This window comes from Clarias gariepinus, chromosome 1 (assembly GCF_024256425.1).
Source record: "Clarias gariepinus isolate MV-2021 ecotype Netherlands chromosome 1, CGAR_prim_01v2, whole genome shotgun sequence".
Taxonomy (NCBI): domain Eukaryota; kingdom Metazoa; phylum Chordata; class Actinopteri; order Siluriformes; family Clariidae; genus Clarias; species Clarias gariepinus.
The window spans coordinates 21549531-21621182 of NC_071100.1; the positions used below are offsets into that span (position 1 = coordinate 21549531).

The following is a 71652-nucleotide window of genomic DNA, read 5'->3' on the forward strand; positions in this document are numbered from 1 at the left end:
AACTGCCCTTCAGGCTCTTTAAAGCTAAGCAGCCAAACTAACGAAGCGTGATCGGTCCGCAGCAAGAAAGACTGCCCATATAAATACGGCCTACCGCTAACAGCTCGCGCCGCGTGACGCAGTAGTTCCTCTCTGGTCCAGACAACGCGCGGCTGAAGTAGGCGATAGCACGCTCTTTGCCCTCGGACACCTGAGACAGGACGGCCCCCAGCCCTACATCGCTTGCGTCCGTGTCGAGGATAAACATACGGGACGCGTCCGGATATTCTAGAACAGGCGACGTAACCAGAGCTTCCCGTAACTGGGTGAACGCTCGCGCGTGCACCCAGTCCCAGCGAAACGGCTGGTTCTTTCTCGTGAGCTCGTGTAGCGGGCTGGCGATCGTGGCAAAATTGCCACAGTCCCTGTCCGATCGAGAACGCCGTTTTAGGACGTGCTTCCGGGGCGAGTTCTACCTGCCAATACCCGCTACGCAAATCCATCGAGCTCATAATTAAGCGCATCATCTATTTGCGGTAACGGATAAGAATCTTTGCGCGTTACCTCGTTTAACCGCCGGTAATCCACACAAAACCGCCACGATTCGTCTTTCTTCCGCACAAGCACAACCGGCGAAGACCACGGCCCGGACGCTGGCTCTATGACGGCCGAGTCGGCCATCTCCCGCAGCGTCTGCTCAGCGATAGCCCATTTAGCTAATGGGAGCCGTCTCGGATGTAGCCGCACAGGAGCTGCGTTACCCGTATCTATGGTGTGCTGCACTAAGTTGGTATGAGTGCACTCGCGCTCGTCTACCGCGAAAATGTCTGCGAACTCGTGTAAAAGAGACTTCACGGTGTCGGTCTGTGTCGGACTTAGCCCCACACTGCTACGCTCTATCAGCTCGGCCATTATCCTCACTCGGTCGGCTACCGGATGTTTACCTGGCGCGTCCACCGGAAGTTCCGCCCCCCTGGTGCGTGCTACTAACACGTCCGGCTGCGTTTTGGGCACTAGCAACCTAGCTAACCCAAAGTTACCGCACAGAGTCCCGTCCGCGAGATTCAGTACCGCACCCCACCTTTGCAAAATGTCTAACCCCAAAATACAATCATCCTCTATGTCTGCCTCAAAGAATGGATGAGAAAGAATGACTGTACCTACTTGTATTCGCACTGTGCGACAGGCCCGTATCTTCAGGTAACTCCCCGACACGGTGCGAATGTTCAAAGCTGGTTCCGGCAGCATACAACCGCGCTCGCCGCGCCCCAATAGTCCCCAGCGCAGCAGCGAAACTGTAGAGCCGGTGTCCACGAGCGCCCGCAGCGAAACGTCGTCTAGGCCACAGTTCACATACACACCCACGCAATTCCCTAAACGTCCCGACCGGAAGTTACATCCAGCGGTTGGGGAAACAAAAACGGCTGTGGAAGGCGGCTTCCCCTCGGCGCCCCCCGGAGCTAGTTTAACGGCTGCTGGGGTACGCTGTCCTCGGGCCGAAGAACGTTGCAGCTGTAGTCCGACGGTCCCTGGCCTCGGCGTCGTCGCGGAAACTCGGAGGCTGGGTCGAGGTTTAGCTCCACTTGGGCGAGGAACGCGTGGGGCTCGACGGCGCCGTTGTAGGCAGGCAGGCGCAGCTGCATGTCGCCTCGCCGCCTGTCGGCGCTCGGAGCTGTAGCCTGAATCCTCCGGATTTCCTCCGGGGTGCGCTTCAACCCGCTTCTCTCCATCCCACTTCTGACACCAATGTAGCGTTTTTACGCCGGGAAGAATGCTGGAGAGACGAGTGAGCTTATTTGCTACCCAATGCAATGGCTGGGAGTACTTTATTAAGCACACAGCATGTAAGGCATGAGCAGCACCTTCACTCAGGAGCCTACATCCAATTCAGCACTAGCTTGAACTGGAGCACATTTCACACGTCACACACCCCTCACACAAACAGGGCCGAAGCCACCAACCCAAACACCTTTCCCCAACATGGTGAACACACACCGACATCCCCGCAAGGCATGCTGGTCGTTAGCCGCCGCCCCGCACCGCCCACGCCACACTATAAATATAAACGCAACACTTTTGTTTTTGCTCCCATTTTTTATGAGATGAACTCAAAGATCTGAAACATTTTCTACATTCACAAAATAACCATATCTCTCAAATATTGTTCACTAATCTATCACAATCTTTGATAGTGAGCACTTCTCCTTTGCCGAGATAATCCATCCCACCTCACAGGTGTGCCATATCAAGATGCTGATTAGACAGGTGTGCATTAGACTGGCCACAATAAAAGGCCACTTTAAAATGTTCAGTTGTAGCACACAGCACAATGCCACAGATGTCGCAAGTGTTAAGAAGCGTGCAATTGGCATGTTGACAGCAGGAATGTCCACCAGAGCTGTTGCTCATGAATTGAATGTTAATTTCTCTACCATAAGCCGTCTCCAAAGGTGTTTTAGAGAATTTGTCAGTACATCCAACCAGCCTTACAACCGCAGACCACGTACCACACCAGCCCAGTACCTCCACATCCAGCATGTTCACCCCCATGATTGTCTGAGACCAGCCAGCTCGGACGTCGATTTGCATAACGAAAGAATTTTTGCACAAACTTTGACAGAGTGAACAATATTTGAGAGATATGGTTATTTTGTGTATGTAGAAATTGTTTTAGATCTTTGAATTCATCTCATAAAAAATGCAAGCAAAAACAAAAGTGTTGCGTTTATATTTTTGTTCAATATAATAGTTGGAAATGCTTTCCTAGTAAATATATCTATATGTTATGTATCTTCCTGTGTGAATTTTATCAGGCTTAAAAATGGGTCTGTGACAATGAGTTCTTCATGGTCAAAGGCAGTATGCTTACATAACATGTTAATTACAATCAAGGAGCTAGTGCAGTTTGGTGCACACAACTTGGAGGAGGAGGGGTACATGGATCGCCATATATAAAAATAATGTGTCCAAAGTAAAACGTCCAAAGTATTGTTTAACTTTTAAGTGGATATTTTGTCAAGGTTGTTCTTCTTGGAGTAAGAACCCTGAAATAGTGTTGTGACACACCACCACCATGCCTTTGTGACAAGTTGTATTCACTTCTTGCTTAATGTCTTGCTAATGACAATTTTAACTTTAACATTTTATTTTAGGACACTTATTAGATTCATATAGATATTAGATTTAAGACATTTATTAGATTAGCTACAACTTTATTGTCATTGTGCAAAAGGACATGTATAAATCTAATATGATGGGGTTTGTATATACACAAAAATGTGTAAGTTGTACATATACAGTACATACTGTACAGTATATACATATATTTTAAGCATGATCACAGCCATAAGGAAAAAGTTTTTTTTTTTTTTTTTCAGTCTGCTGTGTGAGCAATGTTGTGGCAAATTTTGTGAACTTCACCAATTTTTCAAACAATAAAAAAAAAAAAACAACTACTTGAGCATAGAAAAAGCAAAGAAGTTTATTGTAGACAGACGTGGATGGACAGCTCTGGACTGGCCAGCCAGAAAGGCTAAAGACAACCCACAAATCCTCTCAAAGATTCCCTTCATTAACTTCTTTAATTTTACATGGTTTATATACCCTGAAATGGCAATTACCTCATTTCCCTTCCTTAATTTTTTATTTACAGTAGTATCTACTTAATATACAATAGATGTATGTTAATTTTGTTAGGCCAGACTGATGTGGCAACTCCCAGTTACATACATTTCTCCCTTTTATCCCATATTAATTCATGTCTGTGTAGGCCACCAAGAATCATATATTTTTTTTTTTTTCTTTTTTGGGGTAAGTTTGTTTTTTTCCTCGTTTACTAACCAAAATATTGACCACTGCTGGTGAAGACTTAATTTTCCTTTGGAGACGAAATTTAATATTTCAGTGATTAATATGTGTCCCAAGCAAAGCAGAACCGCTTATTTTTATATTTTGGATATCTGTCTGCATTTTCTGTATTTTTCCATTTTATTAAAGTTCCTCAATTTCTTGCATTCTGTGTGAACGTTCTTGGGTGACTTCACATACTATTTGCTTGATTAAAGTTAGATATAAGTATACAGCTATAAAATAAGATGAAAAGGAGTGAGTATTGTTAATATATTTTTTTTTACTAGTTATAGTTTTCTAATTTTTCATACAAAGTTTACAATATGTACACAATTTAATTTCCTTAACAGTGGAGGATAATTAAAAGCTTCCATAGTGTAGTGTAGTAGTTTTCCCACATCAGCTGGATGTTATTTATAATATTTCGTCTTCTCATGTATTTATTTTACCAACAGTTTTGAAAACTGTTAACCATTTCTCATGGAAGAGAAGTATTTTTACTATCCTCTAAGATTATTGCTCAGAGGACTGTGTGGCCAGTTCCTGCATGTTTCTGACAAAAGTATTATTAAAAATGTGTTTAATTAATTATAATATGTTATTATTAGATAAGTGAATAAGCTTGCATCTTCTATATATCACAAATGCTTTGTGGATACCTAACACACCCACATGTAGACACCTATTGTAACACATTTACATGTCATTTCTTCCCAAAATGTTTCCATAAAAATAAAAGCACACAATTTTCTGGAATGCCTTGGTATGATGTAGCTTTACAGTATGTCCCTTCTTGGAAACTAAGCTGCTCAAACCTGTTCCAGAATAACATTGCTTCTGTGCAGAACCTGGGTTCCATAAATACATGGTTTGCCAAGATTGGTATGGAGGTAATCCACATGTAACTAACTGAGCGTGCTCTAACCTCAGGTCCCCCTAATGCCCTGTTGATGACGTATGCTGACGTACCATCCCACAAAACAGACGACATAAATTCAGAGCCCAAAAGGTAAAAGAATTCACCTCAGGTGGAATGTCTGTCCATCACTGGGCACCTTGCATTCATTCATTCACAACAAGTAAATGACGAAATAACCCAGTCAACATGCTGTGCATTCAGTGGTGTGGCTTGGGAAAAAAAATGGAGGAAGCCAGTTACCTATATGACCGATTATTTTATCACTTTGTGTGCATGTGTGTGTTTTCTACAGTACATCATTAGTTAGCACTTTAACAGTCAGACGAATGTCTAGAGAGCTCGGTATGATTTTACAGTAAAAAAAATAAAATAAAAAATAAATAAATAAAAAACTTGCATGTTTGTTTGTTGTTTTCAAGAAGACAAGTTGCAGAATGCTTAAGCCTTTTTTATGCTTTTGCAGAATGACTTTTGAGAGCTGTCTGAAATTATTTTTGTAAGGCCCTAAGGTTATATTACAATCATCTTAACTGTTCGTAGAGTTTGCATGATACAAGATGCTTACATGATACTCCCGTGCTTGGTGGATTTCCTCCATGTACCCCGGTTTCCTCTCTCAGTCCAAATACATGTAGATTAGGCTAAATGATGTTCCCAAATTGCCTGTAGTGTGTGAATGAGTGTGTTTTGTGTATGAGTTGGAACCCTATCCACGGGGTACACTGCCTCATGGCCTTAGTCTCCTGGGATAAGCTCCAGGCCCCCTGTGACCCGGTACACAGGAGTAAGCATATAAATGATGACGATGATGAGATTATGTGTAAGTATAGACACAAATGGAAGCATACTTTTAGTTCTTTTTATTTTTTCTTGCCAAAAGGTAGCTCAGTGGTTAAGGCATTGGACTGCGGTTCGGAAGATCCCAGGTTCAAACCCCACAATCATCAAGTTGCTGCTGTTGGGCCCTTGAGCAAGGCCCTTAACCCTCAACTGCTCAGAATAAAATTATTTTCTGTGAGTTTCAAATAGTGTCCCTTTTCCTCATTTTTATCTCAAGTGCATTTTAAAATAAGATGATTGAATAAAATTACATCAGAAAAGTTTTTAAATGCTTTTTATTTAACAATCATCTCTCTATCATGCTTAAATTTATTGAAACAAACACTGTATATAAGGTGAAATGTTGCTTGTAGGTTATAGCTTTTTATTTCTTCAATCAACATTAACATTATAGAGATTAACCTACAGTATGGTATTTCTATATGATTCTAAATCTAGATCTTTCTTACACTCTCTCTCTCTCTCTCTCTCTCTCTCTCTCTCTCTCTCTCAGTTTAAGTGTGAATGGTGACCTCCACCTCCCCATACACCTGCCTGAGAGCAGCACAGTCCAGGCTGGCCATCATTCTGGTGCTTCCTGCCCTGCGAGGGCTAAAGCGCTCGGTCCAGGTTATAGAGTTGCCTGGGCCTATTATGCTGCAAAACACACAGACATGCACTTTGTTAAAAAAAAAATTACTGTGTTGCAGGCATCTGATGCTTTAAAATATCATGAGAGTGGATATTATTTTCTTCATTTACAAAAAAAAAAAAAAGTAAGAGCACACATGTAAATCCCCTCTGTATAGTACTTTGATCCTAGACTCTGGCCATTTTACATCCTATAAGAAACTATTGGTTTTGGTTGGTTTACCTGTACTGCTTAGTATTGACTGACATGATTCCAGGCCCCTCCACACGCACATACACATTTTCCAAACTGAATTTGAAGGGGTTGGTAAACTCCACAGTTACATACATGTCTTCAGCCACTCTGGGAGAACCAGTCACCTAACAGAGAGAGAGAGAGAGAGAGAGAGAGAGAGCACGCATGAAAAGGGAAAATACTATTTTTAATTAATAGATTTTATAGGTAATCTATGAATGTTTCCTGGGAATTTAAACATGTTTGATTTTTTTAACCACCCAAATCTTAAACCTCAGTGACACAATATATTTCATTTATTAATTTATTTGTTAATGTCTTTTTTTTTTTTTGCCACAGACCTTCACAGTGAGTTTAGGATTGTGCACAGTCACAACCCTCATGGCGGTTATTATTAGACCTGTCTCTTGCACTTTTCCCGTAGCAATGAAGTTCAGGTTTCCTTGTTCCACCAGCTTACTCTGATAGTCCTTACTGCGCACCAGAATTCTTTCCTTTTTACCTGATAAAGAAAAATAAGCGCTATAATATGCCATGATATGAATAGGGATGCTGTACTTAGAAACCTGAAGTTAAATCGCTCAAATATATAGATATCTAAACTAAATTGTGTGAGGTTAACTCACTCAGTCCCTCATCACCTATACTACTTAATCTCATGTTCAGGGTCACGGATGCCCTGAAGTCTATCCACGGAGGCAGGGTACACCCTGAACAGGGTGCCAATTCATCGAAGGGCACACACACACACACATACACACACTCACAGACTTATTCACACACTACGGCCAATTTGTAAATGCCAATTAACCTAACCTACAAGTCTTTGGATTGTTGGAGGAAACCGGAGCACCCGGAGGAAACCTATTTTATTTTCATAAAAATGTGTAAAATGACACACACACACACACCTCCACATACTCACTCTGCTGCGGTGGCAGTTTCACAACTGGAGTCTTGAAGATGACCTCAGCACTCGGCACTCCTGTATAGTAGACCACGTTACCACTGATGTAGATGTCCACCACACGTGGCTCACTGCTGTGGTTGGTGAACTGCAGCTCGAGGTCAAAATCATCCCCCCACTGCACCTCCAGAGCAAGGATCTCTACCTCCACATCAGCCTGGCGCACAGAAGCCTTTTCCCGCTGACAGCCAAACTCCTCAGCTTTCTCCAGAACTCGGCGTTCCTCTGCAGTGCCTACAGACAGAGACAGATCCAGAGAGAAAGAGAAAGAGAGAGAGAGCTCTCACTGTTGTGTCACTTCTAACACTATTAGCTCATCATGTGAATAGGTAATTATTCTGAACAAAAATGAGTCATGGTTTTGTGTAACTTATACCTATAGTTCAGAGCATGCACATGCTGACCTACCCTCAGGGAATTTGTAATGGTCTGTGATGTCCCTCCGTCCATTATCCAACACTGCTTTGGTCAGTACCATGCGGCCTGTGTAGCTGGGGTTTACCTTGACCACTTGCAATGTGCCATCTTTGCTTCTGGTGTAGTAGACCAAGTCACTGTTCACCTGAAGGGTGCAGTCATTCACAAAATCAGTTAAAGTAGAAAGGGAGGGAGGGCACATACATTATTTATAATTTATATATAAATATTTATACTTTCACTTTACTACTATTAATAATAATAATAATAATAATAATAACATTAATAATAATAATAATAATAATAATTCACATTTTATTATTTTACCTACGTAAACATAAACTACACAAATAGTTCTTTGTTGATGTTCAGTTACTTAACATCTTTACATCTTAATGTTCAGTTACTCAACATCTTAGCACACTGTTGGCTATTTCTTACATCCAAACAGGGTAAATTAAAGGTGCTCAATATCTTAACGGTTATTAGAATATCTATTAATTTAAAAATATAGTTTAATGTGACAAATCCTAAAAAAAAGACTAACTAGTTTGTTCTTTTTTTTTTTTTTACAAACAGTTCCAAATGGTTGCGAAAGACATACTTCATCATTTAATTGGAGAGAATTATTATTTGCGAAAGAATCATAGTTGACAGTCAGATAGATAGAATTAGAAAGCAATAACAATAACAAATTCTACAACAAAAGTGACATACGAAAAATAATTAATCAAATAAAAGTTTTCCTAGGCAAGTAGATTAAAGAACAAATTAATTTTCAGAATTACACATGCCAGGAGTAATACACATTGTGGAAAAGGGTATCATTTGTACGTCTGCAGCATTTTTATTTCATACCTTTGAAGTCCCAAAAAGCATATTATGGGTCTTATTCATATTATGTGTATTAATCTACTAATCTACTCACCTCTGCAAACACAAATGGGGCATCAAAAGGATAGCAGACCTGCCCATGTTTAATGGCTGCAACAGATGCAGGTCCACACCTGTACATACCTGTAACACAGTTACAAGCTTTAAAATCATACGATAAGCAATACCCTTTATCTCTGCTTTATTTCTGTCAATTAATTCCTCTGCTTATGCCTGATAAAATGCAGAAAACCAACCCTGTGCTCTGACCCCAGCTTCAACTACTTACATAAGATATGTAAAAAAAAAATCTCACTGTCTGTAATGTAGGCTTATTCTTTTTTCTTTTTCTTTTTTTACATGAGGTTTTAAGTTGAATTAATGATATTATTCCTTCTTTGAAAATAAAAAAGGAACAGCACAGTTTTGCTATCTGAAGTGCAAAAATATTCCCATCTGATGTTGCGGTGTTTTACCATCAAATGACACCTATAACAAAGTGTCTTGTTTTGTGCTTCCTCACATTAGTCATTGTGTTTTTCTGTGTGTTCTCACCATCACTGGTCTCCTGAGGTGTAGCATCTACAACTTGCCAGCCTCCAAAGCCATCGGGAAGATCAGGTCTGGACATGTAGCATTCATTCCAGCAATGATAATTCCTGGATTAAAAAAAAATCTCAGTGTAAAAAATAAAACAAAGACTGATATTCATTCCAGATATTAGTCAAGAAAACTGGACATGTCTGAAACCCACAAAAAGGCAACACCATATATACCGCCGTACGCTGTTGCTGTAATCCATATTCAGCCAATATGTATTATATTCCAGTCATCTGGAGTGCTCAATTGAAGTGTTCAATTATTTCATTGTTTTTAATCTATGGGTTTTATTGGTTTAAAACAGGAGCTGACCAGATGGAGTCCTTGGTGTGGATTCTGTCCACTTTGCCATTTTCATCTAGTATGATGTCCATCTTTAGGTTCCCATTGTTGTCATGAGCAGAGAAGAAGTTTGTCACAACTCGGCCAGGAATACCTAGACAGCGCATGACTGAACGAGAATAAGGGAATCACAGATTTAATTTAATAAACTATTATTTTAAAATTATTTTTTTTGATTAAAGTACTATACAATTCTATAATTACTATACCTTTATGCTGCTGTTATACCATTTAAGCCATTTACACAAAATTGGTAGGGAGCACTGTTTTCAGTGTGAGACCAGTGTTTGATCAGCAGAGGGTAGTAAAAGCATGCTCTTACAAGTATTAAGCACAGCAGCATAGACCCAGCACTGGGCGTAACCGACTGACCGCCCTCCTCCTCCAGCGTAGTCAAGCAGGATCTCCACACTGCCTGTCCAGGAGGTAGGAGCCACACCATACAGGTAATCACCAGTCCAGTTTCCCAACAGCACACCGTCATCATCTCGTGCGTTCATCTACAGAGACATCGCAGTAGAGTATTTATTTATTCATTTATTCATTTATTTAGATAGATAGATAGATAGATAGATAGATAGATAGATAGATAGATAGATAGATCTTTTTTGAACTTATTTTTTAACGGTTAAAAAGGTTCTCATTGAATCATTTAGCTTCTGTGAGTAACATTTTTATTCAACAAGTGGTGAAGATAACTACAATAATTTATTTTTTGAGAGCTCTTTATTTTCCCTTAAGCTTCTTTATCATGAACTGTTCTCTAGCTGCCCTAAAAAGAAAGATTTTAATGTTATTGTTTTAATATCTCACCATAGCAGATGCCACTCTGCTGATTTTGATAGGATCTCCACGGTTAGTGATGGGCATTTCAGCTTTATCCAAGACAAACAGACATGCATCCAGTATGCCAAACTCAAACTGCAAAAGAATGAGATAACAATTGCTTAAGTCACTGTGACTACTCAACAATAAAGGTTTAACAAGTTAATTAACAATCAAACAGAAATTTTGCAGCATGTTTCTTTCTTTTGCATGATTAAATTTTAATTCTTTGCTTAAACCCATACTTTCATGTTATGACTGATTTTCAATGTAACTGGAATCTATTGCATTAATCCATGTGACTCTTATTAACATGCACAGCTTTGAGGGCTGCACCATGTACTCTTTTATTTAGTTATTTTGCAAATTTTTAAATGATATATTTTGTACCTGTCCATAGTTCCAAGTACGTTCAGCCACGTCATCGTATGCACCATGATAGATGATGCCCAATTCATTTAGCACACACTCCTCTCTTTCCTCTTCATCATCAAGGTACACTGAATCACCTACCATGAGAAGGCCAAAGTCAAACATAAAAAAAGTTCATGACAGTTCCTAAAACATTGATCACCATGGTCTTACTTCTCTCTCAAGGTTAACATGTAAGTTGTAATATTACAGAGAATGCACAAAGCCCTCCATTCTAAAGGTTTTCTTGTCTTATTGTAGCTTTGTCTCTTACAGCTACAAAGTGCTTACCCTGAAAACCTTCTTTAAAAGTAAAAAAAAGAACATTAATAGAAATTTTGACTAAGTAAACAATTCCACCCTATAAAATCCAATCATGAGGGCATGCAAATTAATACATTGCCAATGCAACATATTCAAAACACTTTGATATAAAATTGGCATGTGTCCTGCAGCCAACTCTCCTAAACTAATATAATTTTTTAATTTACTACAACAGAAGAGTGACTTCTGACCTGGTGACCATGGGTTAAAGAGTATGTACGTGTCCGATGTTGGGTCCCTCTTAGTCCTACGAATGCCATATGGAGTGACCACAGCGACATGCATCCTGTACTTTCCCACAATGCAGTCAGAAGCAGGAGTGATGCCCATGGTGACAACATTGTCTGACTTTTCTATGATCTGACCACGCCACACACTCTGCCGCTCCGCAGTAGGGAAAACGGGAATGTAGGTGCCTTTACTGTACTGTGCACCAGCACCTAGTGAAGAGGAATATATTTAGAAATAATAGCTGCACACACTGTGGACCAGAACAACCAACAAAACGTAATCACTGCAAATTAAAGTATCTGATGTAAGATCTGATATATGTTCAATTATTCTTATGTTCTTATGAATTTTATGAAAAGTGCATCTTATGTGTAAAAAAAATTTGAAACAAGTGGATAAAAAATCTTTCCGTAGAATTAAAATTAATTTAGTATAAATACCACCTGTCTGTCTAAATATATGTCAAAACTGCTGAGCTGGTTTGATTTTAAGCTTTAGTGGACAGCTTTCCAAAGAAAGTAACACAGAGATAACATACAATATGTGTGTGAGTGAAACTGTGCTATTTTAGTGTGTAGACCAATTCAATAAAAAATGTATACAAACCATAGAAACCATACCACTTTATATTGAAAACTCAAATGCTTGCATTAGAATGCTGTATTGTTAGACTGCTTTTTAATTCTCAACAGTTAAGTAACTATTTCAATTAGTGTGAACTACTGTAATTAGTAGACAACTTGCAAATCCAACTCATAAACAAATCCTGTTTCCCCAACACTACAAGAATCTTATTAATCAAAATAAAAGTTATGTTTAAGTTAAGTGATGACTTGTAGAAAGAGGAAACACTCAGGAGTTGGGGAAGTAGATCTTCAAAAAGGAAAAGAAACCACATGGCAATGTTTCCTGCTCACTGTCACGCCAACAACAAATGTTTTTATCACTATGTTATTGCCCTTATTACTCAACACACCCATAGCACAATCTTATGAAAAGAGGAAGACATCACGATTAAGGAAAGGAAGTAAGACTTAAGACTAAGAAATGGTATGTATTTGAATAATTTGAGCAGTGGAGTGCAAGAAGTTTTTACTGGCTTACGATTTCTATCTGTTATTGTAACCTGCAACTTACTATATTAGCTTTATATTCAGTACTGTAAGTTGTAGTTGTACAGTCGGTCCAGACATTAATCCAGTGGAGATGCTATGACTTGAAGATGGTTATCTTGTTGTAAGACAGCCAAAATATTGATATAACTCCGAAATAGTTCAGTAGGGAGAAATGATCCTGCTAAGCATATTGCCAGTCTTACAAGAAGTTACACAAAACATTTGGTGGAAGTTGGTGCTGCTAAAGGGTGATCTTTAAGTTACTACATAAGTTACTACATTTAACGCTTCACTTTTTTGTAAATGATTACTCAATATGCTTAGAAAATAAGAAGTACTGCTTATCTATAACTGTCACATAGATGCATATCAGACATTTTTTCTAAAACTCCAAAAGTTCTTGCAATTTCAATATAAGAATTATTAAGAATTAAAGTTAACATACCAATAGCAAACTCAACAGCAAACTTGTCCTTTTCAGGATTGAAAGGGCGGTTAAAGGTGATTTTGATGAGGAATTCCTGCGCTCGGCGTACAATCAGGTGGTCATTGGAGTAGAGGTTCGTGTGATGCCGCTGCTTGTTCAACTCATTGGGCTGTTTGAGCATATTGACATCCCAGATATCCAAATAATCTGTAAAAATGTGACACAAAGACAAAGCATATACATACAGTACATTAGATTAGATTAAGTTATTGTTTAAACTAAATTAAATGTTCACAAAGACATCTTTAGAAAGACATATTTAAGCATATAAATAACATATCCTTAGTATTAAGCTTCTAGCAAAATTATAATGCAAATAAAAATATTCTGCCATTTGTGACCCAATACAAGGGATCTTAAAGTAATCTATGTCATGTCTTTTTAAAGAAAAGGCAGTTAAATTCAGGAAAGCAGAAACACTTAGTCCTGATAAGATGGGTAATAATTTCCTTTACAGAAGTTATCTTGGCAACAAAAACAGAAGTCTTTTCAATCATTAGGAAACAGGCAAAGGAGAGCAGCATGTATAGAAGAAACATTTAAACTACTCAGCATTTTTGTGTCACACTGTTGGACATGATGGTTTAGAATTTGAAAGTATGTACTGTAGTGCCCTGGTAGACTAATGGCTCACAATTAGTGCTGTCACCACCGTAACATGGGTTAGATTCCTGGTCAGGAAACCAACCCTTGCCACTGGGGGTTGCAGAAGCCACTGCACTTCAGTCCCTAGCCCAGATAAGTGGGAAGGGTTGTGTCAGGGTAGATATCAAGCACAAACACCAGTGCCAAAATTAGATATGCAGACCTAGTAATCTGCTGTGGTGGACCCCACATGAGGAAAAAAAAATGAAGATTTTCATGTCACCTACACAAATATTACACAGAATCAGTGAACACTATAAATTATTACAATATTATTACCTGTATATTACATATTGCATGACTTATTATTAAATAGTACATAGTATTTTTTATATAATATATAGTTTACACATCTTATTTTAATAAAATATAGTGTTCATTGATCCTGCATGAGGAATAAATAAAAACTGAAGTGGTTTTATTAGGTTAAAATAAAGACAAAAGAAGCTCTGAAAGGGTTGAAGTGTTGAACCAGCAACCAGAAAGTTTTAAGTTAAAATCCCTTTAGCAAGACCCTTAACTCTCACATCCACTCCAAGTAATAATTTTATGATTTAAACAGAAGGTTTCCTCATGGGGTTGGAATCCACTCACCAGTAAGAGGTGGAGGACCTCTAGGCAGGAGCATAAAAGGCTCAAACTCCGGGATCTCTTCATGTTCTTTGTTGGAGTTGGCAATTGGGCCTGTGCTGCGTCCACGATGAGACGCCGGTTTAGGGCGTACAGGGGGCGCGGCTGGTGTTGAGGGCATGGGAATGTTCTCAGGAGTCTCCTGGTCAGTCATGATTGGTGTACTGCTGCAAAATACTACTGACTCAAAACGTGCATTTAGGAAACCAACAAAAAAAGATTGAAATGCTGATATACAGTAGTAATGCTGGAGATGTATTTAAAGGTTTTTGTGTCCAGTGGTTGCTCCTGCCTTTCTACAATTCCATATATGCTACTAAATCTTCATCAAAAATGTTATATCGCATTATTTAAAGTAAAAGGACTTTTTTTTTATAAACTATGCTTATCTACTTATCACAACGTTACAATATCAGGGACACTGCACATAGCTGTGGCTAACACAAGTGTCATTGGTGATGGATGAGCTGTTCATCGCATCTGTGTGTTTGTTAATCAACTCAAGCCAAAAGTTACTCAGCAGCCTGAGTCAGCAGATATACATGTGCAATGCTAAACTATTTTCAGCTCTCAGCTGCAAATGAGGAACAACTGGGCTTTGTGACCTTTATAGCAGAAAGCACTTTTAAGAAACATATAAATTATAAATATACATTTTAAACTACTAAGAATCTGACACAGTATGTAATCATCAAGTCAAAGCTTGTACAGTAAATATTTACTTTCTGAGCAAAGCAAGGAGGTTGATATTATTTATTATGAGTCTGTTTGGTACTTTTTTGGTACTTATTTGGACAAGGGTGTCCGCCAAATACTGTAAATGTAAATTAATGGGGAAAATATTTTTTTTTCCCTGCCAAGTTAAAGCCAAAATATTACGTATACTTCATAAGTTTGTGTTCACACATGGCACAAAGTACTTACACAGAACACAGATGTATCTATTTAAACATCTGTTACATAAAGTACTTATAGATGTAAAACCAGTGGGCACTGTGTTGGCATCTCACTAAACCTCTGAAACAGTGAGTCATACCAAATACAGTACATGCCCTGTTTTCTTTCAGCGCACTCATAAATGTGAACGATGCCACTTTTTCCACAGTTTGGCAGGGGGTGAGAAAATACCTATCAGCAGGAAAATGTTCTCTTAAGGCAGTATATTACTATAAGTGGTTGTCAACACACCTTTTACTGCCAAAACACACACACACACACACACACACACATACGGAAACAAAGAAAACAAAGGAGGACATTGTGGATATTAGACAGGCTAGAAATCACGCTTACTGTATATTCCTACACTATGCATACCCAACTTTAAGATCCTTATAGTTCACATTGCTGAGGACCTTACTTGTTCCCTGAACTCCTTCCTCGTAAAAAAAATAAAATAATCAACAGCATCTTTATTTCCTAAGGAGACTAAAAGAAGACCACGTGTGTCCCAGGGTACTAATGGGCTTTTACTTCTGTATCACTGAGGGTATTTTCACTAACTGCATCTTAGTTAGAGAGCATTTTTAAAGATGCGTCTCACCCATTTCATGGATTAATTACCCCCTTCCCATTAGACAGGTACTACAGGTGCTTGCTTCCTATTTATTTTTGTATTGAACAGCTGATCACAGTTCAACTGAAATGCACCATCTCTTTACTTGTACTGCATTGTTTATCCACCATGCATCTTTTCACTACTAATAACTAATGTTAATGGTGTCTGATGTATTTTTACTTCCGTATATTTTATCTATATACAGACTTGCATATACATATGAGTATTCTGTTCAGCACGGATTTCTTTATCATGTTCTTCACCACTTCACAATCATTGTTAGTATATATCCATTCATAAACATGTCACCTATTGCCCATGTATGTATGATGTGAGCTAAACTAAAATGAGAGATGCGTAGTACTTCCAGTTTAGCATTGTGCAAACTGCATTTCTTTAACATCCCAAAAAGCCCATTTTAGAGGGAAACAAAATGTTTTGAATAGCTGTGCTTGTTTTCAACATCACTTTCTTGGCTTCCATAAAAGCATATGCAATGCATTTAGTTTACTTTTATCAAAATTTAAGTGTATTGCTGCTGGAAAAGTGAAATCCTTCATTCTGAAGGTGTTTTTCCAAATATTTAGCATCTCCTCTTTATTACTGAACACTTGCATACAAAAATATTATTTACAGACTGATTATTTGTACATAAACAAACAGTATATACACTTGATGGCCAAAATATGTGGACATCTGACCACTTAACCTATTTATGGTTTCTTCTCAAACTGTTCCCACGAACTTGGTCGTACACAAATGCATAAAATGTCTTTTGCATGCTTATGCAATTCAAGTCTTATGGATTCCTAAACAAGACCCCTAACCTACGATTGTTTAACTGTAAGATTAAAATAAAATGTAGGTTTCATTGCCATATTTAGGTTCCTGTGGCCAGAGTGGTCCAATATAACTGATTTATCATTCTTAAGTTAAGTAATTTGTGGGCACCAACTTGTGATATTAATATGTTAATTCAAACTGATACTTTATTAAAAGTTAGTTGCAATGCCACCTCAGCAGCTGTGTATAATCATTAATTTGGCCAGTATCATTGGGTGAGGTGGATAGGATATTTAATGGCATAAAAAAACTTTTAAGGTAATTAAAGTCTTGAGCTAAACAAAGAAAAGTCAAATCACCTTCTTCAACTATTTAAAAAAAAAAAAGAGTTCATCTTTTATTAAATCATACATATTTATACTCTGACCACTCAATGGAATTAAATTGTACAAAATAAAATTCTACTTAATGACATTAATATTTGAAATGAAAAATACAGCTAATTGTATGCCAGGTCTTAGTTGTTTACAATATTGTACTTATAAGATCTCTCATTAGTGCAGATCACTAAAGTGACACTTTAGTGCCACAAAAAAAAAAAAAAAAAACTTTTGTTATTATTAAGGTGTAATCTTTTCTTTAAAAGTAATGAGCATGCTGGTGGTCCACTAACCTGATCTGTTTGGTAGAAAAGATGCAGGACAATCTTCAGTCTCACACACACACACATGCACACTTCAGGCTGCTGAGGCTGGTAGGAGAACTTCTCTTTCCTTCTTCCATTTATAAGCAGAGAAGGAATAGCCCACCGTGTGTGTGTGTGTGTGTGTGTGTGTGTGTGTGTGTGTGTGTGTGTGTGTGTATTTGTTATGTGTTATGTGTGTGTGTGTGTGTGTGTGTGTGTGTGTGTGTGTGTGTGTGTGTGTGTGTGTGTGTATTTGTTATGTGTTATGTGTGTGTGTGTGTGTGTGTGTGTGTGTGTGTGTGTGTGTGTGTGTGTGTGTGTGTGTGTGACAAGGCAGAGAGACAAGGCAGCCTCTGGGTGTTGCAGGATAATTTTTTATTGCAGTGGCTTACAAGCCATTTGGATCACATGTGTAATACAAACAACAATGCATTGTTGTGCTTGTAAGTGAGTAAATAGGGGTTTACAGTATGTGCATAAGTACTTATATTTATAATTTTTAGTATTTCAGTGTGTTTTGTGTCCTTTGACTAAGACATAGGAGAGTGATGTTTGATTAAATAAAAAGCTAAGGGAGGAATGTACAATGTTCATCTTTTATGTCTAGACAAGCAAGTTTTTAGACAGTTACCATAAATGATGATTATATTGAATATACGTATGATTGATGTATATTAAAAGGATTTTACATTAAATTGAATAACAATGAAATATTACATAAAACATATTTTTGTTTTTTTGCCTTATTATCAGATTTGTAACATTATTTCAGATCACTGGAAAACATAATATGTAAAACCAGGATATATTTTTATAATTCTCTTTACATACAATGCATCATGCTTATAGAGTATGTTACAGAATATCTGTCTTTCTTATGTTCTTTAGGCTGCATTTGTTATACATGCAGCCAGCTTAGATCACTCTATATCACTTCACTTTACCCATAAACCAGAGAAACAGAACGCTCTTGTTAGAAGCAGCTCTAATGCTGGGAAACATTGAGTAAAAAGTGTGATCTCAGAAACATGCTAAGTAAATCCAGACCAAACTGTGTTCATGTTGAAACAGCTTTAAATCATGAGCCTTTTAATTATGTTTGATGTATCCAAAGGAGATGGAAGTAAACTTCATTTTGGCATGCTGCGTTTCTTGAAACAATCTGCAGCCAACCTCCACAGTTTAAAGACTTGAAAAGCAGAGGTGTTGGGTCGGGGGGGGGGGGGGGGGGGGGGGGGGAGCTACTAACAAATGTGATAAATAGTGTTTCTGCCAATAATATATTTTTGTTATTTCTACTTTAAGAAAACATAAACACATTTTACCAAAATGATGTGCAATGTTTTTACTTTGGGCTTTTTTATTCTGTAATCTTGCTTCGGCATATTCCCGCAAATATTATGGTATGATTATGTTAAGGAGCCAGCGCAGTAACAAATGTAGCAGTACATACAGTCATTCTGTCTAAAGATGTTTACAGATGTCCAATACCTTGCTCATAAGAGTCCCTACATAGAGAATTTCAAGCATACATCACAGCAAATGGAAAATGGATAAGCTTAATAATTTCAATTTGAAATCGGTTGCCATCTCACATTGTCTCCAGTATGCTTATACCATCATCATCCAGAAAGGAAACCACTTTCACACTACGTAGAGAGGACAGTAGACTAAATGGTTAAATTACCCCATAAAATTAAACAAAAATGTTGAAGTACTTATTTTCCAACTACTATCAGTACACACTCATTATCATCATCATCATCATCATGTTTACAAGTGACTACAAGTGACTTTTAACTTATGTGGAAAAATGAAAACAAATGTGTATGGTGATAATAATTGAAAGGAATACCCATAGTCCATTTTAAACTTATCTTTTAAATCTGGAAGTATACCAAATGTAAGGGTAAGCACAGTGCTTCATAATGGACATTGAATAAAATGTTTAATTGTATTCATCTACCTTGTCTTTCATTTATAATAACCATATTAACTCACCCACTTTCACTTACTCATTGTCTATACTGCTTTATCCTGTATACAGTGTTGTGGGAAGCCTGGAGCTTATCCAGGAGACATAGGACACAAGGCGGGGCACACCCTGGACAGGGTGCCAATCCATTGCAGGGCACACACACACATACACACACTCACAAGCTCATTCTCACACTACAGGCAATTTGGGAATGCCAATTAGCCTAATGTGAAGGTCTTTGGACTGTGGGAGGAAATCGGAGTACCGGGAGGAAACCCACCAAGCACGTGAAGAACATGAAACTCCATGCACACAGGGACAGGAATCGAGCCTGGCCAGGAATCGAACCCAGACTCTGGAGGCTAACCATATTTAAAATGCTTTAAATAATATTTACTTATGTATAGCCATGAAAAGAAGGAAAGAAAGAAAAAAAGAAGTTCAGAACAGCATGTAGTTTTCAAGCCTTTACAATGTGTATGTGAAATCACCTTGAGTGTGATTTCCAGGCTGCAACACAGCAGTTGCAAACTTTAACAAAACTTTACTGAAGTCATAGACTGTTTTCCAAAAGGACAGAAATCCACTAATTTACTGTAAGCTTATATACTGAGGTAATTAAAGTGATTGATTGCAATATTCTTGAGGATCTGGTCTTGGAGTGCTGCTTTTTAGTGTTTTCACCACTCCAACACACCTGATTCCACTGCTAAGCTAATTGCCATCTTTTGCTGAGTTGAAGTTGTTGTGCTAGAGCAGGTAAATCACTTGTAAACACAGCACAAAGGGTACTTAAGAACTGTGGGTGGGAGCCTGTGCACAAACACTTGCTGCGAAAATAAAGTAAACACGTATGTAAAAATAAAGCTAAAATACTAACTGAAGTAGTATCATAGTGTGTAAAGATGCTACTCTTTACTATAGCAGCTTTAACCACAGGGTTATGATTTCCGCTCTGCTCATGTGTGTGTGCAGCACCCATTGCTACTTCCTGTGCTTCACTGCAACTCAGAAAGAAACCACAGGTTAATCACGTGACCTGGTTTCCACATTCTCTTTTGTACACTAGTCGGAAGTGAACGGTCAGTTTTAACAAGATTAAGTTAAAAGGATGGTAAAAACAAACATTTAATTGGATCCAAACAAAGAAGAAAAGAAACTGTGGTTGGAGGATACAGCAGGATGATGGACACACAGAGCTCCCACCCAATCAGTCCTGGTAAGCTGCATTTTTATATGAAGATGAGCACAGAGAAGACGTGTGCCTGAGCATCTGGAACATGTAGAAAACTTGAAAACCTTTCTACTCTACCTTGTATGTACTTGAGAGGTTTCTATATGATAGAGTTAAGGGACATTAGAACATCAGACAGGATTTGAGGTGATATATTTAAATATTTAAAGTAAATTAATTTGCTAGTAAATCAGCTAGTAAAGATTGCTTTTGTGGATGCACTTAAAAACATTTTTAGAAAAGAAATTTGTGATGCCATTGTTGTACAGTATCCAGAGTGTAATTTTTAAGTATGAACATGTGAAATCTCCACAGTAGGCCCACATAGAACTGCAGAATATCTTCAGAACTAGAGACCTTATTTGGAATGACTTCAGAAACCATTAAAGGTGTAAACACTTTAACACCCCGAACAAATTTGTTTTAAAAACAATCTAAAAACTTCCATAAAAAATTAAGTCTTAGAGACCTACAGCTAACCTGAGGGCTACTCCCCACTGGGCCCATTCCTTTGTGATGTATTTTGGAAGAGGAAGTAATTGTTTAAGCACTACAGACGCTGTGTGGGCGGGCTGTTTTTTTCTGCTGCTAGTATGAATTAATCAAGCAGTTGATGTGACCTTGCAAATTGCCTATTTAGTAAATCTCAATTTATAAATGAGTAAAATAAAATTCACACACAGAGTGATTTTTTTTGTTAATTAGTGTCAACAGAAATTAATTGTTTGATTTTTTACTATCTTTTGCAGGAACCAAACAGCAGGCTGCAGCAAAGACAGCAGAAAGCCCTCTTCATGATCACCCTTCTCTCCCAGAGCTGCGCCTGGTCCTGTTAGGCCGCAAAGGAACTGGGAAAAGTTCTTCCGGAAACACCATTCTTGGCGTGGCTGGAGTATTTGAGAGTGGGACGCCAACAGAGGAGTGTGTAAAAAGACGAGCTGACACAGCAAGACATCGTGTTACAGTGGTGGATACTCCTGGGTGGGAATGGTACTATTCTGGCAATGGCACTCCTGCCTGGGTGACAAGAGAGACAATGAGAAGTGTCACTGTCTGTCCACCTGGACCCCATGCTTTGCTTCTGGTGATGCGGTCCTTTGCTTCAGTCACAGAGGATTATTATAAGCAGGTGGAAGAACACCTGGAGCTTTTGGGCAAGACAGCTTGGCCTCACACTATGCTGCTGTTTACACATGGGGAGGAACTAGGCTCCATTCCCATAGAGCAGAGACTACAAAATGCAGGAAAGTCCTTTCAGAAGCTTCTCGAAAGATGTGGAAACAGGTTCCATGTGCTTGAAAACAAACGCTGTGGCAAAGATGGAGCACAGGTGAAAGAATTGATAAGAAAAATAGAGGAGATGGTAAAGGAAAGAGGTGGAAGGCATTATGAATATGACCCTTTACTTCTTGGGATTGAGGCGGAAGGGAAAAGGAGAGCAAGAGAGAGAAGAAAGAAACAAAGAATAATGGAGGCTCAAGCGCAAAAAGCGGTCATAAAAGCAGTGCTCACATGTGAGTCTATCTAATACTGTCTACCTGAATGTACAGAAAACATTTACCTTTAAATAGGTACAAAGAAAGCAAGTGTGTAGAAAAATAATTCTTTATATAAAGAGAGAAAAAATGCTTTAAGAAACAAATAGCTTGCATGATTCTTTATGATATTGTATTATTTATGTATTTATTTTGGATTGATCATGTGTTATTTATATTGTTGTTATTTTATTTCTTATTAGCATAAGCTAAATATTATTGTGTTTGTTAGGTAGTTTGAAATTACAGTAAATACACAGTTTAAACTATAGAATGTATTGTCAAAGGTTTTATTTATACACAGCGCACTCTGTCATTATATTTGGAGAGCCATCTCTGTTTTTATTGCACCTCACCAACTGTCCCTCACCTTCTGTCTGTCAGCTTAATGTCTTGCCTGAAAATAATAAACTGTTGTATTCGAGTATATGCAGTGGCAGAATGCATAATAACAGCAATAACCCTTTAACAATTTATCCACACACCTTTATTCAATCCGACACCAATATGACATTTGCCAACATCCTAAGTAAAAACTAAATGTAAATAATTTCTAACATTACCATAACGAATTAGCATCTTGTATAAGGACAATGTATAATAAGTAACGTTGTTCACTACCTGCTCATGTTCAATGAATTTTTTTTTTAACAAAAAGTAGAATGCTTCCTGTTACACAGAGAACAGTAGTTTCTCAATTATAAAAGTGTATGCGTGAAACTTGTGAAGATCAGAGGGTAAAAAGAACTTAGTATACTTATTATATTTTAAGATAACACAGACTTCAGATTATCTGACAAACACAAACACAAAACAAAAATGTGGAAAATAGGAACAAAAACAGGCATTATTATTAGAATACTGTTCTAGTTTAAACTTTGTGCATTGAGCCTCATAGACTCTGAAAATATGGCAAAATTCATGTAACTTATATTAGAAGCAAATACAAGATATTTTATAAATCTCTTGTATTTGCCAATAAAACAATTAAAAAATGACAATACATTCTATAGTTTAAACTGGATATTTCTTATTATAACCTACATAGCAAACACCATGAAATTTTAGTTATGCAATTTTAATGAAATACTTGAAGAAACTAAACAAACCTGTATTTATATGATTCATCATCTCACACAGCTGATATTGCATCACCTGAGGACCTTGACGAAATGAGCCTGTTCTCCAGGGGCTCCCGGCGTCTCACAGACCTGCGACTCATCCTCCTTGGAGAAAGAGAGACAGGGAAAAGCTCTGCTGGGAACACCATCCTTAGAGGGACTGCATTTTTTCAAACAGGCCAGGCCACAGAGGAATGTTCAAGGCAGCAGGCAGAAATTTCTGGAAGACTGGTAACTGTAGTGGATGTTCCTGGATGGGAAGGTGGTCCTGAAGGAATTACGCCAGACAAAGTAAAACGAGAGATCTCTACAAGTGTGACATTGTGTCCTCCTGGTCCCCATGCCTTTCTGTTAACACTGAGGGTGGATGCCCTGGTCAAAGCTACAGCAGTAAGAGAGCACTTGGAGTTACTTGGAGAAGGAGTATGGAGACATATCATATTGCTGTTTACTAGAGGTGATCAGCTGAGAGAAGGGGTTACTATTGAACAACATATTCAAGGAGGAGGGAAAGATCTTCACTGGCTGATGGAGAAGTGTGGCAACAGATATCATGTCATCAGCAGCACTGTCTTGGAAGGTGACACCTCCAAAACTCAGGTAACTGCACTCTTAGAAAAGATTGAAAAAATGGTTTCAGGAAATCGATGTGAGGCTTTCTCGCCAATTGTGCAGGAGATTCAGGACCTCGGAAAGCAGAAAAATGAAAGGTTCAATGTGAAGCTAAGAGAAGTTAATGAGAAGCTTCAGCGTCAAGAGGTGGAGCTCAAGAGGATGAGAGAGAGGGAGGTAAAAAGTATCAGGCGGCTTTTCGACTGGAGAAAAGACAAAGTCAAATCGCCAGAAAATAAAAGGAAGGAAAAAGGGGAGGGAATGGATCGGACCGAAGATGACAGAAAGAGCATCATGAGTGAGCTAGAGGAGAGGATGGCTTGGTTAACAGAGGATAGAGAAAAGGAGATTCATGAGCTAGGCCTGGAAAACAACAGGATCATTGCAGCTCTCAATCAGGGGTACAGAGAGAGGGGGGAGATTATAATTAAGTTAGAAGAAAAGGAAAGAGAGAATGAGGAATTTAAAGAAAAAGTGGATGAGCTACAAGTTAATATCATAGATCTTAAACGTGTCAGTATGTTAAAAGAGCAAGAAAGAATTGAAAGAGAGGAAAAGCTTACAAAAAGGCATGAGGATGCTGAGAATGAGCTAAAAGGGCAATTGAACCACAAACAGAAAGAGGGGGAGGAGCTAAAAGGAAGAGTTGAAGAGATGCAGAAGATGATGGCCGAATCAAAATTAACATATGAAAGAGATATCTTAATTAAAAGACAAGAGCAGGAGAAAATGCTAGCAGAGAAAAATGGACTTGAAAAAAGGCTCGAAGAGGAACAGAAGGAGATGGAAGAAATGAAATTGAAAACTGAAATCACAGTAAGAGAGCTAGAGGAAAAATTGAGAGAAATGAGTGAAAAGAGGGAAGCAGAAAAGAATAAACTTAGTGAAATGATAGAACTGATGACAACAGAAATGGAAGACCTGCAGGTTGCTTTTAGACAACAAGTGAAGTCTTCTGAAGCTGCAAGACAAATGCATGAAGATACTGTATTAAAATACAATCAGCTTGTAGATAAACTTGTGGGGAAAGATGCAGAAATTGGAGCTATAAAGCAGAGACAAAGTGAGCAAGAGATGGCTACGAATATTGAAATTCAAAAGAAACTGAAAGAGAAAGATGCAGAAATATCTGATTTGGTTAAAAAACACATGGAGAAGGAGCAGGAAATTGAAATCCTGAAACAATCTTTTGATGCCAAACAAAGAACAATGGAAAATGAAAAAAATGATACTAAGGTGAAAATGGCTGAGTATGTCTCTAGGATAAAAGACTTAGAGAATGAGTACAAAGAGATGGAAGAGTTCTTGAGAAGAGAAAATGTGATAATAAAAGAGGAAATGGACATAATGAAACATTTGAATGAGGAGATGGCTAGAAAAAAAGATGATGACACAAGGAAGACCTTAGAGACAAAGGAAAACACTATTAATCATTTACAGCAACAGAATGAAGACAGTATATCCCAAATTGAGGACTTTAAAAAGCAACTAAACAAAGTCCAAATCAAAGTGGAGAATCTAAAAAATCAAAATGCAGCACTCATTCAGGACTTAGATGGACTGCACATAACATGTGAGGAATATAAAAGGGACCTGCAGGCCCAGATTATAAAAAATGAGAGCAGGGAGAAAGAGATTAAAGATATACTCAACCAATCTGAAGAAATGGGGAAAATCAAAGATGCATTGAATCAGGAGCACATTAAAAAGAAAGAAAATGAGATTAATTCGTTGAAACAGACAAACCACATGCAGCAAATGGAGCTGGAAGTTATGAATGAAAGGGGTAAAGATCTGGAGAAGAGAACTGAAGAAATGAAAAACTACTATGAGGAGAGGCTTTCAGAAAGGATTGCTGAAATGGATGTTAAGGATGCAGAAAGGGAACGAAGACTGCACAATAGAGAGATGGAGCTTTGTGAAAGAGAGCAAATCTTGGATAAAAATATGAAAGAGCTTGAAAGAGGTAAAAAGGGCTTGGAAAAAAGAGATAATGATATAAACTGCAGGGAAGAAGAACTAAGAGATGAAAAACAGCAGCTGCATAAAAGAGAAGACGATGTAAGAAATAAGGAAAATGAAATAGTGCAAAGAGGAAAAGAGCTGACACAAAAAGAAAAGGAACTTGAAAGCAAGTACAACGAACAGAGGGATTTGTCTGAAAAGCAGGAATTAAAAAGAGAAATGCTTACGAAGCAGTTAGAAGAGAAAGAAAATGGGTTGAAAAAAATAGAAGAAGAACTTGCAATTAAACAAAATGATCTCCAGGATCAATCAAAAGAGTTGGAATGTCACAAAAAGAATCTAGACATCAGAGATGAGGAATTCAGGAAAAGAGAGCAGCAGTTACTAGAGACAAAGCAGTTATATGAGGCCAAGATTCAAGACCTGTCAAAGAGCATGCAGGCACTGGAGCAAAACAAGCAGGACATTGAAAAACAACAAGCAGAACTAACTACCAAAGAATGTAGCCTCATGCAAAGATCAGCTGACTTTCAGAATAAAGAGCAGGAGCTTTTCCAGAGAGAACATGACCTTCAGATCAAATACCAAGAACTGAAGAGTATTAAGGACATGCTTGATAAAAGAGAGCAAGAATGTGTTGATAAACAAAAAGAATTAGATATAAAGGAAAAACAAATTGCCAAGAAATATGAGGATTTTGAGGCTGCAGAAAAAATACTGGAAACAAAGGAGAAGGCACAAAGAGAATTTTCTGAAAAGCATGAAAAGGAAATTGAAAACATTAAGCAACAGCTTGAAGAGAAAGAACAGCAACTGACAACAATGCAGGATGAAATTTTCATAAAACAAAGTAATCTTGAAAAAGAGAAGAAAGACTTGGAGAATCTCAGGGAAAATCTGGCTAACAAAGAAAAAGAACTTAAGAAAATAGAGCAAGAGCTACTGAATTCTGATGAGCTGTGTAAAGTCAAGGCACAGGAACTGGAGAACAGCAAACTAGATAATGAAAAATGTCAAGCCGAACTAAATAATAAAGAATATGATCTGTTTCAGAAGACAAATGAACTTCATAAAAAAGAACAGGAGCTTGTCCAAAAAGAACATGACATTAATATCAAATACCAAGATATGTTAGAGGCAAATAAGAAAATGGAAGAACGTGAACATGAGTTATTGTGCAAGCAAAAAATCCAGGCAGCTGAAACTGATCAATTAGAAAATGAATTAGAGACTATCAAACATGGGTTGGCAATGCAAGAACAAGAACTGAGGAGTATTAAAGATATGCTTGAAAAAAGAGAGCAAGAATGTAACGATAGAGAAAAAGAATTAGATATGAAGGAAAAACAATTTGCCAAGAAATATGAAGATTATGAGGCTGCAGAGAAAATACTGAAAACAAAGGAAGAGGCACAAAGAGAATTTTCTGAAAAGGAGGAAAGGGAAATTGAAAACATTAAGCAACAGCTTGAAGCAAAAGAACAAGAACTGATGACAATGCATGATGAACTTTCGACAAAACAGCACACTCTTCAAAAAGAAAAGAAAGACTTGGAGATTCTCAGAGAGAATCTAGATAATAGAGAAAAAGAATTCATGAAAAGAGAGCAGGAGTTACTGAATTCTGAGGAGATGTGTAAAGTCAGGGCACAGGAGTTGGAAAAAATCAAACTAGATAATGAAAAATGGCAAGCTGAACTAACTAATAAGGAATATGATCTGCTACAGAGGTCAAATGAACTTAATAAAAAAGAACAGGAGCTTGTCCACAAAGAACTAAAAAACCAAGAGCTACTGGGCAAAAATCATGAGGTTGAACCAGTCCAACAGCAGCTTTTGAGCAACCAACAAAAGGAGATGACTGAAAAATGGCAAAGTGAATTAGAAGATTTCAGAAGTACTTTAGCCAAGAGGGAGCAAGAACTGGCTAAGAAAGAGGATGAGTTTCAGAAAAGAGAACAAAATATTAGGAGTGCAGAAATATATTTGGACAAGAGAGAGATAATTGTCCAGAAAAGGGAAGGCGAGGTACAAGCTAATAAAGAGGAAAATGACAGGATGATGAATGATATCAAGAAAAAACAAGAAATTATAGAAGAGATAAAATGTTCTATAGAAACAAAACAGCAAGAGTTATGCAAACTGGAAAAAGAATTTGGAATCAGAGAGCAAAACGTCACAAATAAGGAACAAGACCTAAATAATTTACATAAAGAATTGGAAATTAAGGAGCACAACATGGAAAAACAAGAACTCGATCTAAAGTTGAAAAATCAAGCATTCAAAAAAACAGAACAAGAGTTGAATGAACTAAAAATAACACTTGAATCCAGGAAGAACTATTTAGATACTCATACTGCTGAAATAGAGAACCAGAAACGTGAAATGAACATTGAGAAACAAATGTTGAAGATGAAATCAGAGCAGTTGGAAAAGTGGGGGAAGTATCTTTACAACATGGAGCTTAAAATGATCAACAGTAATCCCAGTCCTGATTTTCAACCATGGAACCAAAGGACAGCATCGAATATAACAGAGACATGGGACAATGAAACAATGTATCAAGAGATAGGGATTGATAATAGAACATGTGATAATGGAAATAACAGTGCAGTAGACAATGACCAGAGTTTGAAAATGGCTTCAATATCTGAAATGACAAACAGTGAGCTTGAGAATGAGGTATTATCTTGCCAGATTGAAGACAAAATAACACTAAATGTCAAAATAAAAGAGTACAAGAATGGAGCAAAGAAGCAGGAAGCAGGTAGTCTTACTAAAGAGGATGAAATTGAGGAATTCTTTGAGTCAGCTGGGTCTGATTGTCAAGTGAATCTAGGCATAGTCTACCAACTTTCTGAACTTAAGTTGATGCTTATCGGAGAAGCCTGGTCATCTCATCAGACAGCCACACGCACTATCCTGGGGCAAGATGTCGATGTTGGCAAGCCATGGAGAGGACGCATATCTGGCAAGCCGTTACTGGTTGTGGAGCCCCATGGGATAAAATGGAGATGTTCCAGAGATATGACTTTTCAAAAGGATCTTATACACAGTGTTTCACTGTGCAAACCTGGCCCTCACGCCTTTGTTCTTCTCCTGCCTGCTTATTTAACCTTCACAGGACAGTACAAAAGTGCAGTGGATTACACGATGGCCATGCTTGGAGATGCTGCATGGAAGCATACTGTTGTTCTGTTTACATGGGCAGAGGCTCTTGGAGAAAGTGGACAACAACACATAAAGAGAAACAGCGACTTGGAATGGCTTATCCAAAAATGTGGTGGTAGATATCATGTACTGGATAACAGGCACAGGGAAGCTCATGTAGTAGAGTTTTTGGACATGATTTATGAGATGGTGGCAGCAAACCATGGACATTATTACCAAGCACAGTGACTGACATTATTGCCACTATAATGACAACAGGTTAATTATGTGACAAAATGGCAAAACTTCTAATTTTGTAATTTTAATGTATTCTATAGGTTTTTATGTAATATTGTTTGTAACTTTTGCTTGTTTTTTAATTAATAAATGAGTACTATGCAAGTAATTGTTTTCTACTTTATATTTGCAAGGAAATTTCAGAATAAATTTTAAGGAAGGAGCGTTAAAAATACATAGAGAGACATACTTCCCTCTATGAGGACCTAAAGAGTTTTCAATTTTCCATCTTGTGTGGAGAAAGCTGTTATCAGTATTAATCTCTTTTATTTCACATTTAATTATTTAAAATGCTAAGAAACCCATAAAGTAATTAATGAAATCTCTATAAAACAAAAGTATCTTAATTTCCATCTTTGGCAGGAGTGCTGCTACACCTTACGACAGTTTATAAATTTATCTTAAATCCCAGTTGGAAATAATCTGCAAATGTTTAACTGTCTGTTTAACAAATTTAAATTAAACAACACATCTCAGATTGCATGTCATATTTTTCAAATAGCAAATAATACCTCATAGCAAATAGTAAATTAAATGAAAACAGTATCAGTTGTATGGACACAAACTCTGATGGTTAACATATTGACATGATAGAGCCACTGCGACACCTGCTGGCTCCATTGTGATCTTAATTTTATAGGACCATAAAATTCTAATCTTACCAATTAGAACATACCTAGATGTAGTTATAGCTCTACAATCATATGCTATCTGGAATTAACTGCTGTATTGCTGTACTAATTTCAGGAATTTAGGCATTTGAGGATTTTTTTGACAGTGTAAAGTGATTAGTGATTATACTTTCAGCAGTATTTTATCCAGTGTGAAAATGTGTAGTTTATATATATATATATATAATCAATTTATACTTGCTAACTGCTGTCAATATATTTGTACAGAATTTTTCATAGAATGTCAAAAGAAACATTAAGAATAAAGAGCCACTTGTGAGAACATATTTTTTTAGGTGGTGGATCATACTACAGTAAATCAGTCATTGTACTTTTCGGTCATACATTCTAACTGAAAAGTAGAAAATGTACCAGTAGTTTTGCATGTTTATATTACTTTTGCTCCATGATCTAGATAGATCTATGTCCTATACTATTAGAAATTGAATGTGTGTTATTAATATGCAAAGCAAATAATTGTATTGTGGTATAATGTAAAGGTTTCTTCTTAAGGGAGGAACCATTTTTTTTATTTAACTGAAAATTACCTGGTTACACAAGTAAACCAGTGATCAAGTTCTAAGAACTTATTTCAATTAGTATTTGTAACTGAAAAGATCAGGGTCTGAAAACCTGCATTTTGAATATATGTTTTTATATTTCTTGAAGTATAAATGCACATATAATGTGAACTTAATTGAAAACTCAAATATTTAACAGATTTGGCTTAATTAATTGATTAGATTCTAATTTTTAACTTCTTTATTTAAGAAAGTTAAATAAGATAGGATCAGGTTAGCAAAAAACACAATTTACTGAATTTTGTTCACAAAGCTAACCACCTGTGTAGGACTTCAAAAGGAGGTAATGATGTTTTATTATACAATTCATTCAAACACAGCAGAAGCCTTTAGCAGCAAAATAAATATAAAAGAACTTGCCATTAGCCCTGTGGCAAAGTGGTCTCTTGCTGGGTGTCCACTGTTGTGGTGACAGGTAAATTATGATTTCCAATGTTTCATTTGAAAGAGTCCCATTCAGTGTCAGAAGCAGAGTTTGGAAATGGAAATCTCTGTCATTGGCCACACAGACAGGCATGACAAGAAGCAAGACACTCACATGTAATCAGCAGTAATTGAGGCCTGTGACTGGCGTCTGTGTGACAGATATCCGTTTACCATACTTTTACACCAGACGGCCTGTCAAATCAAACTGCCTGAGCATGAGAAAGTGCTCGTTCATAGAATTTACTTTTCACTGAGATGTTGCTACCTCTCAGCAGGGAGACTATTTGGCTGTTTGTAAAGAAAGAAAAGCAGCACTTATCATTTATGCTGTAAAATACATAGTTTTTATTTGCCTTTCAAAGACCACATTGTTAGATTTAAGGAAAACGCATCACTTAGCTGAATATAACATGCAATTAAATAGCAAATTTGCTTTAAATGCATGGGGTGCATTAGCCTAGTCCATTAAATTGTCCATTAAAGTAACTATTATTTTAATTTAGTATCTGTTCATTTAGAGGCGGCATGGCGGTGTAGTGGTTAGCACTGTCGCTGTACCTCCAGGGTCCGGGCTCGATTCTCGTTTCTGTGTGCATGGAGTTTGCATGTTCTCCCCGTGCTTGGTGGGTTTCCTCCGGGTACGCTGTTTTTCTCCCACAGTCCAAAGATATGCAGGTTAAGCTAATTGGCATTGCCAAATAGCCCTTAGTGTGTGAGTGTGTGTATGTGTGTGCCCTTCGATGGATTGGCACCCTGTCCAGGGTGTACCCTGCCTTGTGCTCTAAGCCTCCTGGGATAGGCTTCAGGTTCCCATGACCCTCAATACAGGATAAAGCAGTATAAAACATGAGTGAGTGAGTGAGATCTGTTCAAATTCTTCTAAATACCCATACAACATGATTTCACTCAGAAACTTAATAAAAACCCATTTATTAACATCAAATAATTTATGATTAACTGAGAACAAAACATAATGTGTGTTTTTTGCCAATGCAATAATGAATCATATTCCAACCTTTAGCTATTTAGTCGGTCTCTCTTTTATTGCATTTAGGGGAATGAAGTAGTAAATTAAGTGGCACTTTGGATTGCATATCTGAATGCATATCTGCTCTTTTTTTATATATATCTAAAAGTTACTTTGTTGAGACATTGTTTGAAATCCAAGCCACACAACACTAGTTATAGGCCTTTTAAAACACTTTCACTCAGTTCAAAGTGGATTCAATATGTTATTTCTATCAGTGGTTAATAACTCATTTGAATAATGGATTTTCTAATGTAGGGTTTTGGCACTCGACCGGGTATGTGAATGTCTGATTTAGTATGTCATTACTATTCAAGAGGTTTTAAAAACAGTGAGCAGAGTTTTTATAGTCCATACAATAATTCACTGTGAATGCAGAGCATATTTTCATTGGAAATAATTAATACTTGTCCATTAACTTGTCCATTTGGAACAAAATGAAACACTCGTGAGTGTTCTACAGTCATTTAAGCTTTAAAGTACAGATGTTGGCTTATACAGCAGTGATTTATAAGCACGTATGTAACAACATATCAGTTTCATAGAGGTCTAAACAAGGTCACCAAACTGATGCCTTTTTTTAGAAGACATAATTTTGAGAAACAGAAACTTGACTGTGCCCAAGACCACATCAAAAGTTTTAAATATATTCCTCCAAAAATGGACACAATAAATCTGATGGACAGTGAGATGGACAAATTTAAATAAATGATGCATTCTAAAACTGTATCATATTTCATACATTGTGTTTTGACCATAACCACATCACAACACAACACCCAACATTATAGAAACATATATAATTTCTGGGTTTGTACACAATATGATTTTAAACTGTGCCGATAACATTACACAGTTTTGATGCACTTGTCCCAGCAATTTACTAGTGGTTGTTTTTTTTTTTATGGTCCAGACGTGAAAATGGCTTGGAGTGAGACAAGACTGGGTTTGGCAATAACTCCCTGTAATGGCAGTCACGTTTCTATGATATGCAAGTGGTGCAGTGGGCAGTAAAAGGTTGTGCATTGTCCTGGAAAAACAAATTGCATTTCCTCAGAGTGTTCTACTTACTGAATGACACACAGCATTCTTTAAAACATTTGTATCATTCAAATGTTTTAATGTGGCTAAGAGTCTCATCACTATATTGTAAATGTCATTCAATTGCATGCCTTCATGCATGAGAAATTTTATCACAATTTCTGATTTGAATGCCCCTTGTATGTTAGTAGACATCATCATCTGCTTTATTGGCTGTTATATAGCTTTGTAGTCTACAGTATGTACACACTAAATTTAATTATGGATTTTCACATCCCAGGATTATGGGGTTGATTAGCATATTTAGGGGAAAATGAACTGAAAAATGAAAAAGAAACATGAAAGAGAAAATAAAACTATTAGAAAAGAAAGAAATGCAATTTGTAGCAATTTAGGTCTAAACAATGTCTACACATAATGATCAGCAGAGGGGGCCGGTGTAGCACTCTTTTTAGCCACAGTCTTCTACGTTGTATATGGGCATGTTTTAAATCATACCTAACAGATGTGACCATGTATGACAGTTTTGAAAACTGTATTTTTTAGGTTCTGTTTTCAGTATTTGTACTATGTAATCAGATGAGCTACAGATGTTTAGCAGTGACAAAGAGTAACCAATTACACAGGCCCTTTTTTCAACATTTTAACTACTCACTAAGTAATGCATAATCTTGTGTGTTTTTGTGAGATTTACAAAAATAGAAATATCCATTAAATGCATGCACCCTGGGATGGATTGGCACCCTGTCCAACGTATACCTCGCTTCATGCACAAAGTCTCCTCCAATAGGTTCCAGTCCCCTGCAACACTGTACAGGACAAGTTTTTTTTAGAATATGAATAAATAAATGAAATGGAACTATTTGCAACTGTCCCCTAATTGTGATCATTCAACTACAATTGTTCCCTGCAGCCCTATGAAAAAAGATAAGACTTTGCACTGCATTTGCATCTCATACACTTTTGAGACATGTAACAAAGCATTAATTTATGTCTTCAAAAGTTATACAAGTAACTGTTTTTACACATCAGGATTTAGACAGCATTTTAAAAAGTTCGCAAATGGATACCTGACTCAGTCACATGTCCTCATCTGCATTAAGCACAAAAATTTTCCATAAAGTACTCTATTCTGAAAAATGTTGTCTAGCACTGTCTGACACTCATGCATGTGTTTACAGTGAAAAGCTTTTCTTTGAGCAGGAGAAGAAGATAAAAAATAGCAGAAGGGAAATATGACCCATTTTAGTTTTAACTCGATTACCTTTATGAAAAATTAATTGTGGCACGTAAAGCGTGATGAATAAAGCACAGTTTTTCCGAGGAAAGGATTAAAGATTGATCATGTATATAAGGATCACTAGCGGGAAAACGTTTTTTCCCTTTTGCAAGCATATATGATTTTGGACTGCCAATGTATTGCATAGGTATCCAAAGGCATATTACTTCATGAATTAGGGTAGGTTATTGAAAAAGTAAGCTTTTCAAAAACAGATAGTTGATGTTTTGAAAGGCTGAATGGAGCACTACATCTTAATCTTAATATAAAAACCTGTTTTCCTTAATTCTTCCTTCTTTTTCTGATCAAAATCTACACTGCAGTCAAAAGTTTGGACACACCTTCACCTTCAGTATTTCTTTTTGTTGTTGTTAATTTATTTTTAAATTTTACAGCAAGATATGTTTTATAATCTTAGAATTTCCAAAGTAACTAATTTTAGCTTTGATGACAGCTTGGCACACTCATGACATTCTCGCATGTCAGATTCATGATACTTACGTGGCAGAGGTGATACAATGATGAAGAAGGTGGTTTACCCAAGGCAAGGCTCAGCCATTGCACTCAGGCAGTGCTGACCCTTGTGAATTCCCAGAATGTGGGAATCTTAACTGCATGATTACTGATAGTGGGGACTGTGCGTTTGTGCTCTCCCCTGACACTACAGGGCAGTGGTAGCTCAGAGGACTAAATCAATGAGTTACTGATTAGAAGATGGTTTGATCCTCAGTTCCACCAGGTTTCCATTGTTGGGCCCATGGCCCTATCTGCTTCAGGGGCGCTGTATCATCGCTGACCCTGCACTCTGACCCCAGTTATGCTGGGATTTGCAAAAAAAAAAAAGGGGCTCCACTGTCCTGTAATGTATGTGTGACAAATAATGGCTTAGCTAAATGAGGTACTTACCTGAAATGATTTTCAATTCATAGGTGTGCTTTGTCAAAAGGTAAATTGTGCCATTTCTTACATTCTTAATGTGCTTTAGACAATCAGTTGACTTGTGCAGAGGAAGGGTGGGTACAGATTCTGATTTACAACACCTTAGCATAGAGCCCACATAAATGCTTCTTGAAGTGAAAAACTTATTTCAACATCCACTGTTCAGAGGAGACTCCGTGAGTCTGGCCTTTATGGTCAAATTGCAGCAAAGAAACCATTATTTTGGAAGAACAACCAGCAGAAGAGACAATGACAAAGAAACAAATGGTCAATAGATCAGTGGAAAACTGTCTTTTGCTCTGATGACTTAAAATTTGAGATTGTTTGTTCGAACCACTTTGTCTTTGTTAGAAATAGAAAGGGTGAACAGTGGGTTCCTGAATGTGTGGTTCCCACTGTGGAGCAATGAGGAGGAGGTGAGATGGTGTGAGGGTGCTTTGCTGTTGACACTGTTGGTGACTTAAAATTGAGGGCACACTTAAACAGCATGGCTATCACCAGTATTTTGCAGTGACATGCCATCCGGCCTGGTTTGCACTTAGTGGGACCATCATTAGTTTTCCAACTGGACAATGACCCCAAACAAAATTCTAGGTTATGTAAAAGCTGTTTGTCTAAGCAAGAGAGTGATGGAGTGCTGCGTCAGATGACCTGGCCTTTACAATAATTTTAATGTCTTCAGTATGTTGAAAACAATAAAAATAAAGAAAACAATTAAATAAGATGTATCCAAATTTTTGGCTAGTACTGTATCCTGTTGGTTTATTTGTGCTATTTAGGATGCTGCAGTGATTGTGTATTTGCTGTCATTGCTTACTACTACTTTACATTTGTGACAGGGAAGTGTAAAAACTGTTCATGGACTAACATTATTATATATTGTTTTGCATCTACATTATGCACAGATGTATTGACATTTTGGTATTTCTGGATAGAAGCTTAATTAAATTTTTGTAAATGTGTAGGAGGCAGCTTAGAAGAAGCACTAGCCATTATTTATTTGTTGAAAAATGTATTTGTTTATTGTTTGTGCCAAAAAATAGCACACAAAGCTTGTCAAACAAAAAAACAAACAAACAAACAAACAAATGAATGAATAAATGAATAAATGTGGTGGCATACATACATTCATTAATAATAATAATAATAATAATAATAATAATAATAATAATAATAATAATCAATGTAGCATAGATAATTGAAATAATTTTTGTGTTTTATATCTACAAATTCTTTCTTCCCTAAGATCTAAACGTTTTGGCATGAAGTACGAATGAGAAAATAAAAATCCCCTGTACTGTATACTTTATATGATCTAATTAGATTGTGCAGCTGTGCAGTGAGCCATCGTTTTACCATGGAATGAATTCTGGGAAAAAGCCAAGGGCAGATTTAAAGTAGAATCTATCTATGCATCTTTTTCTTCTGTTTTTTTTGTTTGTTTGTTTGTTTTTAGTTTTTTTGAAACATATATAAATAAATGAAATAGCCCATGATTAAATTGTAGCCTTATAATTGAAAGCACACACATTTAAACCCAAGGGATAATATAAGGGTTATTTTCCAAATAGCAAAATTATTATTGCCCACTTCTGGCCCACATTTACTACAGTCATCTGGCCCACATACAGCATGGAATTACAGTATGGTCCATGAGTTAGATTCCCAAATGCCACAGGCACAGCTGAATAATTATTGCATAGAATAAATGCATAGAGTCTACAATTTTTAAAAAGCAAAATTAAAGAATACTTCATAACACACTATTTGGGCAACCGAAAAACTGATAGCAATCATGTCTTTAAGCATGCCTTTATTATTATTATTATTTTTATTATTATTATTATTATTATTATTATTATTATTGGTGGTGGTGGTGGTGGTGGTGTTTTGTTAACCAGTGCCACAAGTGGACCAACAGAGCTACATCTTTGCCAGAAGTGGCCACAACCACTTGCTGCTTGGGTTTGTAAAAGTTTTTCAACAGGGCTTTATTTTCTTAGCTATAGCCTGTATAGTTAGTGAAGTATACCTAATGTGTTACACATGTATTACACATTTTCTTATTTCCCAACAATAAACTTTATTCTAAGTAATCATATTGTAGCACAAACCGTTCCGTTAATTCCATTTGTAAAACATTTCCAAAACTATCCTTATTGCTTGTTGACACAAACTGGACATTGTTTAGGACCTCGCGGATCACTCCCATCCTCTCCCTACTGCGTGTGCGGGGCATTTACAGTTCACGGGTCCGAGATGTTAACATGACTTGACGGGAAAACCTTTACGGAGACAAACGGGAGTATAGTATCAGGGAAAGCTGACCGAGCTGTGAACCGCAGCCCCAACACGGAGCAAATTAGCATCAACCAAAATAGCAGCGAGGTTCCAGGCTGCTGTGTGATGCAGAAAGTGTCTCTCAGCTCAGACTGTGGGGGGTTAGTGCGGGTGTCCACAGTGCACCCAGCACACGAGCACATCACAGGGGCATGGAATAGGTCATACATAAAGTATTTCAGTATAAAAATTTCACATTAAAAAAGGTTTAAAGGTATGTTTCTTGACTGCCGTGTGCAAGGCTTGGGTTCAATTCCCAAATAATGCCCAAACCAAAGCCACTGGATGCAGTGCCGGTCTCAAGCCCAGAGATAAATAGGACAGTGGCTTCAGGAAGGGCATCCAGTGTAAAACCTGTTTAAAAGTTGTGCGGGTTGAATGGTCAACCACAGCGACCCCTTGACAGGAGCAGCTAAAATACATTATGCATAGTGTTGGACAATTATTATTATAATATAAATAGTGTTGTACCTTATTATTTAATTTTTATCCATTACGTCTTCCAGTCTTATACAAGAAATGGTAACTGCTGCTACCATGTTCAGGATTCATGAATGGCTAGCCACTAATTCAGTAGCCTGCCTTTATCTAAACTGTCAGTGCTTAGCCAAATAAAAATGTAATCACCTCACCTCCATCACTATCAGTTGCCCCTGCACACTCACTCTCAAAAAGGACTTCCCCTCTGTAAGTGTAAAAAATACCATGCTGCTAGTGTGGTTAAAGATGTGACAATATGAACCCACAGCTGAGAAGGGGGAGGTAAGACTGGGGCACCAGTCAGTTGCAGCGGGTAGCTTTGTCACTTCACAGCTCCATGGTCAGGTTGAGACGTTATGTCAGCATGGGTTTCCTTCCCCCATGTTCTCTGGTTTTCTTTCCACATAAACATGACATTAGAAGGATTGGCTAAAGTGGCATTTACTGTAGTGATGATGCTGTTGTGTTGGGTCAGGATCGGTAAAGTGACAAAGTGTTTATGAAGACCTTTGTTTTAATTACATCCAGCCAAACCTGATACCTTTCCAAGCCAACAGAAGTGAATGAAAGGTAACAGGTTTGAGCAACTCATTAAAAATAACTGTCATTGCTATGTCACTGCCGAGAAACATTCATCTTAGCTAAGTAGCTAATTATGATTTCAGAGAAATAGAGAAAATGTACATGCTTAGCTTAGCTACATAAAAGCTATAACTAGCATAAATAGCATGATGGTAATTCACTTAACAATTTAGCTAAGAAATATGCCATCTGTTTGAACAACACCATGGCCTTCATTGAAAAGGTATCCATGCTATTGTATTTGTAAAAGATTAGAGCTTAAGCATATCCACAACAAATTCACAAGCTTCGAGAGAAATGTATGCCCTCAGGTCATCTCTAAAAATACTCAGACACTCATGTGATATATTACATGCGATATATTTAATTTATAATTAAGTAATATCTTTAACTAATGTGAAACCAATTTCTAAAGAAACTTTTTAAATTATTCTTCAGTCTTTTTATAACCATCTACCATTCGAGTTCTTCTGGTCTTCTGTAAGAAGGATGTGTATGCACCTCATTCTCTACAAACACTGAAGGGGTCTATGTGTGTATCCCATGTTTCATGCCCAGTATTCCCATGATCCTGATCCATTGCAATCATACCCATTCTGAGGATGTCATGTCATGTCTAAATAAGTTTCATGTTCTAAGATTTCATTGAATCACCTTTAGCTTTGATCACAAGCACACAATGTGGTGGCCAGTTACTGTGTTCCTCATACTCCTCCACTTGAGTCCTGGAGTATGCCTGCGTCATCAGGAAAGAAAAACTCTGTTCTTTACCTTATTGTACTCTCTCCTCAGAACTTCTGGATGAGAACTAACATGGGAACATCATCCTTATATAAAGGCAAAACTCACTTAATTATTTATCTTATGCGAGGCGGAAATGGCATCTTAAAAATACCTTGCAATGCTTTCAAAGTTATGTCTGCTAATTAATCAGTACTTAGAGCTCTGTTCAGCGAGGGACATCTTGTGCTCTGGCTACATTCTCTACACAGTTACCCACTTAGCCTCATCAAGTCTCTCATTTGCAGGCATGGAGCATTTAACCCTGTTAAATGCTTGCATGTAAATAAAATAACCTGTTATTCTGCTAAAATTCTGCTACAATTCTGCTACAAAAAAGGAAGGCTTTTTACCAAACTGTATAATATGTATGCTATCATGCTTGTTTTTGAATACCAAAGTCAATATTATAAATGATATTCTCTCGATTTACAAAATATGGTGGAATATCAATTGGCTGGGAACATATGAGGACAAATGATCAGTTATATTGCAGATGATTCAAATAAGTATATGCATAATCTGGTTAGAGGAAAAAATATTTATTTTTTTACAAGCAGAAACCTGATAAAGGTCTAGAATTATGAATGGAAGAAAAAAGAGATTGCATAGATAAATATCAGTAGCCTGCGTCAAGACATGGAGACAACTTTTGCTGACTGTGGACAAGAGGTGAAATATAGATTGGGAACAAGAAAGAAGGAATGGAATGTCAACACAGTGGGCACCTTCAATGCAAAAAAAAAAAAAAAAAAAAAAAGATGCATCTAAAAGTATTGTACAGTACCAAAGGTGGAATAGCAAAGTTCTGTAATCTGTTCTGTAAATAAATAAACAGTTTGGAATAAGTTCATATAATGTTTTTTTTTTTTTTTTTTGATTATCCAATCTGCTAAGATCAGGTACTGCTCAGCATTTGCCTTTAGGTGGCTAAACACACAACTCCGCTTGTATGGATGATGTTTATGAAATATTAAGGGTAAAAATGTTAAACATACAGTATAATAATTCCCACAAAGCTGTAGATAAGGAGTGGTTCACTTAACATTTGGTGAGAAACTTTTTTTGCTTGCAGGAACAGTGTTGTGAACTATATCTAGTATGTATAAAAATGGTTTGTTTATGTACAGTAGGGCAAAAAAGTATTTAGTCAGTTAGTAAGTTCTCCCACTTAAAAAGATGAGAGTGGCCTGTAATTTTCATTATAGGTATACCTCAACTACAGTATGAAAGACAAAATAATTTTAAAAAGGTCCAGAAAATCACATTGTAGGATTTTTAAAGAATATATTTGCAAATTATGGTGGAAAAAAGGATTTGGTCAAAAACAAAATTTCATCTTAATACTTTGTTATATACTCTTTTGTTGGCAATGACAGAGGTCAAACATTTTCTATAAGTCTTCACAAGGTTTTTACACACTGTTGCTAGTATTTTGGCTCATTCTTGTTGATGATTTGTCGCTGGGCAACATGGACTTTAAACTCCCTCCAAAGATTTTCTATAGGGTTGAGATCTGGAGACTGGCTAGGTCACTCCAGGACCTTGAAAGATTTCTTACACTTCCACTCCTTCAGTGCCCGGGCGGTGTGTTTGGGATCATTGTCATGCTGAAAGACCCAGCCACGTTTCACCTTTAATGCCCTTGCTGATGGAAGGAGGTTTTCACTCAAAATCTCATGATACATGGCCTTATTTATTCTTTTCTTTACACGGACCCATCATCCTGGTCCCTTTGCAGAAAAACAGCCCAAAGCATGATGTTTCCAGCCCGATGCTTTACAGTATGTATGGTGTTCTTTGGGTGCACCTCAGTCTTCCTTCTCCTCCAAATACAAAGATATATTTTGGTTCTATCTGACCATATGACATTCTCACAATCTTCTTTTGGATCATCCAAATGCTCTCTAGCAAACTTTAGATAGGCCTGGACATGTACTGGCTTAAGCAGGGGGACAAGTCTGGCATTGCAGGATTTGAGTCCCTGGCAGCGCGATTGTGTTACTGATGGTAGCCCTTGTTACTTTGGTTCCAGCTCTCTGCAGGTCATTTACTAGGTCCCTCCGTGTGGTTCTGGGATTTTTGATCACAGTTCTTGTGATCATTTTGACCCCATGTTGTGGGATCTTGCGTGGAGCCCATCATCAGTGTTCTTGTATGTCTTCCATTTTCTAATAATTGCCCCCACAGTTAATTTCTTCACACTAGAACAGAGCTCTAAGAACTGCTTACCTATTGCAGATTCAGTCTTCCCAGCCTGGTGCAGGTCTACAGTTTTGTTTCTGATGTCTTTTGACAGTTCTTTGGTCTTGGCCATAGTGGAGTTTGGAGTGTGACTGTTTAAGGTTGTGGACACATGTCTTTTATACTGATAACAGATGCTATTAATACAGGTAAAGAGTGGAGGACAGAGGACATTTTAATCTGAAATGTAATACTATATCATTGTGTAATTCGGTATTAAATAACCCCTGTGCCTGATGCTTTGTGCAAATGTTTATATCTCAATTTAATATCACCTTATAACCTAGACTATAAAGAAAAAAAGACTAAATGACATATCATCATTACAGTATGCTACTTCACTTTACTATTTCACTCACCTATCTCTTTTATCCCTCCATCCCTCATACTTACTTGTACAGTGTGCTGTGTGTGAGCGAGGTCGTGGTGCGGTCAGTGCACACACCCGGCTCACACTGTGACTTAGAGCTGCAGAATATGCCATGGTGCATTAGTGTAGGGTTGAGGGGAGAAAAAGAGAAAAATAGAGTGAGAAAGATAGACGAAAAAGAAAACCAAAGGGAAGATGTGTGAAGAAAACGAATTCTAGTGAGAGAGAAAATCTATGAATGAAGGCCAGTAGAGAGAAGTAAAAAAAAAGTGTTAGAGGAGAAGGAAGGGAGAGACAGAGATGAGCTAAGCAGAGAAGGCGAGGACATCAGCGCACTTACACTAACAGCTCACAAGTCTCCTGGGCATGAGGTCTTCACAAGGTGGCTCGTTAAATATGAATGCGACATGAGGATTGTACGGCTCATTCTGGTATCTCTTATTGCTCCCTCTTACACCATGTGTTTTTAGAGTTCACAGAACAGTCACGCTCAAGCTCAGCTTCATCTCTTATCATGAATCGGCAGATCATTAAAACAGAATATTTCATTAGCACACGTTGCCATTTCACCACTTCTATTTCTTCTCAGGGAATAATATAATGTCTTCTTCTAGAGTCTGTAGTCATTAATTGAACATTTGAGATCTTGTAGTTTATGTATGTATATACCACATTTACATCATTTACTAAAGAATTAATCATGGTGTGTGCATCAAAAAAAGCATTATTGTTACTAATCATAAGCATTTTTTTTTCTGTAAAAAAACACCATGAAGTGGTTTATTCCTTTTCACTTTGCCAATGATTACAGTTCTCTGTTGCAAAGACTTTTCTATGTATTGTAGCATTTTACCACCGGAAAGGATGTTGGAGAGATGATTGAGCTTAATTGCTGCTCAGTGCAATGGCTGGGAGCACTGTATTTTGTACACAGCATGAGCAGCACATTCACACAAGAACCTACATCCAATTCAGCCTATGCATGAACTGGAGCAGATTCAACAGGTCAAACACACCTCCACACACAAACAGGGCCAAAGCCACTACCCCAAACACCCTTCCCCAACAGGGTGAACACACAAAAACCCCCGCAAGGCATGCGCCACAGTATATTTGAAGAAGTTCCATACATTTGAATTCAAATACATTAAATAAACATCTCCTTACTGTGTGTGTGTGTGTGTGTGCGTGTGTGTGTGGGTGTGTGTGTGTTTAAAGTTGTAAAAAAACATTGTTTTTAATCTGATCATTAAGTGGAATGTTCACAATAAAAATCCATGTGTAAAAATATTAGAACCAGTGGTGTCAAAAGTATTCACAATCATTACTTGTATCTATACAAGTATAGATACTAGGGTTTAAAAAGACTTCTTTAGAAGTTGAAGTATCAACTCAAGCTTTTTACTCAAGTAAAAGTGTAAAAGTACTGGTTTCAAAACTACTTAAAGTATAAAAGTAAAAGTAACGTAAGGGGGGGGGAAAGTATTAGGAATAAAAGCTTAGGCTGTGCCACGGGCCTATATACTGCACTAACACCTCATAAAAAAAAAAAGAAAAATGTGTTGTTGTTTTTTTGTTTTATTTTTTTAACTACCATTGTGATTTGGGATACTGTATATGGCAAGTAAAAAAGAATGCATTTTAGTACAATGCAAATACATTAAAGAAGCATATATGTGTACTACTGAGCATTAACATGTTTTATGGAGAAGAAGATATGATAACTAGTTGCCTATAAGTATTTTAATGGTGCAAAAAGTCAAACTTCAGAGGCATGTCATCGGTAACCTTTATTGGAATGTAAATGTACATCTAAGCTTAGCTACAGGAATCTGTGAAGGCAACATACAAGAAAATGAGTGTACCCAGGGCAGGCTTAGTAACAATTACCCTTGTGTGGTTGTCTATAATAAACATTAGTGCTGTCAGAATGAATAATAATCCAAGTGATTGAGCCAAAAAAAATGTCTAATTTTTTTTTAAATGTAAGGAGTAGAAAGTAGAGATAATTGCATGAAAATGTAAGGAGTAGAAGTAAAAAGTCGTCTGAAAAATTACTCCAGTAAAGTATAGATACCCAAATATTCTACTTAAGTAAGGTAACGAAGTATTTGTACTTCGTTTTTTGACACCTCTGATTAGAACAAGTGCATATTTATAAAAAAGAAATTTCAATTACAGCCAGCACTGCTGTCAGAGATAAAATTATATAAAATTCATCCACACCAGTCAGACTTAGTAGTGATTAGCACTGTGGCCTAACACTTTAGGTTTTGATTCTTGCCTCTGCTCTGTGATTTTGCATGTTCTTCCCCTTGTTCGGTTTCCTTCAGGTACTCTGAATTCAGTCCACAGACATGCAGTTTAGATTAATTGGCACTTTCAAATTGTCTGTAGCTTGTTATATAATAATAATAATAATGATGATGATGATGATGATGATGATAATAATAATAATAATAATAATAATAATAATAATAATAATAATAATGCATTTTAGTTTACAATGTGTCTCATCTATTTCAGTTCAAGAAAAGTTCACATGGTCGATCCCCACCCTCTAATACTTCCTGAGTATTTAAAGGATTGACGGTTCACGCTTGACAGAGACATAGAGAAAATAATCATTACCCAGATCATGACCAATCACACGTTACTACTGATGGGAGGCCTGTTCAATAATTATTGATCAAAATACAGCACAATTTAAAACTGTCAGACAAATGATTCTCTGCACTTTAACTTAACTCAGAAGCACTAACCATACAAAGGAATATGCATTAAAAAAGAAAGTAAGCAACTTTTTAGGACTGCTAATGAGCTTTGCCTGAAATGTCCTATTTCTCTGATATTTATGTAAAATAAACAGAAATCAATAATAAACATTACTTATGAATGTAAGTGTTATGCTCTAGTAGTATGTATACACACCATTCCCAAGACCTTTTCAACCAAGTCATGAAGTAACTGTCATGTATAAATGAGTATCATCCTACACCCTTTTAATCTGTTTTACAGCAGATCTTTGCATAATTTGTGGAATAATATTTTGACGTAGCATCGCCTTTTCTGTTTATCTGTACAGACATTAATACTTTTTTGTTGTTGTTTTTGTTTTCAGCAAGCCCTTTTTTTCATGTAACATACTCATCTTTAAACGTGGGTACACACCAGAGGTGGAAAATAAATCATTACATTTACTCGCGTTACTGTAATTAGGTTGTTTTTTATGTACTTCTACTTTGTAATGTAGTTTTTAAAATCTATGAGAACAAATGCGCTAAATTCACAAGAACGATGGAGATGGACAAAACAGATGGCAGTGATGCAGACCCAGCTGAAAGCGAAATGCCATTAAATTCTTATGAACCAAAACCCTGGCCACTGTAACAGCCACTACAATGTTGTTTACCACATTATGTATGAATGTCGCCCTTTTAACAGTTGCCGCCTCTCCCCCAGTGTGTGCGCTGTGGAGGTGTGCATGAAAAGGAGACAACGAAGAAGGAGCTCAGGTGTGCTGCTCATCCCCGAAACTTTCTATTCTTTCACCCTTTCCTCTACTTTAACTTTATGTTTATAGAAAATGTTAATTTTGTGGTGCTGAAAGAGTACATTTTTAATGAGTTACTTTTTACTTTTACTTGAGTAGGTTTTTATAATGGTAACTTTACTTGTACTTCAGTAAAATTTCACTAAAGTAAAAGTACTTGTACTTAAGTACCAATGTTTATTACTCTTTCCACACAAACGGAATATCACCTTCCTGTTGTAGTGATAACATCCTGGGATCATCCAGAAAGTGCATGTGTCCTTTTAATTGGCTTTTATAGAAACATTACATCAGTAAGTCCAATAATGTACCTTCACTATTTTTAAAAGGTGTATTCACATTTCACACATGAAAAGTGATGACTGCTGACCCTGTACTATTTGGGCAATAATGATAATCATCTCTAAACGTTGTGCACAATGTTTCTGTTCTTTGGCTGAATGCCATTAGTGTCCCAGAGGTACTTGTGCTAGCGCCATCTACAGGATGAACAGATTGCTGATTTATTCTGATTTATTCTGGACAATGTCAGAGACTCCTCTGACAGCACTCACGGAATTGCTCATAATGCTCAATCAATGTTATACAGATAAGGGAGTGACAAAACATTTGCAGGTCTCTTTGGAGAAAATTATATATAACAAAAAAAAACCATTGAAGTTCGCTCAAACCTAATTATTTGTATTTGTATGGCTGTACATTATATTTAGCTTTTAACTATTTATTCAGGAGATGCTTTTATCCAAAGTGTGGCATAATAAAATAAATCTTAGTTCTTTTTTTTATCATAGCCTGATGTTTGTAATGCATTGCATAAACTCTCTATAATTTAGTCTGATTTGGAAGGTTGCTACCACACAAGCATCACCATAGTAACATCAAGACCAGGTCAACAAATCTTCCATGGAGGGTGCGTGGTAAGTCACTGCAGTTCCCTTTCTTAGATTTTACTTTTAATACCAGACATTTCTTTCCACATAACCAAAAAGAAACAAGTGCAATTCGTTTTGTTCAAGCTGTACACTAAAAGTCTCCTTCCTGTGTTTGTGCTGATTGTTTAGTGCGCGAAGGCTCCCAGCCGGAGATCTGTTCTATGCGGCGGGGTGTGGAGATCCGGCCTGGCTGTGTTTAGGTCTGGAGAGAGTGCAGTCACCAGGACAGTGGTGGGACAGACAGGTGTGAAATTAGCAAGCAAACCACAGGACTGCTCGGTGATTCAAAAGAAACAAAGGACTCCTGGTATTTGACAGCATTGTGATTGCTAATCTGAAGTATAGCCTATTGATCTGAGTTATCGGTCATTCCTCACAGAGCTGCCAAACAGACAATCCCAAAAAGCAAACCAATATCACAACTCTCCCATTCCTAAACTAGAGGTATGGGAGACATGGGCTTGGCACAGGACAGCATCTTGGAGGTGCAGTACAGTGCGCAAAAAAAGAAAGAAAGGGTGGGGGGTTCAATTAATAGACAAACCTAGTCATTCAGTATATTCAGGTTGTCAGCTGACCTCATTTTTTGAAGCTGTACCTGACCAACAGAAACAACCCCAGATTATGACACGTCCCCCACAGGCTTGTATAGTACAGTACTGACGAGGCATGATGGGTGCATCACTTTATTCACGTTTTCCTAACCTGATGTGGGAGTAACATCTTTGCCATGACCATGGAATATCTTATGTCATGGTTGTTGAATAAATAGGAAATTTATTATTCTACTCACTTTTTATTCAGTTAGGGTAAATAACTTATTGTCAATCAAAACATATTAATCACTGCAGTACTTCTAAAAATCTATTGGAAGGGTCTCCTATTTGCTTAGGTAATCCAGGTGGTGACTCTTGATCTCTATATTTGTTTATCCATTTAAATTCTTATAAGAAAGACATTGGCCTGCATTCAGATGTAAACATCCATATCTTTATTGTGTGCATTAAATATGTACTGGAAGGAGGCCAGGGGGCAGACCAAGGACTAGGTGAAGAGTATATATCTCCAACCTGGCCTGGGTACGCCTCGGGATCCCCCAGTCACAGAGTTAGAGTTAGCTGAGGTGGCTGGGGAAAGGAAAGTTTAGGGTTCCCTGCTGGAACTACTACCCACGTAACCCAATTTTGAAAAAGCGGTTGAAGATGGGTGGATGGACGTTATCCCCATGGACAAAAGAATCGATCCTTAGCAGGTCCAAATTAGCCCCGATCCACATACTCTTGGCAATACTAGTTTTCCCATTGCATAAATATATCTGTGATATTAAGACTTTTCTATGAGTGATGACAATGTATAGGTATACTCACTGTATATACAGTTCAATTCAATTAAATTCAATTTTATTTGTATAGCACTTTTAACAATTGTCATTGTCGCAAAGCAGCTTTAAACAATCAAAAGATTCATTTAAGTTTGTATGGAATGTGAATGAATCGAAAGTGGCAAGGAAAAACTCACTGAGATGGCAATAGGAATAAACCTTGAGAAGAACTGGTCTCAACAGGGACCATCCTCATTTGGATGAAACAGAGAGCAGGAATTAATCTGCATTCATACAGTGTGTTAGGTGGCAGGCAGTTCAGCATAACAGTTTATGTTAATTGATGTTAATATGGAGACCAGGTAGTTATTGGAGACTCAGGTAGACAGGTAGACTAAGAAATTCCAGTCCTGAACTATCGAGCAACTGCAACCAAGTCAAGTCCTCAGAGAAACAGCTGCCAACACCAGTTGAGGCCAGAACCGTCTTCATGGTAGACTGAACTGTCCCCAGACACTGGACACATCCCAAAAAGGCACACGGGGCATCCATGTGACGAGCTCTACAACCAGAAGCAGGGCACCAGGTTGGGTCAGACAGGTTCAGAGGGCAGAGGGAGTCTGGATCACTGGCAGCTCAGGAACGAAATGTGTGGCTTGACAGAGAGAGGGAAGGAGACAGAGGGGGAGAGAGAGGAAAGAGAAAGGGGGAGAAAGAACAGGAAAGGGGAGAGCAGAAGAAGAGAGATAACAGTTAGGTATGGTCACATACAGTTGTCTCAAATAATTAAAAAAATATAGAATTTTTTATGATTTAATTAAAATTATAAAACAAATTCTAAATTGATTACACTTAGTATGTAAGTGAAATATTCCAAGCTTTTTGTTTTCATTTTGATGATTACAACTTACAGCTCACGAAAGTCATAAATGCATTCTAAACTCGAAATATTAGAATATTTAATTGAAAGGTTGAGTGAATTCCTATGCATACGGTGTAAATACATTGTGTCTATTGGTGTAGTTCAGTACATGCAACTGCAACCATTGGGAAGAATGCTGAATTCAGCATTTATCCAGAAGATGATCAACAACATCCACAAGGAGGGTAAGCTACAGAAGGGCATCTCTGAAATGACTGACTGTGCACAGAGTGCTGTATTGAAGCATATTCATGAAAAATTGACAGGAAGGGAAAAGTATAGTAGGAAAAGGTGCACAAGAGTGAGGCTGGATTAAGTGCATCATGAGCCACCTGCACAGACCTCTTCAGGAAGTTGGCTTCCAAGAGTGAAACTTGTGTTTAGCACTGGTGGTAAAAAATCTCCACCCATGTAGGACATACCAACCCATTATTAGCTTTAAGCCACAATCATCAAAATTAAACAGTCAATCTAGAATATGTTTTTTTAAATTAAATAACAAAGTCTCCACAACATTATCATTTATTGATACATTGTTAATTTATTGTAAAATATTGTTCTGCTTATTCTTTGACACATAATAGAAAATGAAATTATACAGCATATAGAATTGACATTGCTTATACCTAAGGCTACATTTGAGCAACAGGCACTGATCTGGTTGTCATGCATTGTAATTGCTTACTGCTTCAAACTAAATAAAAATGAATAATGGTTATATTTTAATTATCTATTAGGAATATAATGTAATTCTATAATGCAATTAAGTTAACCCATATGCAGTATATGTACAGTATATAAACACAACCATCACAGGTGCTTTCTTTCTTGATGTGACATCCGTGTTTAAAGATAAAGACCATAGGTCCACATGGCGCCACCTATAATTTCCCTGTTCAAAGGTATATAATTTCAACACAGGTATTTATAACATGTAGGTGTCTGATGGACAAGGTTTGATTTTAGTGTGCCGTGTTTTGTGTACATTTTGTTTAAATCATGCATGTTTGTGTGTGTCAGGGTCTTACAGTGCTCCACGTGGCTGCTCAGCATGGTCAGCTAAATTGTTTGAAGCTGCTTCTGGAATCCGGTACTGTGGATGTGAATGCAAGCGGTCCACGTGGCCAGAGACCATTGCACATGGCTCTGAGCCCAAAGAGCAAGCCAAACTCTTACTGCTGCCTCACATATCTGCTGGAACATGGAGCAAAGCCCAATGTGTACTAAAATGCATTTTATTCAATTGAAAGGAACACCCTTTATCATGTAATAGAAGTCTTTTAAACTGCAATGACTAGGGTTTTTTAAACAGGCTCAAAAATCTAAAAAAAAAAATATTGGTGTTAGTTGGTTTTAGTATGTTATAGGATTCGTGACCCAAAATTTATAAAATCAGTAAAGGTTACATCTGACATTATGCCAGATCCACAGATGAAGGACTGACCCCACTGCACATGGCCGCAGCTCTGGGGCTGAAAGAGTGTGTTGAAGTGCTGGTTAGAGTTGGAGCAGACACTCATGCACGTGATAACCGAGGACGCACACCCTTCGAACTCGCTTGCCTGTGGGGTCACAGGATTGTTGCCAGGTAAACATTAAAAAAATAAACAAACAAGCTTGACAGTCATAATGTATCAGGAAAATGTAGCTGTGTTAATCTTTATTTTGGCACATTACTTGCATTACTTAACGCAATTTGTTTAAATAGCACCGTTTCATACTGTATTTAAAGGAAACGCTGCATTATTTTTAATTAATGAGTAAATCAGTGATAAAAAATACAAAAGAAGCAAAAAAGAAGCATTAGTAAACTAACATTTTTACATGACACTGCTCAGTAAAATAACATTGCTATATTCAGTAAATTACTAATATAATAACTTGATTTTCTAAATTATAGACCATTCAAAATCTTTAACCTATTTTTTTAATCCAATACCAAACAAAAACTTTACTATCCAAAACACTATGATAGGCCTAAATTTCACTTTATTTTCTAGTATTTGATTTGACATACTCATTTTTTTCATTGATTTATACCACTGAGGCTACACGAACTCTGTGTGCGTATGTGTGTGTGTGTGTGTGTGCCAGGATTCTTAAAAATGCAATGTGGCATAGAGATAAGAAGAGAGACATGGAGAAGCGCCAAGAACTACAGAATCTCAAAAAGAATATGATCAGGATGCACAGGAAAGCAGAAGAAATACAGAAGGTATTTTTAAAAAAAAATTGTAATAAAATAAAATTTTACAGATTTTTTTACATGTCATTTTATAGAGATATGTGTAAACCATATTACTTATAAAACACGTTTGTTGTGCACCCTTTCTGCTTTCAGTTAGCCAGAGAGGCCATTAGCAAGCAGAAAGTGTCCGAGTGGGCTGAGAGGAAGGGTCTCCCTTGTCTCAAGTCTCCTACAGTAGGCTTGTGGACATTAAGCCATCACTGTTGCCATTCTGCCAAGCCTGTCAAGAAACATAATGCGACTGTGTCAAAAGGAATGTGGAACATCCCACCCAACGTGTCAAGACCTCCTCCAGCAAACATCAGCAGATCTAAGAGATTATTAAGAATCGGTGTTCATCCAGAGGAAGCAGCTAATGAGCCTGATCTGCGGCAGAGTGTGACTCTGCATTGTTTTGGTAATGGGCATATTCATTACACTACATCATGGGATGAGATTCCACATCCGGTGCCTAACCTGCCACTTGATGTCATTCAGAAAGGCCTATTTCCATCTGCATTTCCCTCCCGACTTTCTGGTCCAGTTCAGCGTCAGTGTAGCAGTGTGCTGGATGTGCCCCATCGGGGAAGAACTCAAAAAACTAAAGCTTCCCCCTGGTCAGAAGTGGCAATGCATCTGGCCGAGGACCTCCAACCTGGTCATTACTGAACTCTACAAATGGACAGACTGAACTGGGTTGGGGGTCGAGTCAGATACAACCAAAACTATACAAACTTTCAATTCAAGTGTATTTACATAGTGCTGTTTTTTTTTTTTAAAGATGTTCCTTGTTGCAAAGCAACTTTACTGAATAAAAGAATTAAATTGTACAAAACATTGCAGTCTTTTTATATATTTACTACTGCTGGAGTTTTATATTGAACATGTATGCATAAATTTCTAGTATTAAAAAAAGGTTTGAGTGTAAATTGAAGAAAATCATTCCTAGCGCCACATAAATCAATTGTATGATTTAATATAGCTGTGCTTTTAGCTGTCAGTGTCAGGAAAAAAAAAAACTAAGATGCGTCAAATAGTGGGAGCATAGTCATATAAAAAAAAAAAAGAAAATTTTCACTAACATGTCGGAAGCAAAAAAATAAAAATAAAAAATATTTCTCCAACTTTGTGTAGCTGATGCACACCTTTATTGATATAATTTAAGCATACACACTTGATTTTATTTAAATCTAATTACTTTCACAGAATTCGTTTTTTACTACTTGGTGCTTCATATACAGACGATCAAAACGGACCATAAATACTACATAAGCAGAAATCTAAGTAATTTTTTTTCATATTTGCACTAAATATTTGGATTCCTTTTCATTGGCAACCTCAATTGCACTTTACAAATGTAAACCTACAGCTTGATTTCTAAAAAGCTGTTTTTTTATGGGAAATAGATCACACCATTTGTGCATGTACACAAATTCTTAACTTAAGTCTGTGTGTGCAAATTAGATAAAAGCAGTCAGACACCCTTGACCATAAGCATCTTTCCCAAGTCTAAGAAAAAAGTTACCCTGACCTAGGAACACCTGTCCTTATTTTTATCTAAAACTTAGCAAAAACTGATTTCAGCTCAGCCTGCATTACCAACACCTCCTCTCTTACTCCTGTAAGTGGTGAAATCCCCAGGTGAGAGCATGTTGAAGTGAGTGAGTGTAATAGTGTGAGGCAGATTAACATGACCTCTCACCAACCTTGCACTCTTAACAGTAGCAGCTTCGCAGTAAAGGGCAATGGTTCATAGACAAGTGTGACGGGGTATCACACCTCAGAGTGAAAAAATAATTGGGAGAACTGGAATTAGTCAATGAAAATCAAATTAAACTGCCAGTTTATTAACTGCATGTGTGAAAAACATCTGAAGAAAGACCACTGCAGTCAAATTCACTTGGTTTTTAAAAAAAAAAAAAAAAAAAAAAAAAGCAATGCAAATGCTTTTCGACATTATACAGAATGTAATGAGACTTACAAACGCCACTTATATGCATTATTCATTGTTTTGGCTTCTCCACAATAAATGTAAGAATCTACTGAGAACCTTATTTTACACACCATTACACCTTACATATAATCTCAACTGTGCTTAATTTAGAAAGGTTTAGGCAAACTATTTTGTTCATTACACCTTACAAACAATACAAGCAGGACCAAATGCCTTAATGACTGCGTTACAATAATTTTATGAGAAATTTTAGTGTCAACTACTGACAGTATTGCTGTCATTAATTTATGCCAAGAAGCCCACACCATCAATGATACAGCTGAAGACACTGCAAGACATGTCCATGAGTCAAGCCTTTAAAAATGAAAGACTTTTTGGAACAACATTTAGACACAAATTAAACAAAAGATGTACATCATCATTGACAATTGTCATTCTGTGTAGTTTCAGTCCCAAATTAGCCTTAATAACGCCTATCAAGGAAACCAGAGCCTGGAGACATCATACGGCTGCGGATCCTTTAGGAGCAATAATTGGCTATGCTCACATCATTTAAACAGATGAACAGAGAGAGACAGAAACGTTAGTTGAGCTGAGGAACTTTTATGTCCGTGGCAGGTTGTGTACATCCATCCAGACAAGATATTCCACACAGGATCTCTCTTTAGTTCTTTCACCTTTCAACCACTTAAACATCTCTCTCTCCCTTCATCAAATGAATCCAGATCACTAAGAAACCTGGAAACCCTGCCCATAACCCATTTCTCCCCCTTTTCCAAGCCGTCAATTTGTCCTTTACCCTTGAACTGTAGCACTTCAGTACATTTTCTGCCGGCTTGGCAAAACAGCCTCTTTCAGGAAGGAGAATATCAGGAGTATCCCGGAGCGTTTGCCCCTCTTCCCTTTGGTAAAGTAGTTTGACACCACATCATCTGGAGATAAAGCAAACAGAGGATAAAACGTTTATTTGACAGACCATGAGAAGAAATACCCTAAAGAGAAGATACCTAATGTACAGCCAGTGTATTACTTTTATATTAGGGTACTGGGAGTCACTCATTAAATTATCATGCATGCTTAATATCAGTTAATGACATTTAACTTACATAATAACTACAGTCTTTTTATAAAGGCCTTAATCAAGATTGTTAAAAAAAAAAACATGCATCAGAAACTGGGTTTTGTGAAGACACAAACACACGAGAGAATTTTTTTTTTAATTGGCCAATTATCCTAATCTGCATGTCTTTGGACTGTGGAAGGAAACCGAAACCCTAGAGTAGCAAGGTGTCAGTGCTAGCCACTACTCCACGTTCTTTTTTTTTTTTTTTTTTTTTGGTATTTGAGAACTGTAACACTGACCTCCTTGCTGCACTGTGGATGGAAGAACATTCTCCCCAGCAGACAGGGATACAAAGAAAGCAAATGGTATCACCCACAGGCAAATCGTAAAGTATGCAAGAACCTAGAAAAGTCAGGAGCAGAGTACTCTATATTTGTTGTGATACAATTTATTAAAAGGATATTAGGCAGTAAAGGCTTTCACTCACCTCTGAAAAGGCATAGTACTCCTCTGAAAAGTACTGAAATGCCATGTAGTGATTTATAACCACCAGTACTGCAAAAAAAAAAACAGAAATTAAGAAAGAAAAAGATTAGAGAACAGGATAAGGATGAAAAATTATGCTGAGCAAACAAGGTTTTTAAGAAAATCTTAGAAATAAAACACATGGGGCTGTGCTGCTGTTTCGTATTTTGGCCAGGCAAACTGATACACAAAAAGCAACACCCCAGAAGACGAGAATATGTAGAAAATACATGCAAGACATTCTTAGATTTTTCTGTACTTACTACATGACAGGATGAAGTTTGGTGAGCTTAGCATAATGTAAGGGAATGTTTGTAGCAGGCCAAAGTACACCAGGTTAGTGAAGAGGCCAACCCCAATCATCAGCATTGGGAAGCCCTCAAACAGGTACAGTCCTACCAGTACAGCTGTGGAGATCTGAGAGAGATAACCAGTCCATGAAAAAAAATGGATTCTCAGTTTAAAGTGATTTACCAAAAAAATTAATAAATATAGATAAAAGCTTTATGTGGTCATTACATGTATTAGTTTATTAAGGTACTAAATAAAACTTGGTGAATGTTCAATTTAGGCCAAAATGCTTTAGCATATTAAACTTATATAAAAATTAATTTCCACTTACCATTATCATATATTTTATTATTCGACTTGTGGCAACTGTGTACTCCTCTATCAACTCTGCCAGGTAGTACAGACCTGCAGCTGCACAGGGAAAAGGAAAACGATCTTAGAAAAAAGATAGTTGGAAATTTAACCATTAACCATAGTTCCACATTCAAAACATTTAGTGGAACCCTAATGAAGATGAACATATCCATGCTACAATATACACATTTTACTCAGAATTTCAGCAAAACTGTTTTTTTTTTCTAAAAACCTGTGTTTAAAAATATTGTTTTGTATCTAATCACAATATTGTTAATGTAGGCATGTGGAAAAGACCTTTTTAGACTATTTTTGAGTGATAACACAAAGTAGTGTAGTCCACTGTCAAAATATAGAGCTCCTACACAATATTTGTGAGTTGTCAGGATTATAATTCCATCAGTACTCAGAGAGTAATTAACATTGTACATTGTACAATATATACCTTAATATTCTATCTGTGATGCTCCTGAAGTGTGACGTAATCGAAATAGAGATCATTGCTTACACACATTTTAAACGTTTAAGTGATATAATAAAGGACATAAACAAGAAATATATTAGAACTGACTGAAATGAAAAGTGACGATTTCATCACCACTAATGGTAATAAGACTGGAGAGATGATAATGCCTGTGTAACTTTGAGCTGATGTATATAATGCTGATTGTTTATTTTTTCCCATAAGAACATTAGGTTTTAGATGTAGATGTAAGCATGGTGTCTTCCAATTAAATATAATTTTTTTTATAATTCAATTTTTTTTTTTTTATTGGAAAATTATTTTGGTAACCAGATCTATTTTTAAGTAGGTCTTAAAACATTATATATTTATTTCTGGTTGAGTTACAGGCAAAAGAAAAACATATTCCAGTTTAAGAGAGGCCTTTGTTGTTAGTCTTCCGGCTGCTCCTGTCAAGATGCCTTTTCTGACACAACTCCCCATTTTATCCAGAGTTAGGACTGGCACTTCGTACAGTAGATGGGGTTCATTAGTTTTCTGAAGAGACCGTACAAATAGTCTGCATGTTAATTCAGCCAAAAGGTATTCAATAGCACAACAATGTTTGTGTGTGCACAGAGGCATTGTCATGGCATAGAACATGGGCCTCTTTCATACAGAAAAAAAAAAAAACCTTATGCAACTACGTGCTTCCAGTTTTGGGGGAAAAGCACAAATGAATGTGACGGTCAAGCGTCCTCAAACGTACAGTTTAGCCCAAATCTGTGAACTGTTCAAGCAGGCAGTTACATGAATTAGATTTCCCCGTGATCATTAGCTCATTCCTGCCAAAGGGTGGAGCTAGAGCAGGAAAAATAAATCTTCAGGTAGGACAAGTGAGATCTGAGTGACAGATCTGCCTACGTGTACGTGAACAGGGCAGCTTAATGCCTCTGCGGGGGTTCTACAGCTTAATACACTTTCAGCACAGTTTATCCATGGACTATATTCTCGAGTAAATTACACACACAGTGACCAGTTAATTCAAATAAAATGTTGATCCAGTTATAAATAAAAATCTTATGTTATTGCAACAGCATGTCATTCAAATATAACAAGAGTTTTCTCCGATAGAATGTTAAGAATTTAAAGCTGTTCAGAAAGCATTTGGGTTTTCAAGATATTTCATACAACTTGATTTGATAGCTAACACCGTCTGAAAGATTTAGCTAACATGCTACAGAGAGTGAGGTTATTTAAACAAACCGTCTCAATAAGTTACTAATCTAACACTGGGGACTCTTACACGTCCCATGCACGGCAAGGTGAAATGCATTACGTCACTATTTTGTACAGAGTAATATTGAGCCTAATTTGAGAAAATGACTAGCTGACCGGTTAGCTAAACGCTAACGTAGCAACCTGCAAATCCAACAGCTCTAAAATGAACTTACCTATAGCGAGAGTAACAAAAGTCACCTGTATTAACAAGGACACCCAGCTAAGCAAATAAATAAACCACATCTTTGGTTAATAAAACACTTCAAATAAAAAAAATGTAAACAAAACAGCTCGTTTTGGCAATATGCTAAAAACTGAAGTGGGCAAAGTTCACCCAGCGTTCCCTTAGTCCTCCGAGAGAGCTGAAGAAGAGAAAGCGCAGTACAGACACCACAGCACCACCTGTGGCCTGGGAGAATATTACACTGAACAGCCGTTCAGTTACTGTCTGTCAGGGGTGGACTATATATATATATATACAGCAAAAAAAAAAAAAACAGGTCCCTTTTTCAGGACTGTGTTTTTCAACAATAATGTCCAAATAACTTTACAGATCTTCATTGTAAAGGGTTTAAACAATGTTTTCCATGCATGTTCAATTAACCATAATCAATTAATTAACATGCACCTGTGGAATGGTCGTTAAGACCTTAACAGCTTAAAGAAAGTAGGAATTAAAAATCACAGTTCTAAAAACGCAGGACACTAAAGAGACTTGTCTACCGACTGTGAAAAACACCCAAAGAAAGATGCCCAGGGTCCCTGCTCATCTGCGTGAACGTGCATTAGGCATGCTGCAGGGAGGCATGAGGACTGCTGATGTGGCTAGGGCAATAAATCGCCATGTCCGCACTGTGAGACACCTAAGAGAGCGCTAGAGGGAGACAGGAAGGACAGCTGATCATCCTTGCAGTGAAAGACCACGTGTAACAACACCTGCACAGGATCGGTACATCCGAATATCACACCTGCGTGACAGGTACAGGATGGCCACAACAACTGCCCGAGTCACACCAGGAACACACAATCCCTCCATCAGTGCTCAGACTGTCCGCAATAGGCAGTCCATGAGGAGGAGATGCACTGCAGTACTTCAAGCAGCTGGTGGCCACACAGATTTGACCCCCTTTCGCCTTCAGAACTTGAATTAATTCTACGTGGCATTGATTCAACAAGGTGCTGAAAGCATTCTTCAGAAATGTTGGCCCATATTGATAGGACAGCATCTTGCAGTTGATAGAGATTTGTGGAATGCACATCCAGGGCATGAAGCTCTCGTTCCACCACATCCCAAAGATGCTCTATTGGGTTGAGATCTGGTGACTGTGGGGGACATTTTAGTACAGTGAACTCATTGTCATGTTCAAGAAACCAATTTGAAATGATTTGAGCTTTGTGACATGGTGCATTATCCTGCTGGAAGTAGCCATCAGAGGATGGGTACATGGTGGTCATAAAGGGATGGACATAGTCAGAAACAATGCTCAGGTAGCCCGTGGCATTTAAACGATGACTAATTGGCACTAAGGGTCGTAAAGTGTGCCAATAAAACATCCCCCACACCATTACAACACCAGCCTGCACAGTGGTAACAAGGCATAATACTGTAGATCCGGGTTCTCATTCTGTTTACGCCAAATTCTGACTCTACCATTTGAATGTCTCAACAGAAATCGAGACTCATCAGACCAGGCAACATTTTTCCAGTCTTCAACTGTCCAATTTTGGTGAGCTCTTTTTTTCCTATGTGTAGTGGAAATGAGTGGTACCCAGTGGGGTCTTTTGCTGTTGTAGCCCATCCGCCTCAAGGTTGTGCGTGTTGTGGCTTCACAAATGCTTTGCTGCATACCTCGATTGTAACGAGTGGTTATTTCAGTCAAAGTTGCTCTTCTATCAGCTTGAATCAGTCGGCCCATTCTCCTCTGACCTCTAGCATCAACAAGGCATTTTCGCCCACAGGACTGCCGCATACTGGATGTTTTTCCCTTTTCGCACCATTCTTTGTAAACCCTAGAAATGGTCGTGCGTGAAAATCCCAGTAACTGAGCAGATTGGGAAATACTCAGACCGGCCCGTCTGGCACCAACAACCATGCCACGCTCAAAATTGCTTTAATCAACTTTCTTTCCCATTCTGACATTCAGATTGGCTTTTTTTTCCAGAGTGAATGCCATATCAGCTTTATTAAAGTAAGCTTCAAAGTAGGCCACACATGAACTGTGATAAGGGATCCAAGGGTATCATGGATCAACGATCAACTACAGCCCACTCAATGCCCAAATCCTTGCCGATGGATGCAGTGTCAGTTCCAAGCCCAGATAAAATGGAGGGGTAGTCCAAATAGGGACCTTAGAGGCCTATGGTGACCATGGTATTTATTTAAATTTTTACAAACATGGTAGGACCTCTGGGCAACATGGACACACTATGGGCAATTTGGTAATGCCCATTAGCCTAATCTGCATGTCTGTTCCCTAAGGAAACTCACACAGGCAGTGATGGCTCAGAGGGATAAGGCACTGAGTTACTGATCGGAAGATCGGCGGTTTCGGCCCCCAGCTCCAACAGGTTGCCACTGTTGGGCCCTTGAGCAAGGCCCTAACTGCTTCAGGGGCACTGTGTCATGGCTGATCCTGCGCTCTGACCCCAGTTACGCTGGGATATACGAAGAAGGAATTTCACTGTGCTGTAATGTATATGTGACAAATAAAGGCTTAACTTAACTAACAGACCTCAGGGCAGGAATTGAACCCAGACCCTGGAGCTGTGAGCCACTGTGCTGCCTAACAACAACATACTCTAACTCAATTCAATTATATCAATATAGCACTTTTAATAATAGTCATTGTTAAAAAGCAGCTTTGATTCTGTAAAATATGTGTTAATTATAATGATCAGATTGTCCCAGATGAACAAGCTGATCGATAGTGGCACAGAAAAACTCCCAGAGATAGCAATAGGAAGAAACCTTGAGAGGAACTCAACAGGGATCCTATTGTCATTTGTGTAATAACAGATAGCATGAACTGACTTGCAGTCATACTGAGTGTTATGTGCTGAAAGTTTAATATAACAGGAGAGGTGTTTAATAGTTTAATAGTTGATAGGCCTCACCTTCTTTTGGTTTCACATTAATAGCACTACAGACTCCGCTTTTGCTTGAGCTTCTGCTTCCCCCCTGTAGTTTTTCCCTCTAAGTTGTTGCCAGTCAAATTATAACAGTACATGTTATCTATATACCGACATGCAGAAATAATAAACAGACACCCATTGTTTTATAATAAGATGCTTGCACAAAAAAACATGTTTCCATTATTACAACACCTTAAAGTTTAGAAACCTGTTAAGAACTGCAATCACAATAATAAAAGAAACAAAGTATTAATAATTTATTAGTAGCTCAACTTTACTTGCTCAGATATTTTCTGCATTTTATTGCTTGCATTTGATCATAAAACTATGCTGGTCGGTGTATTTCTTGTGTGTTTTTATAGCTTGTTTCCCCTTGATTTTCTCCCCAGTTATCATCATCAGGGGTTTTGATGGCTTTTTGGTCAGCTAACTCATTTATGCAAATTATTTGTGTCAAGTAATACTTAAGATAATCCTTTTTCTGCAGGAAGACATGTTAGCATAAAGCAAAACTTTGCTCGTTTGTTTGTTGCTTTTTAAATCGAAGTGACTTTTCTTACAAAAAGGTTATGCGCTCAGATTTTCATGTTTTGTTTCAAAATGCTGGCTTCATACTTTATTAGATACTGTTTAAATATACTATAGGACATGGTTAAGCTTTGTCACTGCCCATGAATGTAAATCCAACTTATTAAATAATCTCCTTACTTACAGAATGTTTGTCTAGTTAACACTGTAATTAATATTTATTCACACATCCTATATTTTGACATGATCTGTATGAGTACCATAAACAACTTTTATCAGTTTAACATATAATGTTACAATTAAATGCTACATTATATTATGTTTAAGTTAAGTTAACCACCACCAGCAACCTTTGGGTGTAAAACTCTGATCTACATAATTTGTCCATTCAATTAGATTTTGTGCTTCAAGCATGGAACCTTGAATAGTATGTAAGTCAACGTACATGCTTATTCACATCTATGGCACAGCAAGCCCATTAATTGTCAGTGAGACAAAACCCACAGATAGGAACATGCACAAAAATGCAACACAGACAATAACCTAAGCTTAGGATGAAACCAGGGGACCTTCCAGCTGTAAGGCAGAAACAAAATGCCACCATGCCATCTTATCTAAATCACATATGCATACCCATCCCTTAGAGACCAACCCCACGCCAGCATACACACACAGAGAAATCAGACACCTTACAGTTCCTAGTAAGAGATATAAATTATTTATAATGTTTGTGGGATAAAGGGCTCTCTCTCAAGGGGGTGAAAAGAACTCTTATAGAATAAATTGAGTTTAAAAGCAGAAAGCCAAGAGCTACTACAGTGCAAATAATTCCTTTCCACTTAAATGCTTTTAGCAAAGAATAGCAGAGTGATGGTGTGGAGAGAAAAAAGCACCTCTCCCCATCTTCTTGATGCCCGAATGAACTTGCCTAAGGGCTTTTAAAAACACATGGAGAATGCAGATAGACAAACAGAGGAAGATTGATGACACCTCACAGAATCATTTATTTCTTAAAAGCACAGAAATCTAGTTGGGGGAAAAAAACATATACTGTAGATAAATATGCTGTAAAAGAAGTGTGTTTTATTCCTTTATTGACCATTCTAAAATGATGCCTACAAATTTAAACCCAATAATTACATTCAACTTTGCTTTTCTAATTAGGGACTATGTTCAGTGGCATAACATTTTCTTTTAAATGAATAATAATAATAATAATAATAATAATAATAATAATAATAATAATAATAATTTTTTTTTCTTAAGGGTCGGTGAATTTGATTTTTTAAAATCTTTAAATTAAATAATTTTTAACATAGGCAATGAAACTTTATTTGGATTTTATCTGTTATTATAAATTAACCATATGAATTACATCAAATTTCATCTTCACTTGTCTTCCCAAATGATACATTCTGATGCTCTGATGCGTGAGTTTCTCTTTTCCTGGTTCTGTTTCAGCCTTCGCAGGACAGGAGTATTCCCACTCTCTGCTAGCCAATTTGAGGAGCTTGTGGCTGTGGATGTAGCAGGTGGATCTATGGTTTGGGATTGATATATATATATTGTTACCCAAAAAATCATCCCAAAAGATTCACTAAAATGAATTGAGTAAGAAATATAATTAATAACTTAATTGTTAATTGTTAATTATTTTAAATTGTTGAAATTTTTAATAACTGAGCACTGGATCTAAATAAAAAAACATTTACCCTGATTTTTTGGGGCTGCAGTGGGTGAGGCGCCTGTATCATCCCCAATTGCCCTCCTTCTTCTCTGCAAAACAATCTGAAGCTCAGCCTCCCCTACATTACGGCTAATCCTCTTTCTCGATGACATCCTTTTGAGTCCTGGTTTTTTAATGGTGTCCTGAGTTGGAATTTGACAGTCAGGTTAGAACTAAAGAACTAAAGAATTGTTAGCGCACATACTCTCAGGGTTTATGCACTCATCATCCACCTGCATTCGATTATCATAATAACACATGCTCACCAGCACATAAAGTCATCCAAACAATAATGTGGCAGCAGCACAATGAAAGAAACTTGCAGATCAGAGAGATCATATTTTTTATGTTTGACGTGAATATTTAATTAGGTTCTTGACATAAAACTACATAACCTTATGTGCTGCTGCCGAATCATTGGCTCAAAGAATGACTGTATATGAGCAGAGCTATTGGAAATCCTATTTAAAGGAAATCTGTTGTGCAAAATTTAATGTTTAGTCATTTGTAGATGGGTCTATTTCTAATGGGTCTCCAGTCTACACCAACTTACAAAAAAATGAGAAAAGATAGCCCCCGCTGTTTTTTTTTTTTTTTTTTTGTGTATGAACCAGGTTTTTAAACACAAAGCTCAGATTTCCTCTTATCGTGACCTCATATACCAAAAACCCTTCCCAGCTCAGTGCTCAACTCTGCCCAGTTCTGCCTAGCTGTGCCGCTTTTAGTTGTATATTGAGGATTTATTTGACCCTTTTGTGTGTGAATCAAGAAGTGTGGATTTAAAAAGCCTGATAAAGTGGAGAAATGCTTGATAAGATAATGCTTATAATCCCTGCATTCTGATTGGCTAGAAAAATGTGCTTCTTCAAAGGGGTGTTTGGAGGCGGTTAAATTACTCATGGCACATTTGAAAAATTTTGGAAAGAAAAGCAACATTAAACATGTCAGAATGCACAATTTGAAGATACAGTATTTAAGATGTAGGTAAACTTGTTTTAAAAAAGGAGTATAATATATGACCTTTAAGAAACCAGCTTGCTTAGAGCTAACTAAAAGCTAACTAATAATATTGTTATGATATTCTCAGGAGACATATTAGTTATTAGCTTAAGAGAAATAAAATTCTGAATTGCATAAATAAAGACCATTTTGCAGTTTACAGATTTGAATGGTTGTGATAGGATGGAGCTTTTTACCAATATTCCCTGCAACTCAAGAACAGCAGATCTCCTCTTCTCAGCTCTTTGATCCTGTAAGAAAAAAACAACAACTCTTCACTTACAACATAACTCTATTATCAGCAACAGCTATGTTTTTCAATGTCAGTCACTTTATTACATTAAAAGCTTGGTATTTTGGTACAGAATGGTACAGACGGTATGTATCCAGAAAAATTACATATATTACAATACGTAGACTAGAAGAGGGTGTGTAGTTTTTTTCTTTATTTTTTTCCCACACCTTCATTGCAAATTTCCTTTAAAATAACACCACTGACATACAAATTTACTGTATGTATTATAATTCAATAGGCACAAACCTTCCATGAGTCTTCATCTAAGCCAGTCTGTAAGATATAGTAACAACAACAACAATAATATTAATAATAATAATAATAATAATAATAATAATAATAAAAGATTGTAAAAAATAAAAAAGATTAAAAATACATAATAAAAAATACATTTTAATTGAAAAAAAAACATTTTAAATAATAAAATTATAACTTGCTATTTTTATTATAATTGCAATAAAACATTGCAGTTGTGTATTATTAACAAACACAAACATTAATAATAATAATAATAATAATAATAATAATAATAATAATAATAAGAAAGAATTTTGATCTGTTTTTAATTGAATAAATAACCCAGTTTCTTTATTTACCTGTGAAGGTTTCTGAGTTGGCTTCAGGACAATCCCTTTCTTAATTCTCTCCATCATTTCATCCACTGCCCTGGCTTTCACATCTACAGACTGTGCAGGTTCTGTGATACCAAAATGGCAGAACAGAAATGACTTAAATTCATTCTTGCAAAGTAAAGAGTTTGTATAATTGAGAAGTAGATGCACATATAGCTCTTACTCTTTAGGTTAGTGCTATTGCTTCCAGACTTCTTTCTGTTCCTTAAAGCATCCAGTGGGCTAGAGGCATACATACATATATTTATCTTAAAAAAATTATGACTTTTCTGTATATTGTATATGTTATGATAATGGTAAGATTATCAGTTTGACCTTACTCAATAGGACTTTTAAAGAGCACCGGAGGAGGAGGAGGAGGAGGAGGAGGTGGGGGAGAAGGTGGAGGAGTTGAACAGAGTTGTGCTGGAGTGACATTTACTTCATTTGATGGGTCAGATTCAATATGAGGGTTCTCTTTGACCATTTTCAGCATGTCCTGAAGCTGCTTAACTGAGTCGACATTATAATAGAATTAAAATAGATGCACTTTTACATGTCATAACCTTAATCCCTTCTAATTTAACATAAACTTTTTCTGAACTCATTAAACTAACGTTAACACAGAACAATTGACCTCACCTTTCTCTTGCAGTGCTGTCACTGTTTTTTCTGAGTCTCTCAACTGATTTTCAATCTTCATCTTCTCTTCCGTTTTCGTCTCTAGTTGAGCTCTGACCATCTGCATCTCAGTAAGCGCATTAAACTCATCCATCACTGCCTGGGACTGACTCCTCTGCAGGAGAAACCACAATGCAGAAGGACAGTTAGGACAGAAGTTAATTATTTTTGTTCATCATTTTTGCTTTAGTAAATTCATATTCATAAATTCACATCATAAATTCAAACCAGAGGTAGTCCATTATAACGTTTACTGACTTACAGTAACTGTAACTTAGGACATTTCCATGCATTATTTTTTGACTATTACATCTTTACTTTGTACTCACTATATTGTATTCACTATAGCCCCATTATAAGATGCATTATCATTCTGACTAACATTTAAGAGATTAGGAATGAAACTGTTTGTTAGTCTTAGATAATATTTTTACAACGTGTTACCAGCACTTTTGTGTGCAGTATTCACCTGTGCATTTGTCTTTGTACCATTTTCTTGTTTTATTTACACTGTAGTTGTTAAATGTGATAGTTGTATGTGTTTCTGTTCACATTACAGTACACCCGGAAGTATGTTACAGGTGGTGTCTATTTTTCTGTCAGTTTTGTTTTGTTGTAATGTTTAACATCTTAAGGCACAACAAGAACTAGACAGTAGACCGCATAGAGTCATATTCTTTGCACTCTTTATAAACCACAATGCATCTTTTACCAGAGTATTTTTAGAAGAGTAAATGCACTTTTACTTGAGTAAAGAATTTCTCTCTCTCTCTCTCTCTCTCTCTCTCTCTGTCCCTCTCACACATATGCACACACCTTGTGTTGATAATGCAGTCGAATCTCTTCCAGTGCTTTGCTGATCTGAGCCATCTGCTCAAAGGCTTGCTGAAGCTGTGAGTCAACTTCTTCATTTTGTACCAGGGCCAAGCTCTGCCTTTGGCTTTCCTTCTGCTTCACCAGCACCTATACTCATCCATTTCAATTTAAACAGCCATTAGCTTTTTTAATAATGAATCAAATGTCACGTAAGTATATACTATATGTGCATTCTGTTGTAAGGCACAAAGGAATAAGTAATAATTATTAGATCAACATCAGGCATAAAATTTAAAAAAGATTAATTTTGAATTGTCAGTTTCTAGTAGACATTTTCTACCAGTTTGTTTCCCCACCCACAATTCACGGTTCAAATCAATAATCCATATAATAATTCTGTGAATAAAGCTGGTATTGTCTTGTTTGTTTCTTTCTTTGTTTCTTTCTTTCTTTGTTTAAACAAAGACAATTGGTCAAAAAAGTAGAAAAGCATCAAAACATCCCTGGACTTAACCTTCAAAAACCACATGACTCTAACTGATTCATGCTATACAGAGAGAAAAGAAGGAACCTGAAGAAGACCCTGGAAGTGAATCTGTTTTAGTTTCAGATCATAACTTTCAGTTCTCTTAAGAATGAATTACTCTTAGTTCGCTACATAACCACCAAGTTGCAGAGTTCAATCAGTGACGCTCACACCAACAGTGTGACCATTAGACAAAAAGAGCCTGGTTTTGACAAGTGAATAGTTGCAGCTCTTTATATAAAGAAAAGCCTGTATTTACTTCTGTTTGGGTTAGGCCTTCATTAGACTCTTTGTAACAGAAATTCAAATAAGGAAATGAATGTGTTTTGAAAACAGGGTAAAACACATAAATGGACAGGACTAGCAATAAAGAGCCTCATTCAAGCTGTTTAGTGTGTGGTGGGCCATTGAGAGTGAGACTGAGTGGGGTGTAAACAGTAGGGGTCCCTTTCACAGGTGAAATTCCCCCTGCAAGGCCCTCATTATGCCATCTGCAAATGGTGAACAATATGGACAAAGGCAACAATGATGGTGGCGGATATAAAGTGTAAGCCAAGGACAGGGGGCTAAAAAGCTTCAGTTTACAAACTGCCATCTTGATGGGTACTAATTATCAAGGAGGGGTGTGTGGGTGAACACAAGGAAGCGTTCAGTGCTGAGATGCTCACTTAGACAGAATAAATGCCAGAACAGCTGGCATAAATGAAAACATGGTGCAGCCTGTGTGTGTGTGTGTGTGTGTGTGTGTGTGTGTGTGTGTGTGTGTGTGTGTGTGTGTGTGCGTGCGTGTGCGTGCGTGTGCGTCCCATTATCCCAATATACACAAAACAACAGGGTTGTTGAACAGTGGGAAACAGACATCTTGCTGCTTGTCTACTTATCCGTAACTGCATGACCGACAGTTTGCTTTCTTTTTCTAATAGATATTTATTGACCAGATGTACTAATGATTGGTCTGATGCTTTCTCCGATGAACATCCTTAATTTTATTTTACAAAAAGCACAATAAGTAGAGGCAGGTGTAAATGCATTTGTATTTCTAAGAGTAAAAAATCATCTAAATCCTCTAAATTTGCTTCATAATATGTAGTAACTCAACATTGGCCTTAAGGCAAATAATGTCTGACTGACATAGAGCAACCCAGCACGACAGTCATACCCTTTAATAAATAAAACAAAGAATTCTACCTGATGTGCAAACTTTTCAGCATGATGTCTGAGTCCTTGTTCCATTTCCAGCTTCTGTGACATCTCTGCAAACTCTTCTGTAACAAGCTGGGATACTGCATATTTGTATATAAATACAGAGAGATTGAGCAAGAGAGAGAGAGAGAGAGAGAGAGAGAGAGAGAAGTATAATTGCATAAGAAACTACATGCATAATATATATATATATATATATATATATATATATATATATATATATATATATGAATATATATATATATATATATATATGAATATATATATATATATATATATATATATATATATATATATCTTTACCTACCTCTTTTCATTTTGTTCACTGTTCGACTTTGTTTAGTTAACTTCATCAAAATGGCCTCTTTCTCCTGAACTTCAACTGCAAGCTGTTACAGTGATAATAAAAATATTGGCAACATTCTCACGGCACTTTTCACATCCTCAGAGAATATAATCCTCCAAAAAGAATCACATTAGTGATATCACACAGCATTTTCTGTACCTGCTCTTTCAGTTCTTCCTTTTCTTTTTTCAATACTTCTACTTGCTCACACAGTTGCATCTTTTCTCCCAAAAGCTGATCAACAGAGGACTGAAGCTCTGACAACACAATGCCCATAGAAATATTCATAAAAATAATTTCAATATATAAAAGTTTGGTTACTTAATGGTTTTACACATGTAAAAAGCAATGAGAGAATAGTTCTAAAAATGGATTTTAAATTGCAGCTAAAATGTAATTAGGAGTCACCATAACACTGTATCTCAGGAAGGAGGATTACCTCTGATCTGGGCCTGGCTTTTGAGAAGTGGTTCTTCAGCCAGTTCCCCTGACGCGTTAAAGTCAGAATCAGTGTCCTCTTCTAGCTTCAGAACAGCCAGGTTTTCAGGTATCTCTGGTATTAGGGGCAGTAGAGCTTGACTTTTTCTCTTTAAAACCTTGTTCTCTTTAGTCACCTATGAAATCAAACATCATGCATTGTGAACAATACTAAGACTGTACTAAGACAATAGTACAGTACTGGAATAAAAGTGCATATATTTATCCTTTAAAAGCATTTATACTGTAAATGATATTGATAAATTGGACATTCAATAGAAAATTATGTTTCTCTATACAATATTTTACTGTTAGATAAGTAAATCAGAAATTATTACATTAAAAAGAAGATTTAATTGTTTTTAAAAAGAAAATTATAAAGGCTTTGCTAAAAAGAAAACATACCTCATAACTGAGCAGATTAGGATTATTATTCAACAGACGTATTTGCTTTGCTACTGTTGAGACTATTTAATGTGTACAGCTGAATAGGTGATGTGTTGCAAGTCTCAGGAAGTCACATGGTCTTAGTTGAGTCAGTAAGTTATGGGCCTGTGTTTTTTATTGATGGTCAATGAAAGTTAGGCGCCCAAAGGTGCTATAATTGCCAGCAATAATACATTGAATACCATCTTGTTAACTGTTTTCAAATGTAGGTAAAAAGAAAAATACTTAAGGTTTTTATAAGTTTAACATAAGTAAATAATGCATTTCATATTTAGAATCAGAACTAGGTTTACTGACAAGTCAGTGGCTTGGTCATGTTGTGCAAGATGTTAAAACATAGCAAATACTATTAAATAATATTTGCTATGTTACATACCTGTATATGCCATGTTACAATACAAGTGTACAAAAACAGGTCCAAGGAGGTAGTGCAAAATCTATATACAGCTTAAAGTGCACAACAAATTGCTTTAATATAAGGCATCATGTAGGTGTGTAAGTGTACAAGGTGACTGTGTGGATGTTCACTAGCCAGACATGGTGATCTCACCTTTAAGGCAAAAGCCTCAGCATTCTCTCTGCAAGAGCGTTCAATCCCAAACTGAATTTCCAGCATGTTTATCTCCTTCAGCAACTGAACGGATGCTAATGGGAATGCATATAGGAAAAGAAAAAACTATTTTATGTTGGATCATTTATTTAGAAAAAAGATTTTGTGTCATTCTGAGTGCACACTATATTCACAAAAGATGTGTAGTAACCTCAGTTCCGTACAGTCAGTTAAAATTGCATAATCTTTATTATATACCACTATTTTACTGGCATGAAGGAAGATTTGTTTGGGTCAAATAACATGAGCTCCCCATTCAGCTCACCTTCCTCCATTTGACACAGTCTCTGGTTGGCTTCATCCCGTTGCTTCTCCAAAATCTCACACTGTAAAAATTATTAATAATAAGGTAAATATGACTACACAAAATATTAAATAATGCAGGAACATAGAAATATTTTTTAACTACCTGAATGTCTTGTTCCTCCTCAGAAGACAGGACGCTGTCATCCTCGGAGTCTTAAGAGAGAATAAATGGTTAAAGGTTAAGGTACTTGTTGGGAGTGTGAGTATGTTTAAATATAGATTGGATACAAATACAAGTAGGAATTCCAATCTTGATTTTCTGTAAGGCCTTTACCTAGTTTGTTAAACTGGGACTGAACTCTGGTTTACTAGTAAGCATCAAATAAATGAAAAAGAATAATCCTTCATTGTATGGAGGTTAAAGATTTTAAATAAAACCAAAATTATTTCAATCAGATTTCACACCAGTTTTTGGTGCTTTTTTGGAACTTCTTTTGGCATAAAAAAAATTATGTCAAACCTGAATCATGATAATAACTGTGGTATCCTGTGTAGCCATAACTAAAAAATTTTGTAATTGTATTCTAATTTTGTAATTACATGTGAAGTATGTAAGACTTGACTGAATAAGAAAAAATATATATTTTTTTACTTTTTTTGTATAATAACTAAACAACCTCAAGCTACGTTATGTTAAAAGTATCTCTCAAAATATTTAAAGTACACACACACACACACACACACACACACACACACACACACACACACACACACAAAACCTTAATGAGAAAATGTACTTTATTTACGTAATTATTTACAAGGATGGAAACTAAGAATGTCTAATATCATCAGTATGACTAATATAGGGTTAGAGATATTTATATTATTTAAGTTCTATACATTCTAACTCACTGTGACTGCTCCACATTTGCATTTACAGTCCCAGTAGAATCTTTGATATACACTGTACAAGAAAAATTACTTATCTTACCTAAATTTTCAAATTCTATTCCTGAGCTCCACATCTCTGTAACAATCCAGAATCACTATAAGAACTGATGTTGAAGTCTGAGCAGTAAACAGGAATTACAGAGAAAGTAATAAGACAAAGAAGAACTGAAACCTTTTTCTTCACATGCATGGAAGTTTCATCATCTTATGTCTTTTACTGGAAAAGAGTTCTTAGAGGTTAGAACAAAGTTTATACATTAAAATTATAAAACAATCTTGTTCTCCTTGTTCTTCTTGCTAAAATATAGCATATATTAAAAATACATAAAATTGAAAATATGTAAGAAATGTTCCCTTCAGTACAGTATCCTGCTGGAAATACAAATACAGTATGAGTTTGATGTTATATTTCAGTGTCTAGGCATTTAGTTCCAAGAATGTGAATTTCATTTAATTGTTTGTTTCAAAACTAAAACAATTTTAACATTAAAAATAAATGCTGATTAAGCATACCAATTAGCATTTCTATAACTTTATATATGTAGTTTATTGATGAAAATTTGTGTGTACATTTATACTCTGATCAGCCATAACATTAACAATTAATTTACCTGGGCTTTGGGTTCCCATTGTACCCCAGCCCAGAGGCAGCTCTGACCTTTCACAATGTGGCTCCACGGGGCCTGTGGGGTGTGCCGTGGTATCTGGCAACAGGATATTGGCTTTGAGTTATGTGGGTTGCTGGGTGGAGCCTCTGTGGATCAGATGTGTTTAAATCCATTGCTGTATAGTGAATTATGTTTATCACTTCGCCGATCGTTCTCACACACACACATACAGTACACACACATACAGTACACACACATACAGTACACACACACACACACACACACACCTACAGTATATACAGTATGTTATATATAATAGCTGATTGGTGTGTGTGCGCGCGCGCGTGTGTGTGTGTCTGTGTGTGTGTGTGTGTGTGTGTGTGTGTGTGTGTGTGTGTGTGTGTGTGTCTCACTGTATATACTGAATATATAGACAATGATAAATACTAGACTGCTATTGCTATACTGAAATGCTAGACTATTTAAAAGCAAAATAACAGGTCTTTGAGGGTCAGAAATCTGGCTGATCAAATACTTATTTAACACAGTAATTCACAAATAAATTGTTAATAAATCATACAATGTGAT

At 37.0% G+C, this 71652-nt stretch overlaps 5 protein-coding genes and 1 non-coding gene across 8 annotated transcripts; 3 read left to right on the top strand and 3 right to left on the bottom strand.

Moving 5' to 3' along the window:
• Nucleotides 1–5845: 5845 nt before the first annotated feature.
• f13a1b (coagulation factor XIII, A1 polypeptide b) lies at nt 5846–17485 on the bottom strand. 3 transcript variants are annotated; one of them, XM_053500681.1, is made up of 15 exons: nt 17334–17485; nt 14284–14486; nt 13003–13191; nt 11403–11651; nt 10867–10985; nt 10465–10572; nt 9974–10151; nt 9622–9760; nt 9265–9368; nt 8765–8853; nt 7828–7981; nt 7378–7653; nt 6794–6954; nt 6441–6577; nt 5846–6223 (listed from the first exon to the last, which is right to left on the bottom strand). In XM_053500681.1, the coding sequence occupies exons 2-15, from the start codon at nt 14471–14473 to the stop codon at nt 6082–6084; spliced, it is 2235 nt and encodes a 744-aa protein (XP_053356656.1). In that variant the 5' UTR covers nt 14474–14486; nt 17334–17485; the 3' UTR covers nt 5846–6081. The 3 variants fall into 3 exon arrangements, with proteins under 3 accessions (XP_053356656.1, XP_053356665.1, XP_053356674.1); XM_053500690.1 differs by having other exon boundaries at nt 14284–14483; nt 17334–17466; XM_053500699.1 differs by having other exon boundaries at nt 14284–14499; nt 17334–17447.
• A 2843-nt stretch (nt 17486–20328) lies between these two features.
• si:dkey-185m8.2 (trichohyalin) lies at nt 20329–29941 on the top strand. Its single transcript, XM_053498447.1, has 3 exons — nt 20329–20542; nt 21307–22071; nt 23233–29941. Exons 1-3 carry the CDS (start codon nt 20506–20508, stop codon nt 29187–29189), a joined length of 6759 nt encoding a protein of 2252 aa, XP_053354422.1. The 5' UTR covers nt 20329–20505; the 3' UTR covers nt 29190–29941.
• A 4814-nt stretch (nt 29942–34755) lies between these two features.
• LOC128531853 (U1 spliceosomal RNA) lies at nt 34756–34920 on the top strand. Its single transcript, XR_008361222.1, has one exon. It is a non-coding gene; the product is annotated as a U1 spliceosomal RNA (small nuclear RNA).
• Nucleotides 34921–46453: 11533 nt separating this feature from the next.
• ankrd53 (ankyrin repeat domain 53) lies at nt 46454–51663 on the top strand. Its single transcript, XM_053495068.1, has 6 exons — nt 46454–46467; nt 46612–46726; nt 49746–49945; nt 50149–50313; nt 50820–50940; nt 51067–51663. Exons 1-6 carry the CDS (start codon nt 46454–46456, stop codon nt 51619–51621), a joined length of 1170 nt encoding a protein of 389 aa, XP_053351043.1. The 3' UTR covers nt 51622–51663.
• Nucleotides 51664–52778: 1115 nt separating this feature from the next.
• On the bottom strand, nt 52779–57206 carry tex261 (testis expressed 261). Its single transcript, XM_053516196.1, has 6 exons — nt 57036–57206; nt 55117–55196; nt 54758–54911; nt 54457–54524; nt 54269–54371; nt 52779–53838 (listed from the first exon to the last, which is right to left on the bottom strand). The coding sequence occupies exons 1-6, from the start codon at nt 57103–57105 to the stop codon at nt 53723–53725; spliced, it is 591 nt and encodes a 196-aa protein (XP_053372171.1). The 5' UTR covers nt 57106–57206; the 3' UTR covers nt 52779–53722.
• A 4695-nt stretch (nt 57207–61901) lies between these two features.
• Nucleotides 61902–70573, bottom strand: shtn2 (shootin 2). The gene is made up of 17 exons (XM_053498435.1): nt 70497–70573; nt 69669–69718; nt 69525–69585; nt 69200–69294; nt 68165–68339; nt 67885–67982; nt 67687–67768; nt 67365–67459; nt 65651–65797; nt 64796–64949; nt 64495–64666; nt 64338–64396; nt 64139–64239; nt 63789–63815; nt 63445–63498; nt 62235–62391; nt 61902–62060 (listed from the first exon to the last, which is right to left on the bottom strand). The coding sequence occupies exons 1-17, from the start codon at nt 70528–70530 to the stop codon at nt 61912–61914; spliced, it is 1710 nt and encodes a 569-aa protein (XP_053354410.1). The 5' UTR covers nt 70531–70573; the 3' UTR covers nt 61902–61911.
• Between the last annotated feature and the right edge of the window lie 1079 nt (nt 70574–71652).

Coding starts and splice junctions, on each gene's coding strand:
- f13a1b (XM_053500681.1), bottom strand. CDS start 14,473: ATGACTGACCAGGAGACTCCTGAGAACATTCCCATGCCCTCAACACCA. Junction 9,761..9,973: donor TGCTGCTGTGCTTAATACTT/GTAAGAGCATGC, acceptor ATTCTCGTTCAG/TCATGCGCTGTCTAGGTATT. Junction 8,854..9,264: donor ACCTCAGGAGACCAGTGATG/GTGAGAACACAC, acceptor ACTGTGTTACAG/GTATGTACAGGTGTGGACCT.
- si:dkey-185m8.2 (XM_053498447.1), top strand. CDS start 20,506: ATGATGGACACACAGAGCTCCCACCCAATCAGTCCTG. Junction 20,543..21,306: donor CTCCCACCCAATCAGTCCTG/GTAAGCTGCATT, acceptor TATCTTTTGCAG/GAACCAAACAGCAGGCTGCA. Junction 22,072..23,232: donor CATAAAAGCAGTGCTCACAT/GTGAGTCTATCT, acceptor CATCTCACACAG/CTGATATTGCATCACCTGAG.
- ankrd53 (XM_053495068.1), top strand. Junction 49,946..50,148: donor CATGGAGCAAAGCCCAATGT/GTACTAAAATGC, acceptor ACATTATGCCAG/ATCCACAGATGAAGGACTGA. Junction 50,941..51,066: donor AAGCAGAAGAAATACAGAAG/GTATTTTTAAAA, acceptor TTCTGCTTTCAG/TTAGCCAGAGAGGCCATTAG.
- tex261 (XM_053516196.1), bottom strand. CDS start 57,105: ATGTGGTTTATTTATTTGCTTAGCTGGGTGTCCTTGTTAATACAGGTG. Junction 55,197..57,035: donor TTTTGTTACTCTCGCTATAG/GTAAGTTCATTT, acceptor TTCCCTGTGCAG/CTGCAGGTCTGTACTACCTG. Junction 54,525..54,757: donor AAACTTCATCCTGTCATGTA/GTAAGTACAGAA, acceptor TTTTTTTTGCAG/TACTGGTGGTTATAAATCAC.
- shtn2 (XM_053498435.1), bottom strand. CDS start 70,530: ATGTGGAGCTCAGGAATAGAATTTGAAAATTTAG. Junction 64,950..65,650: donor GACTGCATTATCAACACAAG/GTGTGTGCATAT, acceptor TTTCTCCTGCAG/AGGAGTCAGTCCCAGGCAGT. Junction 64,397..64,494: donor CTCTTTAAAAGTCCTATTGA/GTAAGGTCAAAC, acceptor GTATGCCTCTAG/CCCACTGGATGCTTTAAGGA.